General features: G+C 39.6%; 3 protein-coding genes across 4 annotated transcripts in view; 1 reads left to right on the top strand and 2 right to left on the bottom strand.

Annotated features, from left to right (window-relative positions):
• dnajc6 (DnaJ (Hsp40) homolog, subfamily C, member 6) overlaps positions 1-9997 on the bottom strand; it is a 43581-nt gene extending 33584 nt beyond the window's left edge. The window contains exons 1-2 of the mRNA XM_008296216.1: positions 9775-9997; positions 1-102 (exon numbers count right to left, since the gene is read on the bottom strand). The exon at positions 1-102 is cut by the window's left edge and continues 49 nt beyond it. Of these exons, the coding sequence (XP_008294438.1) occupies positions 1-102; positions 9775-9997 (325 nt within the window). The remainder of the gene's footprint in view (positions 103-9774) is intronic.
• Positions 9998-17966: 7969 nt separating this feature from the next.
• ak4 (adenylate kinase 4) lies at positions 17967-28473 on the bottom strand. Its single transcript, XM_008296215.1, has 5 exons — positions 27914-28473; positions 26881-27000; positions 22425-22597; positions 21414-21532; positions 17967-20131 (listed from the first exon to the last, which is right to left on the bottom strand). Exons 1-5 carry the CDS (start codon positions 28053-28055, stop codon positions 20005-20007), a joined length of 681 nt encoding a protein of 226 aa, XP_008294437.1. The 5' UTR covers positions 28056-28473; the 3' UTR covers positions 17967-20004.
• A 9200-nt stretch (positions 28474-37673) lies between these two features.
• On the top strand, positions 37674-69418 carry jak1 (Janus kinase 1). Of its 2 annotated transcripts, XM_008296213.1 has the most exons (26): positions 37674-37921; positions 42866-42920; positions 46027-46235; positions 47259-47382; positions 49131-49284; positions 49850-50013; positions 50283-50551; positions 51321-51436; positions 51810-51992; positions 52612-52769; positions 53336-53450; positions 54635-54833; positions 57064-57173; positions 57788-57940; positions 58123-58210; positions 58296-58423; positions 58618-58756; positions 60694-60845; positions 61070-61220; positions 62088-62176; positions 62616-62808; positions 63631-63755; positions 63842-64014; positions 65136-65253; positions 65873-65983; positions 67445-69418. In XM_008296213.1, the coding sequence occupies exons 3-26, from the start codon at positions 46034-46036 to the stop codon at positions 67562-67564; spliced, it is 3534 nt and encodes a 1177-aa protein (XP_008294435.1). In that variant the 5' UTR covers positions 37674-37921; positions 42866-42920; positions 46027-46033; the 3' UTR covers positions 67565-69418. The 2 variants fall into 2 exon arrangements, with proteins under 2 accessions (XP_008294435.1, XP_008294434.1); XM_008296212.1 differs by lacking the exon at positions 42866-42920.
• The last annotated feature ends 2671 nt before the right edge of the window (positions 69419-72089 follow it).

The following is a 72089-nucleotide window of genomic DNA, read 5'->3' as shown; positions in this document are numbered from 1 at the left end:
TCAGGTTGTCCTTAAAGTTGCTGAAGAACTTCCCGGCTCCTCCTTTCACCATATCCAACAGTCCCCCGCCATAGTTGGCATCCATATCTGTAGACAAAGGAGCTTCAGCCAATCAGAATCCAAAGAGAAACAAGGTACACACACATAAACTGCAGATGCGGACAGCCATTGAAACAGTGCTGGGTTAAAACCTTCCACCTTTTCTACGCTGATGATGTTCTTTAGTATGTTAGACAATGCTCACTGAAAATTAATGTGATCCTTCAATTCTGAGCTGGAATTTTTCAAGATTTTCATCTGACCGTTTGAACGTTTGAGTCACTGCAAAACACAGCAAGTAAACACGTGTGTAGGTGTAAAGCAATGATGGACAAGGACACAAGAGAAAAGGCAGTAAAATGCACACCATCTGGAGCCTCGCATCGCTGTGTGCGCGCACATTCTAAAGCGTAAGCAAATGCTGGAAGAGACCCAAGTGTTATATCTGAGTCAGCACCCCTCTGGTGATCTGAGAATTTCTCTCCCTCCTCTCTCCCCCTCTGTCTCTTTCTTCATCTCTTCCCCTTTATATCCTGTATCTGTACATAGCAACCACAGTGGCATCGCTTGATATCTAGCTTGGCAGTGCTGACAAATCTACTGACATTAAACATGATGCAGCAGAAAATCACCCACAGCCGGATTGTCAGCGAGCGTCTCTTCTGAGCACCGAGGTTCATCGAAAACTTCTAGTCCACAGGAAACCACCCACAGACGGGCCAACAGTCTGTCAGTCTGTGATCCATCTTATCATCTTATAAGAAACTACTGGCTCATAGGGAGACCTTGGCGATAGAGTCCTACAACTCAACCAGGACGTGCTGATAAACTATTAAGTGTTGGGTTGGGTTCGGATCATATTATTGGTGGGGTTTAGAGTTAGTTATTATCAGCAATAATTCAATGCAAGAGGACTACTGTGGTGTCTGTGTGCATATGCAAGTAGGTTATGCCAAATGGGAAAATAGAAAGAAAAATGCACTGGCCTGGAAAAAGTTGTTAAAGACACCCTCCAGTAATATCCAGTTTTTTACCTTGTTCACATGTCAATGTGGCGTTTTTTTTATGCTAGAGGCCACATCATGAGTGAACAAAGCAGTTTTAATGCCAAAGCTGAGCATTCACACCTTAAAACTGCTTTGTACTGATGACAGTCTCAAATAAAACAAATTCAGACATCTGAGTTCCCAGACGTAATAAACCCAAGGAACCAATCCGGTCGAATTGCAGGGTGGGACTTTCTGTATCTTTATTTGTCTTTAGAATTGGTTTCTGGTTCAAACATGCATGGCTGAGTGCCTCCAATATTACAACGTGCCAGTGTATAATGTGTGGAGTAGTTTTAAGTCTTGATTATGCTCCAGTGCAGATGTGCACACAGACAGGTTGTTGTAATTATACTACTTGTGAGTCAGTGGCAGTAGGCGCAGTTATATATTCTTAGCATACATACAACTGCTCAGCATGCGCCCATGTCGTTGTTGTAGCGTAGTCATTGTGTGGACACGAATTTTGGGCTGTACGTGGACATAGGGGGATGATGAAATTTGCGTCACGCAGATACTCGCAGCATTGTGGACAGTGTAACATTGGCCTTACAGTGAGTTGTGGGTGAGCTGGTGTGCTCAAGCTGCAGCGTTTGGGGAGGAGTGAGTGGAGAGAGAGGTGACTGCAACAGTGCAGAGTTCCATCTAAGACATTTTTTAAAACATGAAGGGATCATTTTTTCACAGAAAAACACTTGAAATATGTGACTTTGATACAGAGAGATTAATTTTTAGAAGTTTAATCAATCACTGGTAGGGGACTTTAAAATGAAACCTTGTAAAATATTCCCAGTGATCCAGGGGACCTTTGGTCTGGTTTTACGTCGGCTTCAGCTGTTAAAGTCGTCCTGAGTTTCTCAGATCAGTATCGGTGAAACTGAGCAGTTTGTTGAGGTGAGGCAGATGGTTCCTTATGATGTGTATAACTGTGTGATGAGCTGCTAGCTGGCTGCAATTTGTGTGATGTTCCTGCCACAAAAACCATAACCTAAGACGAACAGCTAATTAGCTATTGCCGGCCATTTTTTATCCTGGAGGGCTGCTGGGCCTCATACTGTGTGTGTTACGGCCACTTCCAGATCAGTTGCTCCTCAAGTGTGACAAAGCATTTCTGTATGTGGAAACCAAAGATATTTAATAATCAAATTATAATGTCGAGTCGAGGTTTAACAATCAGATTCCATATCATACTTACAACAATAGCTTTTACTCTCACCTTCAGTATCTCCTCACATACTTCCGTACATGCCAACTTATATGGGATGTCTGGGGATTATATGAAATTTTCCCAATTTAAATTGCTTACAGAAAAAAAACTAAAATCATTACAATTATCTATATTTAAAAAACTGTACAGGTGTAGCAAAAGTCAGGTTTATTCACTACAGCAATAGGTTTGCAACTTCTTAGTTGTGCAATGAAGTTGCAAAGCACAACGTTCACCCCCTGATGTATATTCCTCTAGTGCACTTTCAATTTAAAGTGTTCCTTTGCATCATACTCACTGTACGCTGCTACCTTGATCTCTCTCACACAGACTGTGCAGTGTGCATATTCTTTACTTGTTGCTGGAAACATGATGTAGTCAAACATTTTGCTGTCTGTTGATTTTTTAAAGTTAATATCTAAGATGTTCTGCTGCCATTTATGGATCCTCTGATTTTTCCATGGAGTTTGTTTCCATTGGATGATACGGGTTGGCATGTACACACTTATGTAACCTGAGCCTTTATGTTCCTATAAAAAATTTGCGTTGAAGGGAACACTCTAGAATTTAGGAGCAGACGTTCACACCGAGACATAAAGACGCTACAAATATCTGCCATTAGAGAAATGCTGGCTGCTGAGACGAGGTTTGATGGATAATCACAGAGAGTAACTGCTTTAAAGTCCTTCAAGGAGAACTCCTTCACCACATGTGTTATGTTTGAGGTGATTCTTCAATCCCGCGAATTCCAAAATTAGACTTTTCATCTCTGACTGCAGGAATGTGTGATGGAGATTTATTTTTTCCCGGGAAATAAAACTTCTGCTTGTTGAACTCAGACATTTCCAAAAACTCAAACTTGGCCTCGTGTAGCTGCTTGAACATGTTTAAAACCTCCAAACAAACCCTAATAGATTCTTGACACGGCTCATTAAAAGCATAATAAAATGACTTTTGCCTGAAAACACAAGCACGGAAACAGAATATAAAGGGATTAAAGAAGACTAAAGGAACAGCACGGCACCGCTGACTTTTTTTTATATCTGTCCCTTCAAACCTTGCAACCTTTAGCTGACAGCAGGTCCCATTTTTTACATCCTTGTACTGCACAGACGTACTGTCCTCAGCTTTCTGAGGTGATTCTTTTTTTTTTTTTGGCGTGTGCTTCAGGCATTTCATCTCTATTTATCTGTGCAGCAGACAGGGTCCACACTTTGTAAGAGGCAGCAAAGGCTAAAACCCCCTAAAGACATGATTTTAACAGCTAATATATGAAGTAACACTATTATTGGCTTCTTTTATTTGCAGTCTCATCGAAGAAAATGCACAGGGTAAACTAATGTAAAGACACCCCTCTTAAAAACAATGTTTATTTTTGTTTTACAATATAATACACATGAAGGAGGCTTTGTTAAACACATTTAGACGGTAGTTCAATCAGAACAGACTTTGTTGCTCTGACCTCACAAGTCATTCTGATTCATTTTCAAATTTTGATGTGGCTCTTACTTTGCTATAGAACAGAATATCCTTTATTAGTCCCACAAGGGGAAATTTGGAACAACACAGCAGCAACGTGACAGTAAGAAAAGCAAGAAAACACAACTATAAATTAAAGAGGCAAGGTATATACACAATATAAATAAGAAAAACAGAAGAACACAAGGACACTAAGAACACAAAATTAAGAATATTTGCATGAATGAATTGCACTTGGGAATGTTGTAAGAAATTACTTTCGTTTGATTGTTTCCAATTAATTTAGAACTAATAGGTCCAGGACAAATCACAATCAAAGGGAGAATAACTTCACTATAACTTTGTTCATTGATATTAAAATTACTGGCATAAAAATCAGAATATGGTATATTTTTACAGAAGCTTGGCTGTTATGTTATTTCATTAGATGATGATGATGTGCATACTTTCTCAGAAACCTGATATTAGCAAAAAATAAAAAATAAATAAAATCATTCGTGTCCATAGGGGTCCCGTTCTAACATTTTCACATATTGCAAAAAAGTCATTTTTTCATCAAACTAAGTGACAACGCTCCGCTGAACTCTCACGTTAAGAGTGAAAACGTTTGTATATGTATATCCGTGTAAGATATAAGATATATTTTCCAAATATGATGCCAACATTCCATAAGATGAACGAGTGCGACCAGCACTGAGACTGTATCCGGTGGTCGGTGGGTGGCAGCTCTTCCCTCTTTTCACCTCCGTTTCCAGTCTGCATGCTAAGCTAAGCTAACTGTCTGTAGAGTAACTTTAACTACACAGACAAGAGAGCAGTACCAATCTTTTCATGTGTCTCTCAGCAAGAAAGCAACTCTCAAAATATTTGACTGTTCCTTTAATCTACCCCACAACAGGCATGTCTCGGCGATGGAACACAAAGTGAAAGGCTCTCCCTGCCTTCTTCAGGAGAGGCTGTAGCATCACCAGCAGGTTTTGGTCTATTTTTAAGCTTTTTCCCTTTGCACGTCTGCTAACCAGTGAGCATGACAGGATTTATTAGGAAAACCAGGATCCTGCTCTACCTTGAAATCAAGAGCTGAGCGACTTCAGCACCGGATGTTTGATACCTGCACAGGTGGAGAGGCAGCGACGATGCTGCTGCAGGAACAAACGCGCTTCAAAGGAACCTCTCAACAGAGACAGAGAGTTGCCGTTCCACGAAAACAAGACCAGGCCAACATCCCTCCTCCTCCCCCCCTCTCCTCCCCCTATCGCTTTCACCAAGTCGACCAATAGAAACGGAGAGGGGAAGAGAGGGATGGCTGAGGGGAGAGGGAAAAAGAAAAGAGAAAGGCAGTTCTAGTTATGTCCAGAGAGATCAGTGGGCTGTCTGAATATGTCTCCCTCCTCCTGCAGCCTCAAACCTTTCTCCCTCAATATCCGGCCTGGTGTGAATGACACAGATAGACGCATATGCACAACAATGAAGGCCGACAGGCAAACACACTGCGCTGCACTCGATCTCGGTGCCACTACCCTGCTGGGCCTTGCTTTGTCCAGGACTTCAATGACTGCGGCGTCAACCCAACTCTAATCTGCTTAATTATAGATGCTGCTGATGAGACAAGGAGTTTATGATTAATCATCTACTATAGAGCTTAACCAGAGGTGCATTCCGCTCCTCTGAATGACAAGTAAGCTACTATAGGCTGCTAAAAGCTGGCTGTTAAATAGGCAAACAGGTTTATAAAACTTGTGAAAATCCTTTTGTACACAAGTGTCACCACCCCTGCACCTTCAAATGTTTTATCCAAGTCCTAGTTTTAAAATATGAAAAGCGAATGTGCCTGGATCATTTTTGCAAATAGATCGTGCGATTTAAACATTATAATTTGCACAAAACAGCAGTCAAACCTATTCGATCTGCTGTATAGGTGCCGTTCTAAACCTGGAGCGTCCAAGCAAAATCTGACATTTACCATCAAAGTTATTGAAACAAATCCACCGCTGCAGTCAGGTTATGTCATCCAGTCACAGTGAACTGACGTGCACGGCGTTAGGACTAGACATCGCTGACTTTAAAATGTAAGCTTGTGTTGTTCCTGCTGTGATACGTCAAAATGTTAAAAATAAATAAATAAAAAAGGCCTTTTGACAGGTTTTATTTTAATCAATCAAAATCAAAACAAAGGAACTGACAGGTCTTAGAAAAGGAGAATAACATTTCTTTGGGAGAACTGAGCAATATTAAGATCAGGCTGAAGTTGGAAGATAAACCAGGACTGATAAGCTGTGATTGGTTACCCTATTTTTTTTGTTTTATTAGGCCTGTTGATATACTCTAATAATCCCATGAGGTGATTTTTTAAGACAGTTTGATTGCAGATTCATTCATTTAAATAGCTGTTCCAGGACCAAAGAGGTACAATTTCACAATAGAGGCGTTGTGATGAACCAGCATAAACATGATGAAAAATCTGATGTTACGTTAATGATACGAACATGATTACATTGTAAATAATCCAGTGACTGGAACTCCAACATCATAGCTGGTTTCAGCTGACATCATATTGATGGCAGATGTTTGGCCTTGTGGATCTTTTGTTTATCAGTTCATCTGCTTGTCTTTTCACTGTCCATCAAATGCAGTTATTCTTTTTGTATGCTTTTGTACAACTATGATTACAGACTCTTCATCTCCCTACACGTGTATTTTAAGTGTAGCTGCTAACAAAGGAACAACACACACAATAAACAAAGATGAATTTAACCAAAAGGATTATTTTTTCTGCAAGAAGGTTCGCATCCCGGTGAAGACACCCGGGATCTTTCTAAGTGGAGTTTGCATGTTCTTCTCGTGCAGCGTGGGTTCTCTCCGGGTTCTCCGGCTTCCTCCCACAAGTCCAAAAACATGTTGAGGTTAATTGGTGATTCTAAATTGTCCATAGGTGTGAATGTGAGTGTGCTTGGTTGTCTGTCTCTAAGTGTAGCCCTGTGATAGACTGGTGACCTGTCCAGGGTGTCCCCTGCCTTCACCCTAAGTCAGCTGGGATAGACTCCAGCCCCCCCGCGACCCTGGTGAGGATTAAGCAGCGTATAGATAATGGATGGATTGATGAATTCTTTTGGCCACGATCACTGAGTAGTGACCCGTCACCACCGCCCTGCTCATAGCACTGTCTGATTGGTTACAAGTCATCAGTAACAGCTAATCAACACTTAGAGATACACTTTTAAAAAGCTGAATAAACATCATTAAAAAAAAGTCATGTCAGTGAAATTTTCAGTTGCAGTTTTTGTTAAAATCTTAATACGTAGATTTTCATTATTCTTGCAGATGTACATATCTGTTCTCCTGAAATACTAATATCATCAGCCCAGGTGACTCCCGAGTAGTGAAAATCTAATATCATGACAGCTTTACTTCACAATATGTTATATGAAATCCTTATTAGAACATTATTATTTGTGTTGAGAAAAATATGACCTTAGAAATCTAAACCAGCTACTGATAACTTGCTTGCATTAGGCTCACTGCATCATTATATATTCAGTATAATCAATGTTTTCTTTTAGTCATTTTAGCATCCCAAAAGAGCCACTTTTAAATCTGAATTTGAGTTCTTTTTTTCTTTATATTAAATGGACGGCTTGTGTGAGGTTAGTGTGCTTTCTTTCTTTCAGTTGGCTCAGAAACATCGCTTAAGAATTATCAGACAAGAGCAACATCTGTAATAACACTTCTGCTATACATAAACGTACATAGTCCTAAAAAACATGAATAAAAGTAATTACACCATAAATGACAGCACTACTTTACAGTATGTTAAAAGAAATCCTTATTAGAATATTATTAGTGTGTTGAGAAAAACATGACCTTAGAAATCTAAACCAGCTACTGAAAACTTGTTTGTATTAGGCTCACTGCATCATTATATATTCAGTATAATCGATGTTTTCTTTATCTTGTTGATCCTCTCTAAACAATATCAAAGATTAAATAAACCTCTCCATTTATTCTTTACATCTTCTATTGTCTACACCAGCTGGGTCTGCTCTGTTACATCCATCTTCTTTCCTGTCCTCCCTGTGTTGCTTCAGTACAATACAAATCAATGATGTCCACAGTGTGAATGAACCGTGCCTTTGCTCCTGCATAGTTTGTCTGCTTCTTTTTTTTTTTTTTTTTAAAGTCGTCCATGTTCCCCTGCATGTCTGCCTGAACTGCCTGCTTGTTTCCCTGTCAGTCTGTTAGCTGCTCCATGTGCCTCTGTGTGAGTCCAGATGGATGTGGGAGTGTGCAGACTAGTGAGCCAGCTACAGTGACAAACGCTGCTAATGCAGACACCAGAGGAGGCTCTGATACAATCTCGACCAGGTACTACAGCAGCCCAAAGCACAGCCACTCTGAGCGAGAGAGAGAGAGACAGAGTGGGCCGTCAACATCACAGGGGGCTCCATGGCTTTGCCAAAAAGATCAATGGCTTGTTTGAATGTGTCTCCCTCCTTCTAGAGTGCCAACCTTTACCCCTCAATATCCGGCTTTGTGGAAGTGGGACAGATGGTTACGCACACACAGAACGGTGCACACGCACATCAAAAAGATACCGTCGGTAAGGCCTGGCAGCCCAGACAGACATCTGACACGGGAGTCCACCCCACCACCACCACCACCCCTCCGCTTCTTCCTCTTCCCCACCCACAATCCCCTTTCCTCATTGACCCTCCCAACCCTCCTCATCCAGCTCCTTTTGTTTCACACAAATGTTCGTCCCTGGAGGCTGGCTGACTCCACAGAGCACTGCAGTGAGGTGAACACAGGGCAGAACCAGGCTGCACACAGACACACACCTCGCTTCACAGACTTCCCTTTATTAGGCCCTAATTCACTGCATATTTTATAATTACTGCTATTACGTCGTAATACGAGCATTCATAGTTGGAGTAGTAGTTTCCTGTAGTGGAAACTCGTGGAGATTTAAGATAAACACAGGGGATGATTTTGTAAGTTTGAGTTGAGAAAAACAAGCTGTTCGTTAAGATCAACATTAGAGAAAACACTTTGTTCTTCTTCTATTCTGTGGATCTGAGGGAAAAATAAGTCACAGAATATACATATGATGGTATAACCGACCTATCTTGTTTAGATTTTGCATCTATGTCACCAGAACATGCATGTTAAAGACCACTGCTCAGTAATCTCTTACTGATTGAGCCAAACATGTGCAATAAAAGCAGCGACAGAAGCTACAGCGGTTAGTCAAGACATCAACAATGGTTGCAGCAGCTCTAGTAATATCATCAGCACGGAACTTTGTACAAAGTTATGCAGGGCCCTTTTTTTATTTTTTTTAAACCAAGATCAGAATTGAAGTGTCACAACAAAGGATCTAATATGATTAAATCCAGTAACAAGTGTGGGGGCTTTTGCTTCTCATTAGATGAACAGATGGATTATTGCATTTCCATCACTAACGATCATGTCGTTTTGTTTTCCTGGAATACGCTGGGCTAATGGGAATGACTTAGAACCGCTTGATTAAACTTCTAAACAGAGAATATTTGGTGTTTCTTAAACTTCAGGTCTCTGTGATTATTTCTCACACATTAACATCAACATTTAAAGTCTATTAATGGATGTATGCATAATCTTACCTGTTTTGTATATTTTTAATGTACCATGCACCTGATAGTAAAACACTATAGATGTGTTCAATAAATGTCTGCATGTCATGGGACACTTCTAAGTATAAGTCAGAGTTCCCTAATGGCACATGCAGGAGCACACACAACACATGCAGCCTGCACAAAACAACCCAGTGTAACCATTGAGGTTGGGTGTGGGAGCCACTGGGAGCTCTGGTGGGGGACACCCTTGCATACTTTGACTATTGTTAGCCCTCCTGTTGTCCACCGCTGTCAGGCGCAGGCCGCTGCGTAAAAAGTCGCCAACATCTCCCTCTCCACACAACCACACAATCGCCACGCGAGCGTATCCGGGGGCGGCGAGGATTCTTACCTGAGCTGTCCATGGTGCTGCAGTCCTCCTCTCTCAGCGGGCCTGCCTTCGGTCCAAGGGTGGCCGCTATGGAGCCTCCGAGTGCGCCGCTGCCGCCGCCGCCGCCGCCGCCGCCGCTGCTCCCTCTGCCGATGCTGAAGCTATCTCCGCCGCTATCGACCAACTGCAAAGATTCATAGCCATCGTAACTGGTCTTTTTCTTGTAGGCCCCCAGCAGGCTCATTACCGAAGGACGCACACACCAAAAAAATACAAAAAATATTTTTAAAAAAACGGGAGGAAAATTAAAGACAAAAGAAGTGGGCTAGCCGCCGCCGCCGCTCCGCCGCTCCGCCGCTCCTCCACCGCCCGCCTGAGCCGCTACTAGACCCGCCGCTGCTGGGTGCACCACATGTCCGAGCAGGAGGAGAGGACGACCGCTCTCCTCTGTTTTTCTGAGGTATGAACAATTGTGCCGGGTGGTCTGCTCTCTCTCTCTATCTCTCTCCTTCTATCTCCCTCCCTCGCTTCTCTGTTTCTGCCTCCTCTTTTTTCTCAGCACCGCATTTTACTACGACGCTGCTGCTGTAGCTGCTGCTGCTGTAGCTGCTCAGTCCCCTACAGAGTAAAAGGGAAATCCACCCAACTCACGCTCCTCCAATGTTACTGCTGCATCCATTATTCACATGCTCCAATCAGGAGTTGTGCCCAGCCTGTATGTCCCCCCCTCCAAGGTCCTCCAATGAGGATTTTATTTTGAAAAGATGCAACAAAAAAAATAAATAAAAATAAACTCAAATTATACATATCAGTGTTGAGCACCACACTCCCCTATGTGAATAATCCCAAAGCATGAATAGATATGTTGAAGTCAGTTTAATAGTAGTGCAGGCCCTAAAATATTATAGTTAAGTCTCTAACCTTTACTGTAATTACTTTTTCTTATATACCCCTTTAGGAAATTAGTGAAAAAGATCTTTTTTAGTAGAATTATCCTACGGAATGAAATGTTCTCCTGTGCATCTTATTATACATAATATTGCTGAATATTACCTGCATTAATTGCAATTTTGTAAATTTGTCAATTTCCAAAATCGACATTTGGAAGCAATCAAAATTATTTCCAATATCTAATAATCTGCTGATTTTATTTTATTTTTAAAAAATTAATATCTATAATATGTCCGAAAATTGTGAGAAAAAAAAATTGGCCCATTACAATGTGTGAGCGTAAGTTGTTCCTTTGGACCAACCACGACTAAAAAATATTCCAAATATATCAACCTTGCAATACAATAAGATGTTCAAAGTAGAAAACATGTGATGTCTGGAATCATAATGGCTGTATGAGGATTTTATTTTGAAAGTATGCACAAAAACCAAAAAACCCTCACATTATGCATATCAGTGTTGGATACTGATTCCAAAGCATGAATGCTTTAATAATGGTGCTGCAGATATATTAAACTCAGTTTATTAGTAGTGTAGCCATTAAAATATTATAGTTAAAGTCTGTAACCTTTAATGCAATTACACTTTCTGATATGCCCATTTAGGAAATGAGTGAAAAAGATCTTCTTCTTTTTATTTATACACGTCCAGTTAGAATTATGCATGTGTTAGTAATATTTCTGAATATTATCTGCATCAATTGCAATTTTGTAAAATTGTAAATTTCCAAAATCAGCATTCGGAAGCGATCGAAATTATTTGCATAATCTAAGAATCTGCTGATTTTATTTATTTGTTTTTAATTCATATCTATAAAATGTCTGAAAATTGTGAGGAAAAAAAATTGCCCATCACAATGTGTGAGCATTCATGTCTTTAAGTTGTTGATTCGAACCAAATATGACAAAAAAAAAAATCCCAGAGATATCAGACTTGCAATAAGATGTTAAAAGTAGAAAACACTCTGTTTTATGGAAACTTTACTTTAAAGGTGACTCAAATGATTAAACTTCTGATTATGAATAATATCATTTTCAGTTACCGTTGAACATTTTTGCAAGTCAGATACACATTATTCATGTGATGTCTGAAATCACCATGACTGTTTGTATTTAAAAAGGCTTAAAGTGTGTTTTTAAGTTTTAAGTGTCATTCGCTTAAATCATTAAAATCCCCAGAGTTGCAAGAAACTGCTGAGTTAATTTACAAAGCCTCCCTGCTACGACCTGCTTTCTTTTGTATAAATAAGATCCAAATAATGAGTCTGGGACCATAATAGAGCAAATTTCTCATTTGAGTCCAGCACTAAAAATGAACAAAGACCCCTGGCCTTGTGACAATATCAGATTAAAATAAGAGGGAGCCTTGCCATCAGCACTGTAAGACAACAGCACCATGCTTTGTCAGAACAAGGAAACTCACTCTGAATTTTCTCAGTCTCTTCTCGACTTAACAGCAACCTTGGATGTCAATAGCCTCCTTGTGATGTCAATAACATCCAGCAGATTTGCAATTTTAGCTCCAAATTTGCCACTTTAAGTCTGATTTTTGTGTTATGACCCCGAGTGCATGCAGGACAAAACACTGACCAGCGATGGCATGCTTCCTTCCTGGGCCTTGTCCCCTGGCAACAGAAACCCTGCATGGTTCTGAAAAGAGGACATGAGCCTGGGAAACTCTTTTAGGAGAGCAGACGGGAGCTCAAAGCACAGCGGGAACGGAATGTCCAAAAGAGAGGAACGATACCCCCGCCATAACCGGACGCAACGTGCTGCCGCTGCATTGTCGCAAAAAGGAGCTTCCTGTCTCGTTCCTAACCGTGCCTACCAATGCTCAGCGCTCGATGCCCTGCATGCTGAGGACACAGCGAGCAGGTGCAGCACAAACTTCATGCTCTCTGCCAGGTCAGTGCAAGATCAAAGGTTTGCACATGAGGATAAAACACGCTCTCTGTATGTTCTGTGCTTTTGTTCGTCTGATGTTGTTGCTTTCTTTCTCTCTACTGTTTTTAGCTCTCTCTCTCTTGCAAAGGAAGTCTGGATCTCAGTGAGGTGAGCAAACAACTGTTCATAACATACATCAAATAAGCCATTGCAAAGTCAATTCCAATGTGGTTATATTATGTTAATCGATCTTTGAGTATTGATTGGGGCTGTTGGTTAGCACCGTTGCCTCGCAGCAAGAAGGTCGCTGGTTCACGTCCTGGTGGGGGCACCAGGATCTTTCTGCATGTTCTCCCCATGCAGCGTTGGTTCTCTCTGGGTTCTCCGGCTTCCTCCCACACAGTCCAAAAACATGTTGAGGTTAATTGGTGATTCTAAATTGTCTGTAGGTGTGAATGTGAGTGTGCTTGGTTGTCTGTCTCTAAGTGTAGCCCTGTGATAGACTGGTGACCTGTCCAGGGTGTCCCCTGCCTTCACCCTGAGTCAGCTGGGATAGACTCCAGCCTCCCGCGACCCTAGTGAGGATTAAGCAGCGTATAGATAATGGATGGATGGATGGAGTATTGATTGTATTGATCCCATAAGGGGAAATTGCAGTGTTGCAGCAGCGGTTTAGATATCACAAAAAACACTATTTTAAGTGTATATACTCAATAAAAAGTGAGATTAAAAAAACGAATAATTCCTAAAAAATGATTTAGAGAAAGGTAATTTTTAAAAAAACTCTCACAGTGCATAAATGTTTAACATGTACTTGTTCAAGGTTCTCAGAATGAAACAGTTGGCTTTTGGCTTTTCTTAGTTTGATAGTGAATTCATCTTAAGTGTTTTTTTGGTCAAATCAAGTAAGAAAATGGGTCTCGGGTAAGATGTAATGGGCATTTTTAACACATTTTAATTGAATATTTGGAAAAAATAATCATCTGATTGACTGATACTGAAATAATTGAGAGTGTCAGTGCCAAAGTGGGCCAAACCACATTTACTAGGTTTATAGAAAAATAGGGGCCAAATTTTGTATTGCTTTAAAAAAATAAAAAATAAAATAAAATCACGGTTGTTGGAGGAGTCATTATGTGCATCCAAATATGTTTCAATGCTGTCCAGAAATAGAAACAGCTACTTTGTGATGACTTATTTAAGTTTAAATTTTGCGTTTTGCCGAGTACCAAAGTGGACTATACCACATTTTCTACTTTCTGAGAAAAAAAAAAATGATTCAAGGTTTGTCTTGCTAAACAACATTGAAGAGTTTACATGAAACTACAGATACCTTTGAGGACCATGGGGTAGAAATAGATGCTTGAAGTTTTTACTTTACCTTACCTACGAGGCTTAAGGTCACACTGTCCGCCATCTTGAATCGTGCGACTACCTGCGACTACGATATGATGGTTACCAGTTCCTGTGGCTTGGCCCAGTTTGCCACGAAATTTTCATGCCAAAACCATTATGAGCCAAACTTCAAAGTCGTATTGTGACATTACTAGTGGGCTGTTGGTTGGACCACTTCACCAAGAACTAGTAGACCATAAACATCCATCCATCATCTATACACCACTTAATCCTCACTAGGGTCGCGGGGAGGTTGGAGTCTATCCCAGCTGACTCAGGGTGAAGGCAGGGGACACCCTGGACAGGTCACCAGTCTATCACAGGGCTACACTTAGAGACAGACAACCAAGCACACTCACATTCACACCTACGGACAATTTAGAATCACCAATTAACCTCAACATGTTTCTGGACCTTGTGGGAGGAAGTAGGAGAACCCGTAGAGAACCCACACTGCACGGGGAGAACATGCAAACTCCACACAGAAAGATCCCAGATGCCCCCACCAGGACATGAACTGGCGACCTTCTAGCTGCGAGGCAACAGTGCTAACCACCGATCCACCTTGCAGCCCAGACCATAAACACTTATCAAAAAAACATGAAACTCAACTTTAGAGTTTTTATGGTTTGGCTCGTTTTGGCACTGAACCCCTCGATTGTTGGGTGCAGCATTATAAGCAAGAGCTTTGAAAAACACAACGGTTGTATTCATAGTATAGCATTATTTGCATGAACCCTATTAAGGACTTTCATGTTGCCATACGTAGAAGGTCTTTCAGGGTCCATTGGACCCCAAGAAAGAATATGTGCAAAATATTTATTGGTTTTCATTATAGACTTTTATACTATGTTGAATAAATGTTCTGATAAGTTGACATATTTTTGGTTCCAAATGCATGACAAATGTCCCTCTTTTTACATTTAAAACAAATCTTCAAAAATAAAAAAAAACAATACCTGTCACCTAAACCAAATGGCCTGGGGTCCAAAAGACCCCCAAAGTCCTGAATAGGGTTAAAACTCCTCTGTCTGTTATTCCAAAAACATTTTTAGATACTGTATTATGGATCTCAGTTTAACCTTCATGGACGTGGGGCAGCTGTTGTATAAATATGGGTGACTGACTCACAACAATAAGTAAATGCCAGAAATAATGCTAACGAAGCACTTGGCTCAGCGACCTGTAGTGATATTGAGGGCAGGTTTTTTCTAAGACACCTTTATGTACAAAACAAACCGAGCACCTGTTCAAACCTGCCTCTCATGCTCTTATATTGACTTTGGCATCGATGATGAATATTAAATGACATTGGAGGAGTCCTCATTGTGACTTTCCAGGATCTTGTTTACATTACTCTTTTTTTTAAGAATTCATTTAAAGCTTTTATATCTACTCCGGAGTGCCATTTTAACTGTTTGATGGCATCGTTGTGACATAATACTGACTTCTTGTCCTGAAAGAAGCTGCTTTGCTATTTTTACGGGGGTTTTTTTTACCATCTTCCTCAGCATAGATTGAGGATTAATGATTATCCTCGTAACAGTTAAAGCAGAATCCAGGAATCTGCTGCATCAGCCGCTGGATTTGCTTGACAGCAGACTTGTTGGTGGCCGAGTCCTTGAGACTTCTGTAAGAAATCCTGTAATCCAGGGTTTTTTTTGTCCTATGTAGTGACTTCATGAAGCCACCCATGCTGCATAGAAAATATCTATCTTGTTGAAACACTGCTGAACAAGAAACACATTCCCTACCTGTTTAGTTACAGATCTCTGGCATTAAAGGCTTAAACCCTGCGCATTTGCAGTTTTTAGAGATTACAAATGCTTTCTTCCATATGGTGTGCATAAAATTGCTTGTGCATGTGTTGTTGATGCACTAAACTCTGCCACCAAACCATCCTGCTGCAAAAGGTGAGTCAGTGGCTCATGATCAGAACATGAAGCCACACCAAGCCGTGTTAAGCTGCTCACGTGATGTGCGTGACGCTTGGTGATGTGACGCTGCGTTATTGGACAGGAAAAGAGGAGCTGTCCTCTTAACATAGAGCCAGCTCCAGGTGATTCTGGTAATACTGTCGATGGAAATAGAAGAAGCATATCATTCACATAATAATAATAATAATAAAATCAGGGCTGTGTCTTTGCTTTATTATGTAAAAATACTTGAGAAATTTGGCTTTTAAACGTGATTGCGCGTAAAAGTGCCATGCGCCTTTAACTGGTATCCTGACATGCGATTCCCGACATCATCAGCTGACAGAAAAATCCATCTGAAATCACAGTGGCAGCTCTCACACTGTGCATTTAATCAAGTAGATGCCATTAATCATGCAGACACAGCGATGGCAGAATAAATCACATCATGACACATGTACAAAAAAAAAAAAATCGACACCACTGACAAAAATAACCCAAATGATGTCATTCATGATGCTCCTGTGCGCATCCAGACAAACATAGGCCCACAGCACAGAGACAAGTTTGGCATTTTAGCTCCATTTGTCTCATAATTGAGAGAGGAAGAGAGAGAAAAAACAACAGATTTCTCCCTGGAACAAGTGCATGTTGATGGAACCCTTCCGTCCACCGAGCGGAGACGCACCGTGAGGGGGGAAGTGGTCACAACAATTTCCAGAGGTAGCTTCATATTATGTAACATCCACACACGGATCATGATGCTCTCCCTCTCTCTCTCTCCATCCTCGCACGGGGAGGCTGAGCCAGTCAAAAACACGAATCACATCAAAATGACAAAACCCAGGAGATGACTTTTACCTTTCAGAGCGCTTTCGAGCATTCTCCCGGGAGCGCCGCGTTGTGCCGTGCTGGAGATGCGCTTTGAACCCCGACTCCGCGCACACACACCGACCTTTGATTTGTCATTCGCTGCCAGTCAAAGGTCAAAAGCGTTAAACGTCCTAACGAGACGCGCCGTCCCTGTCAGGGGGTTTCCTTACGTGGCTCGGAGTTCACCTGTCGGGGGAAAAAAAATAAAAAATCACAGATGGCTGCACCGGGCAACAGCATCATCGTATAATCACATTTTGGCGTATGATCAACAAACACGGTCCTGCGATGGCGATTGGTAGATCTGTAGAAGGTGTGGATGTGCGTAAACGAGGAGAGCGCAGCGGCGAGGATGTGTACGGATCTGCTCAGTGGAAACTGCGTCTGTCGGCGCGTCCTGGAACACGAAAACCAGGAGTGGAGTTCAGAAACGGGAATGTGCTGAAGAAAACCTCTTTGGAGAACTGCAGTAATTTAGAAAAAAAAATCCACCCTAGTGGTTGCTCCAGTATTAAATGTATTCATTTTTTAAAACTGTGGACTCTAAACAACTAGATGGGGTCCCCAAAAAAAAACATTTGCCAGTCACCCCTTGTGCTGCATTTCAGGTTTTGGACACACTGTCATTGATAATATTGCCTTTTTGTGATGGTTCTCGCATGCAAAAGCTGCCCTGCACCTCCTGTCAAAGGTAAACACAGAAGATGAGATTGTAATGCGTGAAAGTGGAGCAGGAGTTTCACCCAAGCTCTAACGCACATGGGCTTTATTTACTGATCCGACAGGATTAGACAAGAAGGGAGGAGATGCAGATCCACGCCTGCCTGCCTGTGTGTGTCTGTTTTCCACTGCATGTTTTAAATATCCACCACTGCTTTTGTGCATAAGTTTGCACACCCTCCTGCTGCTTCCTGTTTTTCTCACATGATTTGAAAGATCAAGGAGCAACGAAAGGGAGGGGCAAAGCATTTCCATTATTTTGTCTGTTTGCAAGACAGAAAGGCAACTTTGGTGTTTGCTGGTTTCTTGGAAAGAAATATTGAAGCTTCCTACGTGCAGAGATCATGTCTATAACCACCTTAGTGTGAATTAGTGAAATGCTGTCTGGCCCTAAACTAATAAACTGTCTGAGAAGTAGGTGCAAAATGTTGCAAAACAAGTATTAGATGAAAAACACAGACAATGGAAGCAGGCATGGGAAAATATTTGTTTTTATTGTTCTTGGAATGTAATATGTGTAGCCAGCATGGTATGAACAGGGCAGGGGAGAAAAAAAAATCACTGGTGTTACATAACAGCAGTGTATTGTGGTTATGTACAGTTTAACGCTTTCGCATCGCACCCATTCACCCGACGACAACAACACACCGAGCATCCAGCGATAGAGTCGACGCAGCAGAAACCACAGAGTAAATCAGCTGCTCTCCACAGACTCTCCAGACGTGTTTATCAAATCAACATCAATAGACGTCACACTTCTGCTGCTGAGATTCGGTTTCTTCTTCCTCGGTCTCCCATCTTGGTTGAGTCAACTCAAAATACCTCACAATCTAATGTACAGCATGCAACACACGATAACCTTTGACCCCCAGATAAGGAAAATACACAAAATCACTGAAAACCTAATGGAAAATGTTTTCCATATGTGTTGCCCATGGCCAATCCCTGAATTCACACTATTTTATAATCAATTAAGGTGATACAAAACTGACGAGAAAGTTGTAAATCTGGAATGTCAGTGTTGCCAGAACTAAAAAAAACATCCTGTTTGGTCTTGGTTGTTCTATTGCACATGTTGGTCGCTAGTGTGCTTGAGGCAATGACAAGCTTTATCACTTCTCAGAATAAAAAATAAAAAGCTGCAAAGCAAAGGTGGACATTTTACAAGTAGTTCATCCGATAACTGATTTCTATATTCAAACAATCTGGAAGGAAAAAACAAAAAACACCTTTACATCCTGGTCAGAGTCATAAACGTGACCTCTTATTTGCTAAAGTTATCATACAACAGTATTCTATAGCTGAACAAACGCTGCACACAAAATGACAATTTAACGAAAATATAATGTTTTGATGACATAAATCTCAAGGCAGTCTTATATTTAAAGGAATCTAACAACATCGAAGGCGTCGGTCTTCATCCCAGCCCCGGTGTGACGCGGAGCGACGGCGAGGCCTGCTTGTACCGCGCCCAAAAACTCTTACAAAACTCGGCAGCATTCCAGCATTAAAGTAAAGAATAGCAGTTTATACAGTGCAAATGGTCTGTCTGTGTATGTGATGGATATATTGTAGAAACGCTGCGCTGATAAAGTTGAAGAGCTGAAAACCACTTTATGAAATCGTGACTTGCAGGTGACCCAGCAAGCAAGTGGTTTCAGGTTTCTAGTTTGAGGAGGAAAAAAAAAAAAAAGTACCCAAAGGATGATCTGTCGAAGCTCGTTTAAGATGTGATACCATGCTGAACGGGTTGGGTTATGGTTGTGGCGAGACTGAAATTTGTGCGTTTTCAAAACAGTGAAAGCTACAGTTGTGAAGTTATGGCAAAAATGGCAAAAACCCACACAGTATATTTATAGAGGCAGTAAAATGTGATAGTGTTTGTTATTGTTAGAAGAAAAAAAACTATATATATCAGATTTTTTAAGAAGCGTTACCCATGTTTGCTCTGACTAGCATGTTACTTTCTTTACAGTAAACATGTATTCAATGCTCTGAGTGACCAAACCTCGCAATGTCTGGCTTCCATTGATCCATCAGCTCTGTAGTTTTGTTACTATAAAGAGAATCCCTGATTCATTATTCAATCTACACAATGAACAGGTCGAAAACAGAAAAAATAAACTGAAAATCAAAAAGTCAAATGTGAAAATAAGTGCTTCTGATTTACAAAAAAAAAAAAATGATGCGTGTTGATATTGCCTTGCAGGATGTGAGCATTTTTTTTGCGATCATGTTGAATTCGTCACAATCTTCAGTATAAAGCTCCTGAAATATTTGCATGCAACCATTCATTTGGAAAACCAACTAGTGATTGGATCACACACGTGCTGAACAGTGTCCTAGTCCATTTTTCGAAACCTCGCCGTTAACGAGGAAGCTCCAAGCTGACATGAGGCCAGCATGAAAAGATGTCATCCTGCCTCCTCCTTCCTCCCTCCTCCTTCCTCTTCCTCCTCCTTCCTCCTCCTGTCTCCGTGGCTGCCTCTCTCTCTCTCTCTCTCAGAGCAGTGTCAGGGTGTCTGGCTTTGGCAAGCATCTGATGGCTGTGTGTGCATCTTGGTGTTGAGGAGAGAGTTGATGTAAGGCCAAATCCGGTCCGTCTCTGTACCAGAGAATGAGTGCAGGATTCCTTGAGACCTGAGTGAGAAGGAAACAAGAAGGGTGAACAAATAAGAATTAAAACAGGCTTTGGATGCAGTTTTTATAGTCTCTAGATGTTAAAAAGAGTCCAACAAGTTAGCATTCCTCCTCTAGAGCATTGTTGATCTCACAAAAGAGAGTTTAAAATTTAAATAAATGATGGATGGATGGAGTAGAATCGACTTTTCTAGTCTGTGCACAAAGCCCCACAAAGCTCCTGACATGTCCACAGTATAACTCAGGTGTGTCACGTAGGCAGGAGCTAATGCAACCTCAAAGCTGAAGCAGAGGTCAGGAGCAGGCGACTAAAATGAGGTGACCCTTGCATTTTTCTAACATTTTTCTACAGATTCTTTTAATTTTCAGGCTTGCGGACTTTGGACTCTCATGCCACTACTTAATATTTGAGAAAATCACACTTGACCCACATTCTTCTGGGGCTACAAAAGCAGTTGCCCTTTAAATAGGTTAGTTATAAATAGGTATGTTAAATCATTTGCAACCAATGTAATTATCTCAGAGAACCATACGTGACATCTAAGAAAAGCTTCAAAATTTCTAGAAGTGAAAAAACTGAAGCAATCTCTTTTGACATCTGTTTTCTTGTTTGACACTGGACTTTGATTGTCTGTGTGCAACACTGAACAAGAATGCACTGCTTTTCAGTGTCAACATCTCATTTACCTGTAATAATAACATTACAACAATACTTCAAAGTTATATTAAAACCAGTTGATTTTTATTCTGGTAGATTATCTTTCAGGGCTGCAAGGTGGCTCGGTGGTTAGCACTGTTGCCTCGCAGCAAGAAGGTCGCCGGTTCATGTCCCGGTGAGGCCACCGGGATCTTTCTGTGTGGAGTTTGCATGTTCTCCCCGTGCAGCGTGGGTTCTCTCCGGGTTCTCCGGCTTCCTCCCACACAGTCCAAAAACATGTTGAGGTTAATTGATGATTCTAAATTGCCCGTAGGTGTGAATGTGAGTGTGCTTGGTTGTCTGTCTCTAAGTGTAGCCCTGTGATAGACTGGTGACCTGTCCAGGGTGTCCTCTGCCTTCACCCTGAGTCAGCTGGGATAGACTCCAGCCCCCCGCGACCCGAGTGAGTATTAAGCGGTGTATAGATAATGGATGGATGAATTGTCTTTCCCAATTCAGCTTGATTCTGATTTTTATATGTTGCTGCTTGCAGAAAATGCACCAAAGCATTTGTGGTTCTTTAGAGAACATGGTTGTTGTCATGTAAAAACCAGTGTGCATCATAAAAGTGAAGCATTTACTGACTTGTACAAGTCTATGACCGGCTTCGCCACGTCTTTGTAGTGTCTCAGTCTGGCCATCAGAGCTTCGGGCTTGTCGTCGTCGTGCTGAATCAGCGGCTCACCGGTGACATCGTCTTTGCCCTGAGGGGGGGGCAAGGCAAGGTCACAACAATGCAACAAAAAGGTAAACTCAAGACACTGGTAACTTACAGCTAAAGGATTACGTCACAGCTCAGTAAAATAAATAATAAAACAACTAAATTGCCTGCACACTGCATTTAGAGGATCAACATTAATATCCATGCATTGATCTTAAGGCGCTCGCATATTAATTATATATGAAGTGCAACCAGCTTGAATGTTATAGTCAACATAATGCACCGTTATCACCATATCCTCTTTTCTAGTGCTACCAAACTTATTTTCACAATATGACTTTTAGTGCAATAATTTATGCTTGAAATAATTTGTATTGTTTAAATGTGCTTTCCACATGAGTTTTAGACATTATTAACATCTATCCTATGAATAATCATTTGCGTTTCATGTTTTTTTTTTCCATAATCAAAGTTAAATTAAATAGTTGAAACATGCTACAAGTTCTTTTTCTCCCTTGTTGAAAAACTCAAAATTAATTCTGTGCATTTATTTTTCACTTTAAACTGAAACTATCTGGAACACTGTGCACTGGTAGCTTCATGTTTCCACCTAACACTACTGTAAGTTGCATATTGGACATGTTTTCTTTTGTAAATGTCAGAGTTTATCATGTTTATCTTATATGTTCGGCATTTGTGGTGTAATCTGTTTTAACATCTGTGAATCTGGTAACTAGGAGTTTAGAAAAGTGAACCAACGGGCAGCAAGAGTGTTGCTGTCCCGCACAAGGGCGGAGTAGTGAGTAAACACACAATCCCTCATCTGCTTTCACTCTTTCATTTCGACAACCCCGCTGAAGCAACACATTCATTTTCCTCTTTGCTGCATATAGTGTCGTAATCTAACTATACTGTCACGTCCAGATTTCTGACACCTTCACTCGGGGCGGGTTGAAGCCCATGTTGTAGACTCTACCGCTGGCTGGGTGGATCCAGCGGTCGCTCAGTCTCTCCCTCAGGGTCTCGTAGGGGATGTTGAGGCTGATGACCAAGTCGAGCTGACACAAATTGTTGAGGGCCCGAGCCTGCGACAGTGTGCGAGGAAAACCTGGGAGGGAAGAGAGGGAGGGACGTGTGAGGCATCGGCAACCAGGAAAAGACAGACAGTCATATACACTGGTATGTTACTTTAACTCTCAGCTACAGTCGTCCTCAAATGTTTTCATACCCTTCCATTAAAGAAAAGGCAAAATCCACAATAGTCACTCAAATAACTAGAAAATGAAAAAAAGTAATAATAAATAAGTGGGCCAAAATTGATTTGAGAGTTACAGAAAACACTTGATTGCAGTGATTGGCTCAAAGGGTTGTTCAATAAAATATTAGTTTACGGGTCCCATCATCAGTTTATATTTCTGTTGAACCACAATTCAAAAGCAATGTCATGATTTTCATAAAATTTTTATTTATTATTACTTTTGTCATTTTCAGCGTATTTCAGTGACAGCTGTATTTTTCCTTCTTTAATGGGAGGGTATGAATACGTTTGAGGACGACTGTACGTTTAAAACTGAATTCATACGTGCCAAGATTATGTATAAATCAGCACCATGAGGAAGACTTACAAAGCAGGAATAATCCACCGTTTCACACTCTTACACTCTGAAATTTCCTGTTTAAAAGTTTGCCAATATCAGTGGCTGACAGAGGGTGAACTTGGACTGACACCGTTTCCAGTTTTCCAGTGAAATGATTTATGACATAATAACTGGATTATGCACTTGTGAATGAACTTACTGTGAAAACAAAGCTGTCAGTTACACAGCCTGAATAAACCACCAGTAGCAACAAGAAGACAGGCCCTTACAGTCACACTAGCAGCTCTGTGAAGCTACACTTATGGTTGAGGCAGAGACTTCTCCCTGTTAAAAAGGTCCTGAGTGGTGAGAATCCATTTTTATTGTGTTTTGTGGCTGGTATAAACTTGGAGGTGTAAAATAAAAGCTGTTAAGATATGAAGACATTTACTTCTGCCAGTCCTCGCCCCTAGTTTTACAAGCGAGTAAGCAGGTACTAGGAAACTCACCAATCCAGCTACGACACAGACAGTGTTCTTCCTAACGGGGGGCAGGAACAGAAGCAGCTCATTGGTTTTCAGAGCAAAACAACCCCATTTAGAAACACCACGAGTTATACAGTCATGGTGAAATGAAGCATCTTTGCAGTATTTGGAGCTGAGAAAAAACTGTGCGGCACACTGTGGGGACATGTGAGGCCCACTATGGTACCTTTAGAGTGGAGTTTTCTTCCCCACTGTCACTAAGTGTAGCTCAGCTTGTGTTTCTCCAGGTCTCTGGGTTAATATCTTACCTTGTAAAGTGGCCTGAGATGACTTGTACAGTGATTGGACACTTTATAAATTACTTATGTGAATAATGGAAACACAAACATACCGATGTTTGACAGGTTTACCGTAGTCGCCTTTTTTAGTTGAATTACTTTGCATGCCAACATGTTTTCATACAGCTGAGAAAATTTGTTTTAAAGCTAAAAAACTAAATAGAATAGAACTTTATTGATCAGTTTGGTAGAAACCTCAGGGAAATTGTTGCTTTTTTAAAAAATATATATAATATAATAATATGGGACAGATAGAAAATTTGACCTGAAGATGGCGCTAGATGTTAGGCTCAGTAACGTTATTTCAGTTTGTTTTGAGGAGTTGTATGAATATTTTATGTCTGAAGATTCTCAGTCATCCAGATCAAGGTTAGGAGGACTTAGGACTCTTTCAGTCCTAAGATCTCTCCCCCGTAGGAAGAGGAAACCAAATTCAGCCACAAAAGACCTTAAGGAACCCCACTGTGGCAGGGGGGAGCACGAACAACTCGCACAACGAGGGGGAGGAGCCACAAACCCCCAATTGAAACTGAAACTCAAGTGTTAATGGGTCCATAAGGATATAAGTATCTGGAACTCCCAACTAGTCAGTCAGAACTGATGAAGCGTCTTGAATAAGAAGTGAAACGTCTTTAAGAAACTCAAGCAAGTCCAGTTGCTACGATTAACCTATGAGAATATGAATATTTTACCATATTTCAAGGCTTGAAAAGTGAACACTTTGACCTGCTGATGATCACCAAGGTATGTGCAATCCGTTGCATACACATGGCAATCCATCTATGACTATTAGTTGAAGTATTTCAATATTTAAAAAAACCAAAACATCTCAACTTCTTGGTGCAGGAAGAGGGACAGGTCGGGAGACCAGTCTGGACCAACAGAGAAACCGACTGACCGACTTAGTTGCTGTAGTATTTCGTCTAAGCTTCTATTCCAGACTTGTACAGTAAATTTATGGTTTTCATTGCAGGGACACATTAGGTGTTTTAGAGTGGCCTGAACCTTTAAATGTGTTCAGATCACAAGACCATCCTGTGCAGAACTTCTTTCAGGTTCACATTCAGTGGAGAACTGCCTGGCCCTACAACATAAAATACTGTGCAGGTCTCAGTGGTGATTGGTTTAAATCGTACAGGATGACAAATGCCATTTTTCTGCCTTCTTGATGTCCTCATAGAGCAGCAGTGTTCACCTCTTGAACACCACCATATCCAACATAAGAGCCACCATACAGGCTTCTATTTTCTACATGCTCATAGAACCGGACTAACCGCTATTTGTTGTTGTTTTGACACGCTCCAAGTAAACGTCACAGTCTAGGCTGATGGCTCCTAGACCGCAATGGAAACAGAATGGCTGACAGGGCCGACCATAGTCCTCCACCTCTCTCCACTTGGAGGTCAGAGGTCAAGGTGACCGACAGGATACTGCCACTGGAGTCAGTGAGTGTTCAGTGTCTTTCTCAAGTACACATGGGATGCGTTAGCTCACATAGCGAGCTCACTCTTCATGTAGGTTCCTTATATTTCTCAAAAACACTTTTTTTTTTTAAACTTTCATTTCGACATGCGTGCATTTGGGCTCGTCTTCAGTTCATTGGTTCCTTTTGCGTTAGAGTGGAAACTGGCTTGTTCCTTTGTCTGGTCGATAAAGCATTGTGAAATTTCTCTAACCAACAAAGTATCATGCTGCCCACAAATGAGTGACAGGATGCCACCAATCAAAGGTTGCGCCAGAAAGAGAGAGAGACTTCTGGAGGAGATATCTTCTTATCATGTGGGAAGGTGAAAGAAACAAGTATAGCATGTACATTTGAAAACTCTAAATTGTGAATTCTACCAACCTCCTGCCGTCGCTAATAACTCTGCCTATCGGAGTCATGAGATAAACATGATTGAGAGGATTCAGGGAGGCACGTGTGTGTGTGTGTGTGTGTGTGTGCAGAACCTCTGTTTGCCTTCCCTCTTCTCTTGCTCAATTATTTGTTTACTGGTCGTGTTTCAAGGTTTAAATGTGTTTAATGCTCACTCGCTGGTCTCATCAATGTTTGGCATCTCTCTGGACGATGGTAGCTAATTTTTAACCTCAAAAAAAAAACAAAAACGATCTGCCGATTGATCACTCGGAAACAGTGAAACTCCTGCTTCTGCTACTTGAGGTATTTGAATTTCAGATCAGAGCATAGCAACAAGAGAGAATGGTTTTGGCTTTAGTTTCATGCCAGTGTTACATTAATATGTACATTGTTAATTTTTGTGAATGGATTACATAAGAATTCCATGAATATGCAAATCATTATGTAATCCATTCACAAAAAATATCAACATGCTGACATGTAGTATGTGATAGAACTGCTGGTAGTGTTACACCACAGTGATCTGATCCATCATAAGACAAACATTTTAACATTTCCTTGCTTAAGTCTGGCATAAAGACTGATGTTTGGCACTGAGTATGATGAAATCATAAACTGCAAAAGAGATCAAATGAGTACAGGGAACTTGCTTGACCCTGCTGACGCAAAAATCTAAACTTGCTTTTGTGGGACTCTTTCCTTTGAATCTGAAGCGAACCACCTGTGACTACTGTAAGTTGAGTAACAGTCAGGAGCTGCTGGCAGTGGGCTCAACGCCTCAGAGCACTAATTACTCACAGATGTAGGATAACGGAGAGTTCACTTTACCACGGCCTCACACTGAAGTAAAGGGGGCATATGGTACTTTATGGTCATGTTTCTCAAAACGCAGAGAAAAAAAAGAAAACAAGCTTGCCTGATGGCCCGGCCTTTGGGGGTGGCACCTGTGGCGGCCAATCAGATATAAGGGATGGCTGGCAGCTCCTACCACTGCCATGACACTGCATTATTAAGAACACATTCCCTCACTAGACATGATCAAGACAGATGCAAAGCTGTTTTATTTTTCCAAATGCATTAGTAGAATTAAGTTTTAAAGCGTAGACACTGTAACGGAAACACTGTTGTCTTACCGTCCAGCAGCCAGCTGTGGCCGCTCAGCTGCTCCAGTCTGGGCAGCATCAGCCTGGTCATCACATGGTCAGGCACCAGCATGCCTCTTTCGACGTAGCTCTTCACCAGCAGCCCTGCCTCTGATACACAAAACACAGGTGAAGATAGACTATGCTTGCCTGCTGTTGCTCCCGGATTTCAAGTTCAAAGCAGAAAAACAAAGGCAAGGCATGTACTGTTGGATCCAAAGTATTTGACCTAAATTGCCATCCCTGCAAACATAAGTAGCTGTTCCCATCTTACTCTTTTTAAATTACACTGGAAACGCTGGGGCCGACTGTGGATAATTACAGAAATGCTGGTGCCAGGGCACAGTTCCTCACACAAACAGGCCTCTTGAATTCACTGATTTTATAAAGTACAGAAAACCTTGGAAAATGGTTTAGTCTATCCAGCAAGTCATAACCTTATTCAAACATTTCAGTTGGCCAAGCACTCAGGCTTCTTCACTCCAGCTCTCTGCACTGAACTCAACTTTATTGTCAGTATACATGGGCTTGGCACATGCTGGGATTTAAATTGATTCCAGTTGCTTTGCTATAATGAGGAAGTTAAGAGAGAAGCAACCAGCGGTTTAAGAGATTTGAGGAAATGATAATGGTGAAAACTTAAACGTGGAATAAAACCTTATTCGACAGTTGTGGAAGTAAACTCCACCAGACACAAATCTAATAAAAACTGCAGTCTTTGGAATTCTTGGCATTGTGGAGTTTTGGGGGCTGAAGGGGTTTTTTTTTTATCAAATGAGCTTAAAGGAAGCACAAACATGTTCACACGCTTCATCCTGAAACTTCCCTCCGTTATATTTACATTTTGTTGACAATCAGAGAGCTCTTAAGAGTGGGGAAACATGAGGACCGTGAAACATAAAAACACGCAGCGCAGAAAATGACGCGCTTCACCAACTTTTTTTTTTTTTCTGCAGGCATGTTCTTCCTGTTGACACCACAATATTGACGTTTGGGCTTCAGCACATGTACACATGTATCCTACCTGTGTTTGCCGCTATGCTCTCTCGCAGATAGTGGCCACTGGACAGATATTGCAGGCCAAAGCTTTGCGCAATCCTCTTGGATATCGTGCCTTTCCCTGATCCTGGTGGACCCATGATAGCAGCTCGGAAGAACTTTGCCATCTCTTCCTCAAAAACAGGCTGCTGCTGTTAAGGGGAGAAAAAAAATAAAAATAAAAAAAATAAAACAACTCTGGGAAATGTCACTTTCTCCTGATTGTGCGCAAGAGATCGATTTAGCTCTTAATCAAACTCCTAATGAGCTGCACGCGTGTGCGATCTAAGAGGTCTGAAGACTGGGCGGCTTTAAAAGTAGTCACTGTCAAATTTGAGCGTATCACTGGAGTCTGCGGGTCTTTACGCAGAGCCTACTCTCTGCGCACATTGGGGCTAACCTAACCTGCTCTTTGACTCGGATTAAGTCAAAACGCTTTTTTCCCCCCCACTCTCTCTCTCTCTCTCTCTCTCCCTCCCAGCTCTCTTACGGATACATTGCGTCTTTAAGAACAAGAGTTTTCTCTGCGAATGAATGAGGGAGTCTCCACAACGCCCTATTTTTCTGCGCACATCATCCAGAAAAAATGCGGATGACTGAACTTCGCGGGGTAAACTGGTTACTGTAGTTTTTTATGCACGCACGACGGCGCTACAACTGTAGTCTGTCAGTGCAGACTACACCCGAGAGAGGAAACTGTAATAATCCTGATTATATATATATATTTGCAAGGGCGTGGATGCCACAGGAAAACGCCCTTGTTCCATCTATTTATCCATCTGTCTGGGATTGTTTTCATGTACTAGCAACCTCCAGTAAAATACAAATCATCCAATGCACTGCAGAAGATTAAAGTATTTTATAGTAAGGAACAGGACAGCATTTGTCTTCTTGCACCCTTTTGGAGAAGCTTTATTCTAAGGTGCATCCATTGCAATGGGATAGATTGCTGTGGAAAATCTTTCCCCTTTAATACATGTTGAGGCTTGTCACAAGGTTTTTTCTAAAAACCAAAAAAAGTGTCATGACACTAATTTAAAAGATGCCATACAAATAGAGGATCTGCAATCCATTAGAGTTATTATCTTTTTTATATAATTCATTTTATAATAAATTGATCCCTACTGGGCTCTTTTTTTTAATCACAAAAGTTGAAACTGAGGAACTCAGCTCTGCAATAAAATAAGGAGTGTCATCGGGCTATTCTTGGATTCTACCACTTGTTGACAGCATTTCCAACCGATCGGAGCTCTCATTATTGCTCATGCTTGGTGGCGGGTTATTATCTCCTCTGTTTTTTTTTCCTGAGCTGCTTGACAGGAGGTGCAAAAAAAAAAAAGGAGGAAAAAAAAAAGAGCACATGAGTCGCTGTCATTCCACGCAACATTTGCGGACGGTGAGGAATCCAGTGAGTAGCCTACTTGTTGCGAGCCATACGGCGGCGGGCAGGCAGCGTCCCGGAGCTGTCAAATATTGCGCACAGGCTTCAGTGTTGAGTCAGTGGAGTAACCAGACTAATCCATCAAGACAAACAACTCGGAAGATTAACCTTTTTTTTTTTTTTTTAGCCTCGCGAAACTAGTTGTTGTCCGCGCACCCGGAAGCCTGTTTTTAAAATCACGATCATTTTTTTTTTTTTTTTTTTTTCTGTCACATGGTTTTTGGAGAATTCAATAACAACAAAAAATGGCGACAATCACGTTGCTCTGTGTGGTCTTGCTGCGTCATTAAAAATATTCATGTAAACACGGGGGATTAAACGGGGGAATCGCAGGTAAGTGAGCTCAATATTTCTTCGGCGTTGAATGCGGACTGAATGCAATTAGGAATAAATGATTATATTCGGATCCCGCAGCGTGCTGTTTTGTTTTTGCCCAGGAAAAAGGGGTGTGTGTGCACTGCTGGGCGTTAACGTTTGGCTGCACAATATTCATTGCGAACGTTGTATTTATTTATTTTTTTGTTGTTGCTGCGCTTTTTATTTTTTATTTTTAATTTCCCCTGAAAAGGAGCAGGTTAACGAAGGCGTGCATGTTGTTGTGAAGCGTTAATATCTGGCCCAACTTTTATTTATTTCTGTGGGTGGTGAAGAGCAACAAGCGACGCTTTATTTGTATTTTTTTTTTGCTCTCTTTGTTGTTCATTGAGATAAGTGACGCTGGCTTCACCTTTACGAGCCAGTCTCCTGTTATTTACATTGAAGCTTTACGCAATATGGACGCGCTTTCATCACAGAGGCGCGTTTTTTTCTTTTTTTTTTTTTCTTTCTTTTTTTTTTGACAACAAACGAAGCTCCCAGCTCTGACTGTTTGCTCTCTAACCCGCCCCTGTTTTTTTTATTTTTTTTTATTTTTTTATTTTTTGGTACTTCTTGCACATGTTGCCGTCCACGTCTTCCACGGACAGCTCTTGGCCAGTGCGCCCTGTGCAGCGGGGCTAATGGAGTTGTTTACATGAAGCGCGGAGGGGCGGACTCGGGCTGGCTGAGAGGGGGGAGGAGGAGCCGCTACGTCGTTCCGAGCGACGCGACCGGACTGCTCGAGAGGCTTCTCCCGCCGAGGAGGGGAAGGGAGGGGAGAGAGAGGAGGAGGAGGAGGAGGAGGAGGAGAGAGGAGGGGGAGGAGCCGGCGACCAGAATCATAACAAGTCTGACATCACTCGGCCTTGTGGTTGGTATGAATAATATACTGTCTCGTCCAGCAGCAGCAGCAGCAGCAGCAGCAGGAAAGAAGGTGAGGGAGGAGGAAAGCAAAAAAAAAAAAATCTTTGTACCCGTTATTGTTTTATGAGATGAAACATTAACCAGGATTCTGCAGCAGCGACAAACTGGAGACTTAAAAACAAAACTACAAGCTCAGAGATTCACATCTAATAGGTCACTGAGTTCATGTTGCATGTGCTGCCTTGTGCATTATTAACTGGACTTCCTTTAGACACCCTTAAAGCCCTCATGGAAGTGATTTTTTTTGACAAATAATTTCACTCACTGTTGTTTTTGTTGCAACTCCCATCCATTAACATGTAATGGACAGCTGAGTGTGTGTTTCTGAAGGACAGGATCAGTGTTTGTACCACTTTGTCTGTGCAAATAGAAGACCCTGCTAAACCTCATACCACAGTGATAATGAGTGTACTGACTGTGCAACTTCTGCATGTTTATTTCTGGTATAATCAGCTTGAATGTGCTTTTTTTTTTTTTAAACTGACTTTGCAAGTTTAATTAAGAGGGGATCATTTCTTCCCTGAAAGTTTGTTGTCTTTGTAAAAATGTTAAATCCCGTCTTCATCGGATCATTGGTGGATATTTCAGTCGCTAATGTATTGTTACATTGCATGACTACATCAGTTTGTAAATGAATCTGTTTATGGTGCGGTACAATTTATATGAAAAGCTGGAGATGCTACTCGTCTTGCATGAGATACCGCCAGAGGAGCTGCAGGAATGCGAAAGGAAAACGTTATCTTTGCGCCCGCTCAGCACGGATATTGTAGGTGGATGACAAATGGAGTGAAGCGGCGGACTGCTAGATTTGACAGGCTGCCCTGGTTCAGTTATCACAGTGCTGATGCTGTCCCCATCGAAGGTACAGTACTGTGATAACTGAAGGATGGCTGCCAACTTGACACTAGTGCAGTGTTCAGCTAACGCAGCAGAGGACCAGAGAGCAGGGGGACAAGTGTGAGTATGTAAATGAAAAGTTGTTGTGGTGTGAAGATTAATAAAATGTTGAACAGGATATTGGAAAGTCTATGTTTGTTGTTTTTCTTTACACAAATGATTTTCCCTAAGCTGAATCCAACATCAGGGCATCGTGGTGTACTGAAGTGCAACAACCACAGAAGGAAAAAGTTCAGAATCAGAAATAGTTTACTGGACCTGAGGGGAAATTGCATGAATTATCTTCACTACTTAAAGAAATGAAGTGATGTTTATTTTGAATGTGTACATTTATAATGATATTAATAATTTGTTAGTTATTTTCTTTTAATTCAGTGGATCCTAAATACAGACATTTGCAGTCACAGAGCAGTCAGCTATGGAATGACTGAAACAAAACAATAGCTGCAGAGTTACAATGGTGCCATCTGATGCCAGTTCTAAGATTACATTATTTTAAAAGGCTGGGTCAGTGTCAAATAATTCAAAAGCACCATATCCTCTTAAGACCTGGCGTCCACATGCATGGACATCACATTTTGAGTTATATTACCACACCAGTTTTATTTTATTTTATTATTGTTTTTTTATTTATTTATATACATATATTTTATTTAAATATTTTATTAGATGTATGTTATTTATATTGTTTTATTCTCTTTGCTGTTTGATCTGATCAAAGTCGCAAAAAGGAATAAAAAATGCATATCAAACAAGAGCTTGGGTCTTAAGAGGTTAAAAAGGAACACGCATGCACAGCCTACAGTTAGTGCAATTACACAATATAGCTATATCTATATATATATTTAAATTGAGTTCATTTTTTTTTCAATCCTGTTATCAATAACTGACATGCTCTTTCCTGTTTGTCACGGCTGACATGAGCAGCTGTGTGCTCGTATGGTACCTTTGGGGACAACAAAGGTTATCTTTTATTGAGGCAGGACATATACAATTTAGTAAATATGTTTGTTTTTTTTTTACACCCAATTTTCTAAATTTACACAATTCAGGAAATACCTCACGTGTAAAAAGACACCTCTTATTTATGCATGCATATGAACAGACAGCGGGTCAATCCTGCAGTTATCTTGCTTGTGAATCGATTTTGGCAATAAATTTAACTGATAGGGAGATTTATGTTTATAACGACACTGATGCTTAGATAAAGGCGCAACGTACTTCCTTCCAGAATTTATTAACACATAGTCAGACTTTACAGATCTTTCCCTACAAAACTTGTTCAGGTCTAAGGTGTTTAACCCTATCCAGGACTTTCATGTTGCCATACGTAGAAGGTCCACTGGACCCCAAGAAAGAATATGTGCAAAATATTTGTTGGTCTTCATTATAGTCTTTTATACCATGTTGAATAAATTCTCTGGTAAGTTGACGTATTTTTGGTTCCAAATACATGACAAATGTCCCTCTCTTTATTTTAAAGTAAATAAATAAATCTTCAAAAATAAAACCCAATACCTGTCACCTAAACCAAGTGGCCTGGGGTCCAGAAGACCCCAAAGTCCTGAATAAGGTTAAACAAACGTGCATCACGTCAGTAAACCTTACAAAGAAAAACTGCCCCTATTCACCATCTGCTTTGTGTTTCTTCATCAGAGTCAAAACGGATGATTTTGACCTACATATACTTTGCAGTGCTGGCTGCCTCCTGACTGCTTAAATAAAGCAAATAAAGCAAAGCTGAGTTTGACTCCTTTCTGGGAGCACAGGTCTGAACAACTCCCCAACTGTCAGTCTACATTGTTGTCAACAGGGGGAGCTACAGATCTATTATTGGTGTGCTTTGTGGTTTAGATAGCAAAGTCTTCAACTTCTGTCTATTGTGTAATCTGCCCCTGAAACCTTAATAACAAAATGTTGACGCTGAAGTTGTTAGAAGAAAAGATCAGATTCATATTGAATACAGCCTAAAGATGTGGTCGAATTTTCCAATTTAATAACAAAATGAAGACTTACAGTATTTCTTCTATTGCTATGTGTATAAAATCCAGACTGGTTCAACAAGATCCAAGATACTTTGCTGTTGTTCACACAGCTACAGTCTCCATCTTAGCATGGATTGCTCAGCCGGTGTTGTTTTGGTAACCGTCTGGTAATTTTCCTGATGTATCAAAATACAATATTACAGTTTAAGACGTACGTATTGTGTGATGTCGACACGCTGAAGTGAGTCATACTTTTCAGAACACTGTTTTGAATAATACAAGCACTGTTTGAGTCATCTGGATAAACCACAGGTCACTCCGCACCTGTCCTTAGTATGTTTCCCTCAAAGGGCACATGCTGCTGCTGCTGTGGAAATCCCCTCACAAGTCATCATACATATTTTGTTTTTGTCTCACTCTAACCTCAATCTACTAATCTTGCCTTGATTCACATGTTTTCCTCACTCAGCCATGTGTGATGTGGTAAGGTAAGGTATATTTTTAATAAAATAAAATATGGACAGTCACGTGTGGTTTACATGTCTGATTTTTTATTTTTTATTTTTTTTAAATGTAAACATGCATACAAGCCCGGGCTAATTTTCATGACTTTCTGCAAACATCTAAAACTCTACTTGCCGCTGATGGCCGTGATCATGGGGGATTTTCTTCACACTTCCCTTTATAAAAGACAGAAAGAGACTACTGGGATGGGAAGTCCCTTCCTCAAAATAAAGCACGCACTTTTTTTTTGTTTTGTTTTTTTGGTCTTTGCAGGATCCCTCACATCCTCATTCTTTGATTACAGGAAGAAAGCTTATTTTTTTCTAATCAACACAGGTCCCTGTCTATTCCCTATGTGCTGCTGGAACAATACAGCTGCAGTGATGTCATCCGGTGCACAGTTCCCACCTGATGTGAAAGAGAAGGAAGACAAAAAAATGTGAACCCAGTTTGGCAGCTGTTCATGTCAGGTTCTCTATTTGGAATTCACTGCAACCCAGTTGTGTGTAGATAATGTGTTTAGTAATGCATTTGTCAACTTCTGTAACTCCTCAGGTGGACATGCATACAGTACAAACTCTCTACATTAATACCTGTTCAAAATACCTATAGCTGCTATAAACCATTATAAATGCTAAACTCAATTTTATTTATATATATTTATATAAATGGGGTGACTTAAAATATAATGCTGCTATGAGCATCTGTTGCAGAATTAAATGTACCTTTGCTCATGCCATGTTTGATATTCGATACACAGATTGCTTTATTACAGCCGTTTAGACTTCATATGTCAATATCTTCTCACAGTCACTGGGTCTCTTTGTTTGACCTTTTGTTCGCAGGGAAACTCCATTCACTGTTCTGTAACAGCAACACTCAGAGTGTTGGACTTGCTGATTTCTAGCTTTAAGAAAACAATTACTCACATATTTTATTGACTTTCCTGAGTCACTCGTCCAAAATTCCCAATTTGTCACAAAGTATGAACAGCTGTGAATCTATTCAATGGTATGAATCCAAACTCTTTGTGTAAACATGATATATATATATATATCAATAAAGAGTTTGATGCTGTCAGTCAGTATGTCTACGATTATTTTAACAACCTTAAAGATACTTGAGAGACAATATGAAGGGAAAACAGCCACTGGAAAGCACTCACAAAAGTTTCCAGAAAAGCAAATACATGCAAAATAGTTGGGGACCTTGCAATGGTAAGAATATCATTTTTTCCCTCCCATCTACAGAATGGCAAAGATGACTGATAACCCGCTTTGATAAGGTGTTATATCTATAACTGCCAGTATTCTCACTGGTGCCACTTGTGTCTTTGTTTTATCACTTAGAAGGACTTTACATTTACACTAGAGACCTTTCTTTAAATGAGACCCCCCCTTTACCTAAAAATGTGTTGTTTTTTTATTCATCACTTCATTTAAAGTTTCTCTTCACATTACAGAACGAGACACAATATATGCAAAGTTTGGCACTAAAATACTGTTTGCGCATTAATCTGCAGACGTCCCCACGTGTCCCTGTGCTCACAGGGACTGGATGCCAAACTGGGTCCAATATGCAAAACACATGGGTCGATATGCAAACTGAAAGCCGCTGACAGGTGTTCACTGACGGTGAGCTTTACAGTTAAAAGCAGAAGCAGTTAAGCTTTCAAAACGAGAATGTTTGCACCTTTATAGACTTAGTTGTTCGATAAAGGAGAAGAAATAGTAATCTGGAAAACATCCAACAGACAAACCTTTTGCAAGAAAATTACAACCTGGTGTTAAGTTTTTGATCTTCTTTCTTTTTTTTTCTCTTTTTTTTATGCACGTTGAGGATTTCCTAACCATGTTGGATCAAAACTTTTAAACTTAACGGCCATTACAGACCCTGAAAACAAAAAATAAAAAAAGCATTTTCATGCACCTTTTGGATCACTGAAGATGTGTCTGAGAGTTTCATGTGAAGTGTATGTTAAGAACAGGAGAGGTGACTCTCCTCTTAATAACATATTAAGATATTTTTGTCCATCCTATCTTCAGTTAAAGTGTCATCTGTGGTGTTCCAGTTCAATAGTTAGAAAGCTGAGTGTGAATCCAGAACATTTAGATTTGAAGATGTGATACTTACAAAGACTCTCCTTAGTACAAAGAATCAGCAAACGAATGATAACATATTTATTTTGCACTTTACTGACCACTTAATCTCACATGGAACACACCAATTTGGATATTAATAATTCTTTAATAATCCTGCAGATTAGGTCTATAGTATTACAATTTACTTGTGATCATTTAAGTAAATGTAGCAGATAAAACTTCATTTACTTTTCTGGAATTTTAAATGCAGGACTTTTGCTTGTAATGAAGTGTTTTTACATTGTGATACTGGTACTTTTAAAGATGCAACGAGTGTGAATGCGTCATCCACTGCTAATACATCAACAAAGAAATACAAGAGAAAACTTGCGAAAGAAAACCGGGACAGGAAGATAAATTCTCGTCAGACAATGCTCAGTAAGAACTACAACACCATAAGATTTAAAGCAGCGCCTACTAGAATAGTAATAAGATAAAAGTGCAATACATTAGTAAAATGTGAAAATAGTTTTTAACTGGAACAGAAAAAATAAGAATCAATACTATGAATAATGCTGAAATAATAAAGTGATATTGCACATTATAATGGAAGTATTGCACTTGAAATTAAAATATTGCACATGAAATCGAGATATTGTACATGGTCCTAAAACTAATTATTCACATAATATTGAAGAAGGAGTAAAGCTGCTGACTGTTCAGTGTAATCTAATTTAATGTTTCAGTTGCCCTTCCCAAATTGCAGGTCATATTCATACATTCAGTTTTGGAATCTGTGTGGTATCTCTATGGAGTACTTTAAGTAGTACATGAAGACAGTAAAGTCCTGTGTCTTGTTTTATTTAGAATTTTGCATTTTCTTTCTTCTTTTTTTTTTTGACAGGCATTTATTCAGTTAAAAAACTATTAAAATAAATGTATTGAATTTGACTTTTAATTTTTAGGGCTTCACCAAAATACTTTTCTTCCTCTTCTTGTTGCCTAAAAAAAAGATGAATAACAGACAGGTGGTGACAACAATTAGAGCTTTTTTTTTTCTCCAATTTTTATTTCAGTTCAACAATGAATAGCGTATAATGGTCAGAACAAGATATGTACAAACATTCAGACACTCCAGAATGCAACTGAAAGACATAAATGCATAAAGTTATAAATAAAAAATAAAAAACTAAATAAATAAATGAGATAATAATACTAAAATAAACAAAAATTGATATGAAGTGGCAGACAATCTCAATCAAGGTATTCTGAATGAAATTGAAGGCCTGTTAAACATTTCTTGTTATTTGCTATTTATTTCAGAGACTCAAAATAAAGTTTCAATTCAATTAAAAATAAATTAAATGATGGGGTTGCTGTTGGAATTTACACAACAAGACAAAAAGGTTGATCATGTTCTACTTACTGACACCAGTTTGAGCTGTGCTGTGCTTTAAAGGGTTAATGACGTCATGTAGAGTGACCGGTCCAACAGCCAATCAGCTGCCGTGTTCTTCGGAGGCCCGCTGCGTTGTTTTCGGGAAAGGGGATGTCACTTGTCAGGAAGAGTGAGCACGAACACAGGACCGCTGTACGTCCGCTATAGCTGCCTAACGCCAACAAATTCCGCGGAATTTACCTCGTCTTTCTTTCCCTCTGGATACTGGATATTTTTATTGGGACGGTTTGAAATCAAATTAGGTCGACAAGAGTCACTTGAAGCCTTCCAGAGAGGAGCTCCAACTTGGGCGAAGCTTCAAATGTACTAAGCGAAACGGAAGTTGCCAGCTGTCTGGCGACGATTGGTGAGTAAATAACGGTTTATTAAATGTTTCCGTCGAAAACACCGACTTTCTTTTGGTCAGTTGAATACAACCACGAGTTTGTGGTGTTTCTGCGTTGCTGCCAAGTGAGGAGGTAGCGGAGGCCTCTGTTTACTTTGACCAGTTAAGTCCACGAACTGGCTAACAAGCTAATGTCAACCAACGTCAGTCCAGTTGATAGCAGCCAGACTCCGTCCGCTGTCAGTGGCACAGTTCAGGTAGATGGATGGGCTGATGTACAGTCAAAATACTTAATCTGAGGAATACAGAATTACAGGAAGCAAAGCGGAATTTCAGTGAGGCAATGAGATGGTTAAAATCATGCGGTCCAGTGTAGTGTACAGAACCCCACAATCATAAATCATAGCCTTAACATTACACTGAAAATAAGTGTAAAGACAAATTACAAGATTCACACTAATAGTTTGTGTTTTAGGGCGGTTGTAATGGATCGAATTATACTATTTTTTTTGCCATTGAAAATTGTCTTTACCGTCTGGAATAATAATGAAAGTGAAAACACTTCATAAAATAGCAAACCGGTTAGATCATGTCATTGTACTATTAAGATACGAAGGAAACCTAGTCTATTGTTAGGTTATTATCGGATCAGGAGAACCACACGGGCCAAGGGGATCCTATCCAACACGGAAAAGACAGAGTTATGTAAAATGGTCAGACTGATTGTGATATTGTTAGCTGGAATTTACTTCATCGTTACAAGAAGCAGAAAATGGCTCTCTTGCTCATATGGTGTTGGTGTTTGTGGTGGGTGTCACTTTCATGCCCCCTACCTGTACGCAGAAGACTGATTGGTTAGTTGGCTATGACTTTGATAATGAGATAATCACTTAAGTAATTTGTCAAGCAAAAAAAGAAAAAAGGATTGTTTCTCTATGTCTGTCTCCACTGTGATACGTAAGTGCTACTGCTGTTGTTTTTTTGGATTGTTGGTTTAGCAAAGCAAGACATTTAAATAAATCATCTTGGATTTTGGGTATTTGTGATGAGCCCTTCTCAGAAATTTAGACTTTTATAGAAGGGACAAACACTTGATTAATTAAGAAACCAGTCATAAATTCTTTGCTCATAGAAAATCATCAGCTTCAGACCTAACTGTAAATCAAATGTTATTGTAAATCATAAAAATGGTGTTAGCAAGTAGTAAGTAAGTAGTTTCACATGATTGACAGGAGCAGATACATCTTCCTACTGTAGCACATGCATGTACACACGTATGCAAACAGAGACAGAAAAAAAAAGTTTCTGGCCTTACCACTACTTGCTAATGGCTTTTTTGTTTTTGTTTAGAAATTTGGACCACCAGACTAAATAGCAGATTGAACAAGAGATGAGTTTGTTTTTATGTGCAGATCTACTTTTATTCTGTTTGTTCACCCATTGAACTTTGGTATCAAGTTTATGTACTTGCTTGAGTGCTAAATAGTGAAATGTGTTTCTTTCTAATGCAAATTATTCAGCAGAATTGTCATGTGAAATGTTCAATAAATTATTAAATACATTAGAATAATGCTGTAGAGTGCTACTATTAGAGTGCTTAGACATGAGATAGTGATCAAATAGGCTCACCTTTTGGCATTCACAGTGATATTTAACATCAAAGAACACTAACGATTACTTATTTGACCTTTTCTCATGACGTTTTTCTCTCTTGTGACGTTGCTCCTTTACCAGCATATGCCCTCCCCATGACATTTTAATTTGAGGGAAGGTGATTTTGTAGCTTTTAGCAAGGGAGTTTTTTTTGTTTTTTTTTGTACATATTCCTCCGTTCCCTTGTTCCCTTGTATTTAAACTTCTACAAACCTATATTTATATACTCAGTTAAACTTGTATTTACGCTTTTAAAATTCTGTGGCATTAAAAATTGAACTACCACTACTTACTCTGGATTAACATTACCTACTGTGAGAAGTTGAAGACTATATTATTGCTTTATAAAATGTCATTAAGATAACATTTCACTAGCTAATTTTACTGATTGCTGTCTATTTTTTTTAGTTTTAAATACTTATAGCCAGTAGTGTTAGTTGATTAACTTTTAATGAAGTATTAATACTGTACAGTGAAGTAAATTCAGCTATTGATACGGTGAAAGAGAATCACATATAGGTAAATGTTCCTACAATAAGGTGCTGAATTCGATGTTTTTTGTGATGGGAACTGCAGAAAAGCAGGGACTATTGATGAAGGGTCCATAAGGAAACTATAAAAAGCTGTTTCCCATCAGATCACCTATACATGCTTCTAATAATTACATAATAATACAATAAATACATAATTCTAATAATTCTGTTAATAACAAAATGGTACACTAAAGCCACTTATAGGATCTTTTGAGTGGCTGTGTACTGACAATAAAATGTTTATCAATTTAATGTTAACAAGAAACAGAAAAATCCTTGCTTTGGTAGCGCATGAGTTAAATAATTTAGTAACCACCAGACGGTACACACAATCAACACAATGACCTTGTTCGATACGTCCACGAGCATTAATGTTGCAACCAAGTGCTTATCTGTTTTATAACATTGAGCTATAGCTGAAATAACCCATCAGTTCATTGATCAACAGACAACTGGATAGATAATAAACTAATCCATTGAGTCATTCATAAAGAGGACATTTTTACAGAATAAATTGATTAGTCAATATTTTCATCTTCAGAGTAATGAAAATAACTGTTACTTGCAGCGCTAAATTACATTTTGCTTCTCCTGTTAGCTATAGTTAGCATTATAGCCAACAGGAGTGCCATGTTACAGAAACCAATCCTCAATTAACTGATCAGCTAAGTCTCACAAAATTTCTTATCAACTAATTTAATAATCGCTTCATTATTTAAGTTATTCTTAATGCAGAAATTCATTGAAGGTTGAGGGCTGCAACCAACAATAACTATCATTATCAAATCATCATTTCAGTATTACTTGATTAATGCCTTAGTCTGAAAAATGTAAAAATACTGAAAAAAAATCTCAATTTCTGATATTCACAGCTTCTTAGAAAAGAGAAGAAGTGGCTATCAAAATAGTTGATGTTTAATTTATCAAGCAATTAATGAAAGCAATCAAAAAAATACAGATTCTAGGCCCAAGCAAGATAGACCTTTTTGTTGGTGCCAAAATTTTCCAATTTGTCAAACAACAACAAGCTGGGCAAATACAAAGTCAGCAATCATTGATGTTAAAATGATTATATTGTTTTGAATCATATAGGGTTCAAATTGTATTGGAGTTCATCATTGAATCTTTGGGTGTCAGATTGCGTTCATCAGTGGGTGGATGTACTTCCCCTCATTCATGAAATAATATTTTCAGATCACACTTAGCATCAGTTATGGGTGTGGTCAGAAGTCAGAATTGTGGGTGATTAATGCTTGCAAGCAGCGTTCACTGCACCTGATTTCAACTCTGGGATTTTGATTAACCAATTAGAAGTGAAAGAAAGCTTAAATTACATTGTCTATCAGCCAATTGATCATTAACAAGATGTTAAATAGGACATACTTCAACAGTGACTAATGGAAGATGTTTATAATGCTGCAAATTTTGTGGGAGTGATGCAGCCCTAAAATATCCCTGTTAACTGGTTAAGTTGAACTGAAAGGTAAAGATAGTTTGGCCACATGAGGACAATGTTAAATGCAGCTTGTACAATCATCTCTGTTGAATTTAATATTTCCTCTGGTCAGCTTTGAGAAAGATTTATTTTTAGTTTGGTATCGGTTCCAAAATCTGCGATGTTACAGGGAACATAGTGCATTACTGAATCTCTGTGGTATCATTGTTTTGTCAGTGATCGTTTCTGCAGGGCAGACTTTGATAGCATGAAAAGCTGACTGCTGGCCATTAAGATGCATGTGTGATTGCCCTGACCCATCCCTCTTTTATTACCCTGGCAACTAGCAGGAGAGAACATTGCTCACCCTCTTTATTTGTCATGGAGGTTTGATGTATAACCAAATGACAACTGCCATAAAACCATTACAATTAATGCAACATTTCCAGTGGACAAACAATACAAGGCACAAACAGTGTCTTTGCTTGAGGTAGCCATAGGAAGTGTTTGCAACAGCAAGTTGTCATGGAAAAAAAGTCATGGGAAAAAAGAGGGCGCTGCAGGTTCCACTTTCTTTTTCTTCAGCCGAATTTAGTTCCCATGATGCTTGAGGTCAGTTTCTCACCTAAACTTCTCAGCTGGGCTGTCTTGCGTTATACGTCTAATTTTCTACATGTATAAAAGCAGAAGTACATCAGATGGTACAACATTTCAGTTTCATAGTTGTACAGGAAAAAGCTGAAACGATCACTTGATCAACTACATCACAAGAATCAACAGAGCCGTAATGAATTGTTAAAGTCATTTTAAAAAAAATATGACACATTCCGGTCTTATATTAAACATCCTTGATCAAAAACTTCATAACAGAAAGAGTAAAACCAGGCTTTGTTTCCAGTTGGAGGTGTCCTGTAAACAGCTTTACAGATACTTCTTTTATACTGGTGGGCTGTGATCACTTGGGAACACTCGCAGCAAGCTGAGTAGTGAGTGGAAAATGAAGGAGCAAGCAGAGGCAGCATCTGTTATGCCTTTTGTGTAGGCTTTTAATTTTACCCACACCTAAATCACCTACACAACTGTCAGTCAATAGCTGCACCACAAGCTCCTTCAAGGTCTTGTTTTTGTTTGGTGCAAGTAAAGGCTCCAGTCACTTCTTTTTTACAACAAAGCCATGCCGATCATGCAGGGCGACTTTGTTGAGGGGAACAGGGAACAACTGTAAACGTCTTTTCAGCTGAACAGGGTTTGTCTAGAGATTGCAAAAAGATAGCTCCCTAATGCCTGGTGTAAGATAATTGCTGCCTTTGACATTTGTTAAATGTGACTTTTTTTTTTCAATAGATCTACGAGAGACAGAAGCAGACAGTTGAGTTTACGTAGAAAGAGGAAGACTGAGGTAACTTAACGCACCGTTTGGGTCAGACAGATGACTCACTGAAAATCTCTTCTCAAGAAATTCAGCTGTAATGCTTGAGAAGAGGGAGACATGATGTCTGTTAGATTTCTGTTTACGTACACATAGACATGCTTGAGACTTGACATAAACCAGATCACATGATTTATAAGATAAATGTAAGAAAAGCCAATACAGGCTTTCTTAGCTTGGCAGATAATTTCAATTTGAAATTTAAGCTTAGTGTGAAACAGTATGAGTTAATCTGGAAAGTATAAACTCTGTCTTACTTCTTGTGGTTCAGTATTTTGATAGCATTTTTTTGAAGCTTAAAATAAGTTATGACAAGCAAAAAAAAAAAAGGATGGTGATGAAATGGACAAACAAAAACTAATCAGTCTGTCACTCAATGTGCTGTACTGTATATAGGTCATATTATACTAAATATCTCTGTCTGTTTGTGCTCCAGCATATTTGCTTGTGTGGTGTAACATCAAGTGCGGATATACACCAATTAGCCACAACATTAAAGTCATGTGCCTGATGTTGTACAAGTACCCCTCATGCCACTGAAACACCTTTAACCCATCAGTGCCTGGACTCCACAGACCTCTAAAGGTCTCAGGATATCAGGCACAAAGACTTTAGCATCAGTTCCTTTAAGTCTTGAAAGCTACAAGGTGCGGCCTCCATGGACCGGAATTGTTTGTCTAACACATGCCACCGATTTTGGATTGGACTGGGATCTATAGAATTTGGGAGCAAAGACAATACCTTGACCTCTTTGTCACGTTCCTCAAACTATTCTTCAACACTTTATTGCAGTGTGACAGGGCCTGTTATCCAGCTGAAAAAGACCACTGCCATCTGGGAATACCGTTTCCATTAAGTTGTGTACGTAGCCTGCAACAGTGTTTTGATAGGTGGTAGGCGTCAAAGTAACATGCACTTAATTACCAGGGCCAAAACTTTCCAAGAAGAACATGCGTTAGTGCATCACACTGTCTTCACCGCTTGGCCTTCTTTTAATATTCGCTCCTGCTGCCAGATGAATGATGTGCAGGCACCTGGCTGTCTAGTTCTGATGCTTGTGTGTCCCTTGTAAGTGCTTTCAGTGATAAACAGAGGTCAGCATGGACACTCTGACTGCTCTGTGCCTTCACAGCCCCATATGTTGCCAACTGTGATGAACTGTGTTATGACACCTTTCTGTCATAGCCAGCATTAAAAGGTTTTTAGCAATTTCTGCTGCAGTAACTTTTCTGTAGAATCAGACCACTCAAGACAGCTTTTGCTCCCTGCTCACCTTAGTGAGCTTTGGGTGCTAAAGACCCTGCCGCTGGTTTGCTGGTTGTCCTTCCTTGGTCTACTTTTTGTATGTAGTACTAACCACTGGGTACTGGGAACACCCAACAAGACCTGCTGTTTTGAAGATGCTCTGACTTCAGACATCTAGTCATCTAGAGTCATCTAGTCTTCCCAACTTGGCCTTTGTCAAATGTGCTCAGATCCTTACACTTACCCATTAGTCCTGCTTTCAACACATCAGCTTCAAGAATTGACTGTTCTTCTTTTACATACTATATGCCACACCTTTAACAGGTTCCAGTGTTTTTCAATTCACCTGTTAGTGAAGTGGTAGTGGCCGACGCAAGGTGATGAATGCCTATTTGAGTTTGTGTGATTAGTGATCCTTTATGATTCTTGATGTATTTTGCTTTTTATATTTTTTTTTCATGTGAATTTAGTCCTTTTCTAAGGTCTATCTAACCCACAAAAACAGTATGTGAAACCTTTGTTTGCTAAACACATTCCAAAAATGTCTAACTTCTGATTGCATGTAGTCTGTTCAATACACTGAGAAAGAAAAGTACTGTGTACTGGAAGATGGCAGTTCTATATAGGGCTCAGAGGAATTAAATTCACTCGAGTGATTTAGATTTTTTGTTTAGGCTTCATGTACAAAATGCTTAAACCAAAGCACTAGTGCGTGCTTTCTAAAACGACACTTGCGGCAGCAGTGGGAAATTATTGTGTTGTCATGACAGTAAAGTGAATTGTTGCAGTTTCCTTGGAAATGCCTGCGTGAGTGAGATTTACCAGTCAATCATACATGAATCACAATAGCCCCAGCTGATGACAAAGAAATGAAAATGAACAGAGGTACTCATACTTTAGACCTCAGTAGATTCAACGTAGATTCATCATGAATGGACTGAAAACACTTGCTAGCCTAACATTAAGGCTCAAAAGAAGCCATAATGCAACATTCTCAGCAGGAGACTTGTCAAATCCTTGAATGTAGACAACCCCTACCTTTTCAAACTAGATGTCCAGAAAAATAATGTCTGAATGCTGGCCAGGGTACTTAAATGTGTAATATGACATGATGCAGAATTTTGTTACTCAACAAAAAAGCAAAATACAATGTGTTCATTTGTTTTAATATTATTGTTATGAGTAGGAATTTAGCACCAGCTGTGCGTCATTTTAGTTTTGGTTTTAATTAAACAAGTAATGCATAGTGACAGCTTTGAAATAGTTCCTGTAGTGTTAGTGGAAATGAAAGTTTAATGTCAGCTTTCATCGGATGCGTCTTATCCGTGTTTTTGTAGCTGTTTATTGAACAGAACAGCATTTTAACAAAAGTAAGGATACGATAACTATCTTTACCTTCTTGTTTAATCAGTTCATTATTTGCCTGTCCACAGAAAGTTGAGGAAGTATTCCGCTAATGTAACTCCCAAAAGCCCAGAGTGAATTTGTCAGATGTCTACTTTTATCTGATCAGCAGGCTAAAACTCAAACATAGTCCTTGTTTGTGAATATTTTAGGTTACATGATAGTATAAATATCTTTTAAAGCTATCAGACATGAATCCAATGAAGTAGTTCACATTTTAATTGCAGTTTTGGTCCTTTGATCAAACATTTGCTTTCCAACTCTGGCCTGTTATGTATGTATTCATATGTCATATGTCCTGAATTTACTCCAGTTTTGTAGTAAACAATATTTAAAGCTCATACAGAATCAGTGATCTTAAGACAGAAGTTTCATATATTGTTCTCACTTGCCCCATTTCTCTGTTTCCCTTGTTTTTTTTTTCCAGCATCTGAATGCCAACTCTGTGGGTGATGGAGTTGAGCAGGCAACTCTGTTTGAAAATGAGGAGAAATAGGAGGGCCCAACTCTCCTCCCCTCCTGCTTCCACGTGGGGCCTGGAGATCCACTTTTACTTACCAGAGATGAACCAGCTGGAGTACTTTAAAGGCTGCTTCACTGCTGAGGACCTCTGTGTGGCTGCTGCCAAGAAATGCTGTGAGTGACTAACCTGTTGTCCAGTTGGCAAAATCATGACTTGCATGCTGTGCTTATTGATTAAATCCATGCCCGATGCAGAAATGAAGGGTCTGTTGTAGATTTTAACAGTGAATATTTTTAGGACACTGGAAATCCCTGGTGGACGAAATCATCATGCTTACGTCTTTCTCTAAAGTTAGGCTTAAAATTAATGATAACCAATAGTAAAGATTTGCTTTTATATCTGTTGTGCTCGAATATGAACACAGTGTTGTCTGCCAGCTCTCGGATTTGGTGAGGAAGTGATAGCTATGGAAAGTTTTTTCAAAAAAAAACAAGCACAGCAAAAAATAAAAATAAAAAAAATAAAAAAATCCCCAAAAAACAGGCAAGCACTGTACAAAATGGGTAATGTATTGATACAGTATACCTGATATTTCAGCTGTGAAGACTAGTGATGTTTTAAAGATTTTACTAGACTGCCACATGTTGGAGAAAATCAGATAAATTGCAGTACTAAAATAAGTAGTGTATTTAAATTAAATTTACATAAATAGAGTATTTAATTACTCTGATGTCAAATCCATGTATTCCTCCATTTATTCAATTTATTACTGTTTAATCTCTACATCCTGCCACTCAGCTGTCGACATATGAAATAACATGCAATAAATTTCAAACAAGGTGATTTCCCTGAGTGAATATTTATAGTAAATGATACTACAGTAAATCGTCTTTGTTTCAGGCTTTGGAACATTCAGCACAGAAATCTGCAATTGTTCTCTAAAACCAGGAGCAACACATTTCATCTTTTGCTGAGAGTAAAATATACAGTATAATCAAGTTAGTTATCCATTAATTTAGCAAAGTGTGTAGATATTTCTGTTGATTGTTCTGCTGATCATGCTTTATTAGCAGATTGTTTCCCCATTTCTTTTAAATGCTCTCTTTGGACAGGCTACAAATGGCCTCTGTTCTAATGTAATGATTCTAATGGTCTAAATATTGATCTTTTTTCCGCTTTTCTTTTCTGTTTCTCAGCAATCTCTCCCTTGTGCCATAACCTATTCGCCCTGTACAATGAGAAAACTGGCACCTGGTATCCCCCCAACTATGAGTTCAAGATCACAGAAAATACCAGTATCAAGCTGCACTATCGCATGAGGTAAGAATGATGTCCAGCTTTGGCTATCTACGCTGAAGTTAAATATTAGGATTTTCTAACTCCTACTAGTCTTCATAAAAGTGTTTCTTACATTGAAACACATTTTGTACAGAATGGTGATACTGGGAACCTCTCCTGAGTCTGCTCTCCTGAGCATTAGCCAGTATGATTGGTTATGGCTTGGCTGGGCATATACCCAGAAAGCCCAGTCGAGCCCCTACATCCAACCCACAGCATTAGGTGCTGGGATGTCTAAATTTCCAGTTGGACAGTAAGTGAAGTCGGAAATCCTGGCACATATACTCCTGGCTGTACAAACTGGCTGCTAGGATGTAGAGTCTCATAGTGGACGTCTCTCTGCCAGAGGACTTGAATGACAATGTGGATGATATGCCAAAAACTAGGATGAGAATGGTTGATGTTGAGTTTCTGGTTTGATGATTTCTGGATGGCAGTCCTGCTTTTGCAGAGACGATGTAGTATTGTGACCCCAGGTGCTGGAGTAATTTGAACCTAATACTGAGAGGAGAGTCTTGATATGTCAAGATCTGTGGCTTAGTATTTAAAAAAAAAAAACGGAGGGAAAGAAGCCGAACATATCTCAGCCGTTGGGATTCAGAAAAAGATCAAGGTTACCGGAGATGAAACTTTGTTCATGAACAAGCCTAATCTCAGAATAGGCATACAAGGCACTTAGAATAGGAACAGCAAGCAGTGTTGCTGATGTCTGTCAACCCTTTTATGTGTTTCCAAGAGTAGAGTCAAACTTCAGACCTGACTCAGTGGCAAGACTAAATTTCTCATTAAAAACATATTTTTGGGGAAAAATTATTTCAGAGAAAGTTTTCACATGACAGGCCAGCAATGTCATGTTTGTATTAAGTGGATAGTGTTGAAGAGAGTTCAGTCCCCTCTCAGAGAATCCATTGTACTTGTTAGGTAGCATTTCTGCAAAGAGGAAAACAACATTACTGTGGTATCTATTACACTTCCTCTTTCTCCGTGCTCTGTTTTGACAATAGCAGGTGGAGAGAGATTTGAGTGTGCATAGCGGCTAACTGTGGTGTGTGTGTTTGTGTGTCTGTGTGTGTGTGTGTGTGTGTGCGCCTGCTGCAGCCTGCTTTGCGTACTGAAGTGCAGACAGCTAAACAAGCGGGATATTGTGGTCGAGTCTTGATATACATGGTTTTTAGCGTTAACAAATTTTCAACCCAGCTGTGCAAACAGGGATTAAAACGCCACCTGGATGGATTTCCATCAGGTCAGGTAGCCACACTTGCTGATCTGTGAGGCTATACTTAGACACAACCTCTTTTAGCTGGCTGCTATTGTCAGCATGCTTACAGTAGCAATTGCCATGCTGATGTTGCGGGTAAATGCTTACCATGTTTAACATCTTATTTTAGTCTGCTAGCATGCCAACATTTGCAAAATTGGACAAAATAAAAATAAGAGCAGGAGGAAAAAAAACAAACCATACACTGTCTGGAGTCCATCACTATCAAAACTGTAATGGTAATCCATTTTATAGGAGTTTAAATTTCACCAGTTCTTTCACTACATGCATGCTCATTAGTTGAGCATTTTATTTAATCTGCCGGGATTTTCCTATTTTTTTCACTCAGGAATACAGCACTTTTCTGACATTCTTTCGACATAAAAATAACTGAATAATAAAAGGCAATCTTATTTGCATGCACACCCTCGTGCTTATCATGTTGACCTATCTTGTGTTTCTCTCCTGTCAGGTTTTATTTCAGGAACTGGCATGGCACCACTGAAGGAGAGTCACCAGTTTGGAGACACTGCATCAGTAAACTTAGAGGAGGACACAGCCCACAGAAAACACCAGAGGGAACACCCCTACTGGATGCTGCTTCACTGGACTACCTGTTTGCGCAGGTATGTGTTCGCAGTCAGTTACTAAGGATGTCATTTTCATATTCTGTTCATAGGCATTGCTCTCTCATTGTTACCTATGCCAAGACTGTATTTGTGCAGATCACCTAAAAAGCCTGACCTAACTGCAGTTCTCATTTTTATGCATTTGAAAGTATTGTGAGTAAGTGAATTTTATCCTTTAAAGCTCCTGCATCGTCAGAGGGTAACATGTAACAGTATCAGGAAGAGCACCTTTAAAGTCAGCGACAGATAGCAGTAACTTACATCTGTTCAATCAAATAGAATTCTTGTTGTTGATATCAAAAGGCTGACTCGATGGTTCCCAAACACAGACAATAACTTCACTGAATCGTTAGTTGTTCAAAATTTAAGAAACCGGAATCTCCTGTAAATGCCAAAAGAACAAAAGAAAGTCCCTCTGCTGCTTAATTTAATCAGTTTATCCTATATGTCATGTAAAGAATGCACTATGTACAAGGCCTATTTCAGTGGAGTCCTTTATAGATGTTTATGTTCGTATGTTTTTGGTGTGTTTGTGATTTGACTGATGTGACTTGTTGCACAGGGCCAGCATGACTTTCAGATAGGCATGGTTCCACTGAGGACGTCCCAGTCAGAGGCAGAGCAACACGAGATAGAAAATGAGTGTTTGGGCATGGCTGTGCTCGCCATCACTCACTATGCCATGATTCTGGAGATGCCACTCTCCACTGCTTCGCGTGAAGTCAGGTAACACGTGCACACGCATACAAAATGCAGCATGTGCTTGAGTTTATTTGAATAAGTTTTAGGATAGATTCTGTACACATTCATATACAGATGATGCTTCCAATAACACAGTTTTTAACTATGCCTCACACTCTTGTGCTTGTCCTTTACTTCATAACCATTTCCCACATTTGAAGTGTATGTATACCAAAGCCCATGAAGTATTGTATGGAAGAGTTCATATATTTAAAAATAAAAGTTTATTTGTATTTCTTTCTTAATCCCCTCAGCTACAAACGATTCATCCCAGAGTCGCTGAACCGCAACATTAAGCAACGGAACTTTTTGACTCGCATCCGCATCAACAATGTGTTCAAGAAATTCCTCAATGAATTCAACAATCGCACAGTCCAGGACAGCAACATTACACCGTACGACCTGAAGATCAAGTACCTGGCCACATTGGAGGGCTTGACCAACAGCCTGGGCAGCGAAATACTTGAGCCCATCTCACTCAGTGTAATGCAAGAGGGGGAGCTCTGCAATGGAGGTTACTTTGGTAAGAAATCCGGAAGTTCTCAGGCAATGTGCCAGGTTTGTGGCGTGCAACAGCTCAGTGTGGGTTGTGGTATGTGATGTAGTTTAATGAGAACTACAGAAGATTATATTGACTATAAAAAGAGAACTGCTGTTTACCAACAGAATCCCTGTGGGAATAGAGGAACGCAAAGACAGTGGGAAAGGTCAAAAATGGCTACACAAAAAGTACAACTGATACTCAAACACAAAAAATGAGATAACAGTTTGTGTTTTTGGTCCTGCTGCAGTATTTTAACTACACTGGATGTGTATTTGCGTATAAGGATTTTTTGATAGTGGTTGCTTTGGTATGTTTACATGCAGAGCATCTGTGGTGTCCCACCCACAGTTCCAAACAGAAAAAAGAAGGTTTGCACTCTGTTGACATCTAAATATACCTAACACACTGTGAGTTTGTTCACGTTGGTAAAAACCAAAAGTGAAAGGAAGAAGATGTTTACATGTCACATTAACCCACTCTTCACAGAGCAGACAAACATTGTATTTCTCGAATCATGAAGTTTTCAAGCACTGATACAGATCTAAATGGTTTCTCTAACCTGGTTAACGTCACAATAGCTATAGTTAATAACATTTTTTCCAGGCTTCCCTTCGTATTGCGCAGTCACTGCAAGATTTTTCAAAAACTATATCGAGAAGCCAAACAAATGTAATTTTTTTTTCAATACTGTGTGTAAAATTTCCCGTCTCTGTTGAACTACTGGAATATGTCTACTTTCTGTTTCCAGGGTACTACAACCAGAGCCAAGGGCAGAGCCAGACTCAGAACATGGAGACAAGCCATGACATGCAGGTCCTGGTTACTGGTACCACTGGTATTTCCTGGAGGAAGAAACCTGTTACGGTAAGTGAGACTGTGGGTGAACAAAACTTTAAAGGCCTCTAGTTTCGGGATGGTAAAGTGGTCGAAACAGAAATCTGGCAGGTAGATCTCTTACCTGTTAGGTTTTACATCGTTATCGGAATATTTTACAGGATTGGAAAGAAAAACTAAGTCAATTTGTTCTGGTTATTTTAAATATTGAATGCTAGTTGGAAACATTTCTCCAAAAAATATCATAGTATTCCATTTATTTTAAGACAAACCCCGTGAAGTTCACTGCAGTATTTTCCATTAGCCTATATTAGCTGACAGTGTTTGAAAATACAGATTTTTTTTTTCTTTCATGGCTTGTGTGTAAATATCTTCTATATTTCTGCTTTATCTCTTAAAACAGACATCTGGGATCTCCAAAGAAAAGGGAAGGTCAAAGAAGAACAAGCAGGATGGAAAACTGAAAAATGACAGAAATAAAGAGGCAAACGAAGGCTGGGTGCTGCTCTGTGACTTTCATGAGATCACTCACGTTGTCATCAGAGAGGCAACAGTCACCATCCTCACACAGGACAACAAGAAGATGGTGAGACAAACATACAAACAAAGCAAAGGGTACTGTGTTGTCTGTGGGACATATATATATTTTTATAGGACTTCAATCTGTTTTTAATTACCATAACTGTAACTTCATATATTTAGTTTGAACAGAAGCCATTTACAAAATAGCAAAGTAATGTCACATTAAGACAGAAGCTGTAAACAAACTATTTATGTTGAAAATTCTTAAACGTTCTCTGAATATCGAAAACATCTTTACATTTTTGTTCTGAAACCTGCTTAGGATTTTATTGATTCATTTATTATTACAACCTGAATTTGCAAACTTTATTCCACTAAAGGATTTTAAGTGTTTGAACAATTTAAAAATTATTTCTTGTGCAAAATTTGTGTGGCTCAGAAATCCATGTTAACCATAGTAATCATAGCGGCAACATTTGTTGATTTAAGACCTGGAGGAGTAAAGCTTCCCTTTTGCTGCATGATTCTGGTTATTACTATTGCTGAGTCATGCACCACTGTAAAAGTGCATTTTGAGGTTGCAGTACATCATAGTTGAGTGTTTGTAATAGTCACTGCTCCTGACTCCCTGCTCACTTTTTTACTCGTCTTTATCTCTCTTCTGTTATGTCGTCTCTTTTCAGGAGATGCAAATGGATTCTCGGGCTGAGGCCCTGTCCTTTGCAGCCCTTGTGGACGGGTACTTCAGGTTGACAGTGGATGCCCACCACTACCTGTGCAAGGAGGTAGCCCCAGCATCAGTGGTGCAGAACACCAACAACGGTTGCCACGGACCCATCTGGTTTGTACTGGCAGTTTTATTGGTGGAATGTGTGTGTGTCTAAGCATATTTTTATTTTCTCACAAAGCAATGTGTTACTGGACACATGCAGTTGTGTTAAACACATGCATGATAAGCCACCTGTTATCTGTATTTGAATACACCCTGACTGTCTCCTACCTCCCTCTGTTTAGATACGTACACTTTTTATAGTCATCCTCTGTATAATAAGTTGAGGTCTGTTCAAATGTTTTCGGTTTCTAGCATGTCAATGCAGTTGCCAAACAAACATCTGTTTGCCTCTGATGTTCTGTGTTTGCATCTTTTATATTGTTTGATTTTTTGATAGTTTCCATTTTTAAGAAGTTTTATCAACTCAAAATGAATCAATAATAGATTATTTTAATAACCCTTAAAACCTATTTTTGTCACCAATGTATAAAAAAATATTTTAAAAACCAGCAAGGACTACAAGTAAAAAAAAAGCATCCTCATAATATAGTACTGATACTAGCTGTGATAAAGTTGACATCTTCAGCCTAGTTTTAATAAGACTAACCTTATGTGTTATGTTTTTCCTTCTCCAGTACGGAGTATGCCATCCACAAGCTCCGTCAGGAAGGCAACGAGGAGGGCGCTTACATCCTGCGCTGGAGCTGTACTGATTACCAGTACATCATCATTACTGTGGTCTGCAATGAGGTAGTGTATACTTGTTAATTAAATGGTAGGAAGTTGCATTTCATGTGTCCCCAAAATCAAATTAGTTGAGAATATAATGATCAGCCCCGCAAATTGTTTTGTAATTACTGCTTATTTGTTGAACTCCAGAAAACTGTAAGGAAGTATATGTCACTGCTACAACATTGCCTAATAATTTGTAAAGTCTTGCTGTTACACCTGTTAGTAGAATAAATCTTGTCAGTGTTGTTAGAGCAGTCAGAAACCACTTGACAGGTGGAATGAATAACATTGGTTATCTGGTCATATTGGCACGTCATAAAGAATGGGATGCATTAGGAAATTAAGTGTTGGAAGCAGGACAAATGGGCAGAAATTAAGATTGGAGCTTCTCCAAAACAGCAGGTCTTGTGGGGTGTTCCTGGTGTGCAGTGGTTAGTACCTACCAAAATAGATCTAAGGAAGGATAGACAGTTACCTGGCGACAGGGGCATATATATCCATGGCTTATTGATGCAAGTGGATGCATTCTGTCCTCATAGTGTCACATCCGCAGATGGGTCTGTGAACGGTTCAGTGTTTTCTGGTTGTAGTGAATGTGATGTGAATAAACCCTGTATTATTAGGTCAAACGGTGGTAGTGGCATCTCAGGGATCAACTGGACAACCCTTGTTTAGGTTTTCACTAACAAGAGGACATGACAAACGGGCACAGAGATGCAGTGAACAGTATGCTATCAGTTCATTTTATAGCAGATCACAGGAAGCTGAGATCATGACAGGTCATGACAGCATTGTGAGTCAGCATGGGAGTAAACATCCACTCATTACAACCATGCTCACCCAGCTGACCTACCGGGTCTTGGATAAATAGCAACCATTTACAGTAAATGTTGTTCTAAATGTGAGTTCATAGCAATAGATTTTGGTGGTTTATGTGTGTCTACAGAGCTTTAACAGAAGTATGTAAAAGTTAAAAAAAAAGAAAAAAAAAGCATCATCATCATCTTCCTTATTTTTGTAATTTTTTTAAGGTAGTAGTTAATATAATATTTTACTTCTCCCTGCTTTAATCATAATATCTGTATGTGATGTTTATATATTGTAACGTATATCTTATGTGGAATTTTGTGTTTTAAGTGTACATGATGGAAAAAATGAAAGAATCTCGGCCAGTTACAAACTGTCCCTCTTGCTCCATCCAGATCGACTTGAGGGAGTCTCGTACTGTGCGCCAGTATAAGAACTTCCAGATTGAAGTTGCCGCCGATGGGTTCCGTCTGTACGGCACCGAGACGTTGCGTCCGACTCTCAAGGAGCTGCTGTGCCACCTGGAGGGCCAAAATCTCCGTACCGACAACCTCCAGTTCCAACTGCTCCGCTGCTGCCCCCCACAGCCAAGAGGTAAAGTTAAGGCAGCTACAGACTTGGAATAAATTAACAACTTATCAGAAACATTCACAGTCGTACCCCAACAAAAAGAAGCACACAGTTTTACTAACTTAGACAAGACTAGAAATAGACTAGAAAAAAATGTAGCAAAGGTAAAGCATATACTAATCCAGCAACATAAAAAAGTGTAGAAAGCTCAACTGTGTTCCAAATTAGACATATTTCACAATACTTCATAGCAACAATAGAGTTTATAGACATACATATTACGCATGCAAAGATCAATGTGTTGGTTACGGTGTTGCCAACTCAGATGGAAGGTGAGAGATCATTTTGACTCCAGGGAGAAAACCACTTTATGTTAGTCAGCTTCTGTTTTCTGGTGAAAAGACATTTAAAAGATGTGATTAAAAAATTTTACAAGAAGTGTGAAATAGAGATCAAACCAGTCTGACTGAGAATTTAGCAAATATGTACTTTGTAAGTTAACATCACTTATCTGTTGGGAGCTTTTGTGCTTTGTCATGTTATCTAGCTAGAGCAGATGGATTAACACTTGGCCTGCAGTAAAAAAAAAAGATTTGGAAAGCCTCACACAGATTCACTTTTACGTCATTTTACTGGTTCACAGCAAGTATTTTGATGAATAAATATTGAAAATGTACATAGGAAATATTTCATGACTGTCTGGCAACATGCACCCTTGATTACTTCAACACGAGGAGTCTATTATGATTATGAAAAAAACATATTCCTCAGAGCCAGTGTTATGTCTATTTTTAAAATGGATAGTTGCTACAGAAGGCTGAAAATTCTGCCTGCTTTGCCGTCTAGCAGTCGCTGCAGCTTGAATCCACACCCTATACAACACAACATTTGACTCTGCCCTACTTTGCACAAAGCTAGATCATGGCTGGGTGTGGTAACAAGTCCAACACACTGCACATTATATGGGGTCAGAAGTGCAACAGACTCGAATCTTTCAGCCTATAAAGCTCAGCGAAGAAATGCTTTCCCTGTATAAAAATTGCTCTTTAAGTTAATGTGTGTCACTGACTGAGGGGTAAGGGAAGAAGTGCTGGCACGAACAACGTGTGTGTCTGCGTTTCTGAAATGGTGTCAGGGAGGAAGAGAGTAGTAAATGTGGGTTTGCGGAGCCAAAGAAGCACTCTTCTGTTTACTTCACTTGGGGAAAGGTGGAGCTATGTTTGCATGTGTGCATGGATGTGTTGAGCTGCTTGTTTAGGGTTGTGTGGTGCTGATTATTATCATAATGCATAGGTGTTTTGGGTTAGATCTGCTCTAGAGGGAGATAAAAGACTGGAGTGCTGTGTTGTTATCCTTCTATGATATTTATGATGTATTATATAACATTCTTGCTACACCGAGAATATATTTGTATGCCCACTTCCTGACAATATGAAACTGTTTACTTTTACTCATTGTTGTTTTTGGGTCTATGTATTTATTTATTCTGAAAATAACATAATGTCAGGTTGAGGGAAAACCATGTTTATAAGTGACGAGGTATGTTTTTGCTACAGTGAGGCCTGGATTAGGCCAAAGGGTTAAAGAGTGAGTGCAGTGTAACATGCATTACATGTTACGGAGCAGAGCTCTTAACGCTCTTTGACGTGATGCTGATGGCGTGCAGAGACTTTTTTTCCTCCAAACCACAGCGCTGGTTTTGTCATAACCTTAGACATCCACAACACAGGCAAACGCTCACGCATAGTATGGTAACAGGCACAAAGACACATTTTCACTTGATCCTCCCACACACACGACTCTGCATATACAAAAAATAAACTGAATCAGTATGGTAACCGGACCTGAATATCTGTATATTGCCACATTGACGTAATTGTTGAGAGCTCGTTTTACCACATGTAAACACAGTTCTGCTTTCATGTAGCAAGCCAGTGCACATATGTGCATCTGAACATTTGTACTATTCTTGTATGCTGTGAAAGTTACTTCACCTTGCTGTGAGCATCATTTCAGCTTATTGTTGTTGTCTGAATGCAGCGCAGCCTTTTCAAATCAGTCTGCAATTTTGACAGTATTACAATAACGTCACCTTGGCAATAGTGCAGGCAGATGTGAGCTGTTTTGTGAGGAATTGTATAAGACAAACTTTTAGCGACTGATTATCTAAAACTCTAACCATTCTTGATTAATTTTAATTTCCTCGCTCAATTTCCATTCCAAAACAATAACTCCCTTTTTGTTTATGCTACAGAGATTTCTAACCTGCTGGTGGTCACTAAGGACAGAGCACCAGTCCCTCAGACACACATGCAGGACAGTCAACTTAGCTTCCACCGCATTCTCAAGGAGGAGATTGAACAGGTACGCTTTCTCTTGTCCATGTCTGTATCCTGTGGTACAGTTTAGTAATGTGGTTATACAAATGTAGCTAAAACAAATAATGACAATGTAGATCCACATGGCGTATTACAAAATTTTCAATAATTGTTCATGTATTTTGTACAATATAGTTTAAGCTTCCGGTGTTGTTATATATGTAAATGTACAAAGTATTAGAGACACTTTAATTACACTACAGTCTTGTGTATGATTACCACAAAGTACTGGCTCCAAACATAACAGAGCTTAGTCCACACACAAGCTAAAACATTTTTACATTTTATCACTTTGGATAAAAGCATCTGCTAAACGATATTGTAGAAATTGTAACCTATATCACAGTTATGAAGTTACTTCCTCCCCAGAAATCCCTGTGAGGAATTCACACAGATTACACCCTTAAGAAACGATTTAGTGTTGTTGTAATTTACATAGTGTGTAGGAGAAAATGAATTGCCTGAATATCAATATACTCCTAAGGCCTATGCAACTGGAATTTGTAAATAAGCCTCATTGTTGTGTCCAAAGTTTCAACACTGAATGTAACTACTTTCTGTATAGCTGTTTTTTTCATGGCTCTCTGCTGTGTTAACCAGGAAGAGCACCTCGGCCTGGGAACTAAAACCAACATCTACTCCGGCATACTGAAAGTGAAGAGTGAGGAGGAAGAAGATGTAGGTTACTCATCCTTCCAGGAAGTCAAAGTTGTCCTGAAGGTGCTGGGTTCTGGACACAGGGACATCTCCCTGGTAAGACCCAAACTTGTAACAGGAACATCCCTTGTACAATTCTTCTTATGAGGACATCCATTCTGTTATATCTAACCATATTCATACTCATTAGCTGCAAGCTTTTCAACATTAACTATTCTGAGAACATCTATGGAATCTGCTGTGTATGTGTTGGCTCATCTTTGTCTTTCTGTTGACAGGCCTTCTTTGAAACAGCCAGTATGATGCGGCAAGTGTCCCATAAACACATTGTGCTACTCCACGGAGTGTGTGTCCGCCACCTGGAAAGTGAGTGTATATAAAGAGCTGCGTGTTTGCAGGTGTGTATAGGGGTGTGGTGGTATGCCTCAACTTTGTCTCTTTGTATCATAAGATATCATGGTGGAGGAGTTTGTCCAACTAGGACCACTGGACTTGTTTATGAGGAGACAGCAGAGTCCACTCAGCACGCCATGGAAGTTCCAGGTGGCCAAGCAGCTGGCCTCAGCTCTCAGCTACTTGGTAAGAATGGAAAACACACACACACACACATGTACTACACACAAACTTGTATTCAGCCTCTGGACAGTCTAGACAATATTAGATTAGTTTCATCAACAAAATGTGAAAATGTACCTTCTTCATTGTGGGGATTTTTTTTTTCCTCTGTATTGTGTGTGTGTATGTGTGTGTGTGTATGTGTATGTGTGCTGTAGGAGGACAAAAAGCTGATCCATGGCTTTGTGTCCGCTAAGAACATCCTGCTGGCCCGGGACGGACTGGGTGCAGATGAAGGAGGGCCCTTCATCAAGCTCAGCGACCGAGGAATACCAATCACAGTACTCACCAGGGAGGGTGTGTACAGAGTACAGATGCCACTTGAGATGTGTAAAAACGCAACCTAAGTGGTTACAAAATAGCTAGCATGGAAAATTTCACAATACCTTCCGCTTTCTTTCCCAGTTATCTGCAATGGAAAGTAAAACCAAAATGAGAAAACAAGCAATCTTCCAACTTGATCTAGTAGTGAAGCTAAACCACAATTAAATACATTTTTAGGCAGAGCTCCACATATACATATACATACAGTGTTTTTAAAATGTATTTACAACTTAATTAAATGTGTAAAACAATTTACTTTTAACTGACTGGTAACACATGTTGATTGGTGGTGTGCCTGAGACATGAATAATTTTTAGAATATGCTTCCTGCTTCTTTTAACTGTAAAGTAGTAGCTACTTTCCCCCCCTTTTTGCTTAAAAGCTACCTTATATTCCTGCATTTTCTTCCCACACGATACAGAAAAAAACTAACAAAAATAACATTTCCGATCAAGCGGAGGTTGTCAGTAACAGGAATCATATTTGTCACATAATCGGTACACACTGCAGTGGGTACATTTCCGTCTCAGATGGATCGTCTCTGTGCAGATGGATCGACAAACCACAGGACAGACTGGAAATGTTTCTGTGCACATGTCCATCGCCACATGCCCCTGGGAATACTCCTCCCTCGCTTTTTGTTTTCAGAACTCTTCAACATTTCTTGTTCTGTCTCCATTACTTTGCTGATCAACCAGTCTTCCTGTTATATATTGATGTCCTTGTGCATAGATTTGATTGAACATAGTGCATAAAGTGCTCAAAACCCCACTGGGAAAACTCTTCCCTGCTTCCCAGCAATCTTAGAGCGCTTTACTCAAACCCTCAAATCTATTATTCTCTTTCACTAATTTTTTTTCCTCTCTTTTGTCCTTACACTCAATTATCTCCTCTCCTGCTCCCATTACTATCTCTATTTAACTCCCCCACAGTTTCTTGCCCTCTTTACTCCCTTGCTGCTTACTAACATGCATCCCTCATCTGATGTTATGGATTTGTAGCGAGACCATGAAGGTCAGCCCATCAGTTAGTCCGTCTTCCAGTCAGTGATTTATTTCTGTAAGCTGATGCCAGTCCTTTTAGAATTCGATGGAGGCAGTTAGTCAACATTTTAAGCCAGCTACCAGCCCAGCCAGCCTGTTGGAGCTGCTTTGTATTTTATTGTTGATTCTTAGTATTGGGAGTATGTTGGCACCAATCTATGAGGTCACGCCCTGAGATTTGTTTTTACAGTGTAGAACTCTTGTCAGCATCTGGTTTCTGACTATCATATTTCTGCTCTTACAAATATAAAGTTTTGTTTAGTAATTTATTTAACATACAGAATATATGCTGGTGATTGGTCTGTGATGTCCAGCGTGAAATATAAATATAAAATAGACATGTTGAGGTCAAGCCACTTATGTATAGATAGCCCAAAAGCTTTGCAGTCTGTTATGGTCAACACCTAGACGCAGGACATATCAGTGAGGAAAGAAAGGAAGAAAAACATTAAAAACCTACTAACAAAAACAGGAAACAGACATGAAATAGATGACAAATATAAAGAAAATAATGTATAACAAAAATGAAGATTATGGCTCAAAGAAGAAGTCGATCTACTTCCGGGGGCAAGCCCTGACATCAACCACAAACTTAGAAATATAAATGTTGACGAGGATACAGTTGATGTGGTTGTAATATATGTTTTCACTTGACATTTCAGGAAGACTGTCAGTGGATGCATGTTGCTAATGCTTGTTTAAAAGGTTTAGTCTGTATGACTCCCATTATCACAAGAGACAAGATTTGCCTTTGAAGCTATTGTTGAGAGTTAGGTTAGAGTATTCCAGGTACGTCACTTGTTTTCCAGGGCATCAGAACATTATTTTCTAAGTGGGCTGATCAGCATTTCATTTTTGTGTTTGCAGAGTGTGTGCATCGTATCCCGTGGATCGCTCCAGAGTGTGTGAAGAGTGTGTCCGCCCTGAGTGTCGCAGCCGACAAATGGGGATTTGGTACCACCCTGTGGGAGATCTGCTACGATGGAGAGACTCCCCTCAAGGACAAGAAACTCACTGAGGTAGAGGACGCACACAAGCGCTAACAACTGCATATAATCATACATACAACCAAACTAATGTCCTCCTTTGTTTCAAATCTGACAACTAATTCCTAGTTCATTTCCATACCTGTCAAACCTTTTTTTTTAACCACCTGTGTCTATCCATACCAACAGTCAGATTACCTCTGTTTTCATGCATCCTCTTATTCATATGTTTGTTTTCATGTCTCTCTTCTGAGCAGAAGGAGAGGTTTTATGAAACAGAGTGCCAACTGGCCACACCAGACTGCAAAGAGCTGGCTGAACTCATGACCCACTGCATGAACTACGACCCCAAGAAGAGACCTTTCTTCAGGGCTATCGTCAGAGACATAGACATGCTGGAAGAGAAAAGTATGTGTAAAGAGAATACCTGCAGTGCACATTTTATATACGGTATTTACGTAGAATTATAATGAAGAGGCTCCACATGTGAAGCAAAACCTCAGAAAGCGTTTGGTGTCAGCAGTTTTATTGCCATTGTGGCAAGCCTTTTTGCCTTTTGGCATCTTAGAATTGAAAAAATATAAAAAATTTAAGCCAGTAAAATAGAATTGCGCAACACTTTACAGCAATTTTAAAAATATACAGGTTTCTTGCTGTTTAAAGTTGCAATATGACCTGAATGTTATGCATGGTTTGTATCTCACCTGGCAGCAGCCTTGTAAAGAGAGAAAGTTGTTTACTCAACTCAGATGTTCATGAGGAAGTTCACTGGGTGCATTATCACTGATCTGCCCCTCAGCTGGGCCCCACTGCAACAGATTACACTCAGTTCTTCCACCTGCTGGCCAGATCTGGATACTGCAGCCAATCTTATTAAGCAAAGTTTAGTAAGAAGCTGGATCTTCTTCGATTAAAATACCAAAGAGGGCTACACAATCACCGTAGTACCAGTATCAATCTACCTCAAGTTCCACAAGCACCTGAAAGGCATAGAATCAGATTAAAAACAATGTTTATGTGCGGTCAGTATTTTATAATTGATATTGGTGATGCAGAATGAGTTTTTTGCTTGAATATCAAATTGTACGACTAAAAGTAGCCATTTGTGTGAAAACCACAGCAAGAAAACAGTTACATAACCATAGAACATTGTCGTAAACACTTTGACACTGTCAACCACAATAGACTTCCTATGACGCAAGTGTGTTTATTTTGAAGAAAAGCCATGTTTTACCCAGCATGCTTGATATGTTTATTTCTTCTTCTATCTTCCAGACCCATCTATCAAACCCCAGCCTACACCAGAGGTGGACCCAACCATGTTTGAAAAGAGATTCCTGAGAAAGATCAGAGAACTGGGAGAGGTAAACTGTTGCTGTTTTTGCTGTTTCATGATTTTGTGTTGATTTCAGTTTAACAGATCCTAATGTTAATACCAATTATCAAACAGATGCACAAAATGCCCTGGCATTACCAAGCATTTTTTGATTTTTCAAAAAAAAAAAAGAAAAAAAGAAAAAGAAATCTGCATTTTCCTTCAGTGTATTTGCCATTTTTCTGATGATTAGGAGTATTTATTGTGTAATTCACATAAGCTTACAATTATCAAAGAATATCACCTGTATGTATATTTATTCCCATGTTTCTGCCTTAGAAACAAGCTAGCCCTAACCCTAACCCTGACTCAGCTGATATTTTTGTTCACAAACCAAATATAGGGAGGATCAGAACTGAACTGAAACCATTGAACAGGAAGCAGTCAAAGTGCATTTCCAATAATTTAAATTTTTGTCTCTCATGAAGGGTCACTTTGGCAAGGTGGAGTTGTGTCGTTATGATCCACGGGGCGACAGAACAGGCGAGCTGGTGGCAGTGAAGTCGCTCAAGCCTGAGAACCAAGAAGAGCAGAGCAGTAACCTCTCCAGTGAGATTGAAATCCTGAAGGAACTCTACCATGAAAATATTGTGAAATACAAGGGTATCTGCCAAGAGGAAGGTAAGACGGAGGGAATACAGACACAGACATGCACACAAACACTACTATACACCTGTACAGATGAAGATGCATGAAAGTCTATTGTGTGTTGAAAAAAATACACATTTACATTTTAGACGAAGTTGCTTCTAATGAAACTACATGTAAGAGCAAAGTGTTACTTTATGTACTTCAGTATATTTAAGTTAAATGCTGAAAGTACAGACAGGCATTGGATTTCCCATGAATCCAGTGTTATACACTCAAACCCAAACAAGCACAGATTAACTGGACAGAAGACCACTTAGTGCCTCTCACGTACTGCCATTAAATCCGAGCCGCAGACTTGAACATCCAGTTTTCCTGAAGTAATTACCTGCTGATCTTTAAAAACTACAGCTTTTATAACACTTACTGCTGACTTAAAAGGTGCTTCCACATTCCTCAGAGACTCTTTCAGAACACTGGAAACATTTGAAAGTGTCTGATAATGCAAAGTGTAATTTTGGGCTACACTGTGCCCAATAAGCAAAGGCCATATGTCACTTCTGACTACCATGTTTGCATAACGTATAGGCGCAGCTTAAGGTAAACTTGAAGAATTGGCATAGTTTTGTTAAAGTGCTGTTGTAAGATTCTGAAGTTACCTTCAGACATGGCTTGAGTTTCAACTGTTTTTTTTTTTTTGGGGGGGGGTAATTGTTTTGCATAAAATCTGAGTTCTGTGAGTTAGCTATAATGGAAACAAATGAGTGGCACAAACCAGGATTCACATGTAAAGATGATCATTAATGATGACTTGGCTATCTGTCTCTGACTTCATTTGTTTGTATTTGTTTGTAGGTGGTCAGGCTATTAAGCTGATCATGGAGTATCTTCCAATGGGCAGTTTGAAGGAGTATCTACCCAGAAACAAATGCAAGACCAGCCTCAGCACCCTGCTCAGCTACTCTGTCCAGATATGCAGGGTAACACGTCTTCTTTGTACAGAACTGTCGTCTGAGATTTCAGTCACTCTGAACCTGCCAAAGATTTCACTGTTTATTTATTTCAGGGAATGGACTATTTGGGATCTCAGCATTACATCCACCGGGACCTGGCTGCCCGAAATGTGTTAGTGGAGAATGAGAGGACAGTGAAGATCGGAGACTTTGGTCTCACCAAGACCATCAAGGACAATGAGGGTTATTATACCGTCAAGGATGACCACGACAGCCCTGTTTTCTGGTGAGTCATAAGGCGAGAAAGCTGAAAGCTAAAAAAGCAATATAAATTATGTTCTCTTACAATTGACCTTATAGCTGAGATCTTATTGTTTAAAGAGGGAGACTTTAAACAGAATATGAGAATGGAAAGGGGATAGGATAATAAATATAATAGTAGGCACCAGAAGAGAATTAATTACAGACGGACAGCATATGAATTGAGTTGATGGGGGAAATATGGAAAAATGGTGATCCATTCAAGAAAGAAATTTCATTAAAAAGTCTTTTTCATCGTACAGACGATAAATTTAAATTCTTTTTAGCAATAAATTGGCTCTGGTGTCAGTTGTCAAGGAAATCAGCTTCAAGGACCAACCAGGTAAAACAGTGAATGACAGAGAATTAGACTATAAACAGAGAGGGAGTACGAGTCAAGGGTGGAGTAGTTTGAAGCAAATGATCCGAAAATGTGTCTGTATTAAGTGCTGGAGTACTTACCAGTGAGTACCAGTGATCCTAATTATATTACACAGTAGATATTTACATTTTAAACAATGTTTGCAGAGCCTTAGCTGGTTTCCTAAATTCATCTTGGTGTTTAGAGACACTTTGCATTCGGGAAGATTAAGACAAATGTGATCATTCAAATACTTGTACCCAGCAGATTTTTCATATTTTTTAGAAGATCTGTAATAAATCTATGAAAGAACCAAAATGACAGTTTTTTGTGACAAAGCCGTATATATTTCAGACTTATAGAAATCATTGGAACCTCAAGACTGCCATGATATATGCAGTCTTTAGAAGTGTAGACTTTTGTTCACAACTGTACAAATGTATAACATATTATATTATTATACATATTATGTATTTATTCATCTATATGTGTATGCTGTGTATATGTAGGTATATATTAAACGCACATGTATGTTGTGTTGTATGCATGTTGTGTGTAATTTTTGACCCAAGTTCAAATGTCTAAAGTAGCAAAAACACGACACTCTATGTTTGTCCATAACTGAAGAAGGAACTGTCGATCAAGTGAAATTCAAGTTTGCACAGTCGCATTAACACAATCATTAAAAATATAATAGCATGTAAAAATGAAAAGAAGTTCCACTGACATCTTGTTTTGTGTTTCAGGTATGCTCCAGAATGTCTGACTCAGTGTAAGTTTTACCTGGCTTCAGACGTTTGGTCCTTCGGGGTGACAATGTACGAACTCATCACCTACTGCGACTCGTCCAAGAGCCCGATGACGGTCAGTGTTCATTACTCTCCTTGTTGTAGTCGCTCTCACACAGGAAATCGGGGAATACGTCTCGTCCTTACTGTCTATTTTTGGAAGCTTGGTTGATGATTCTACATTAAATGTGTGTGTATATAACACATACTTGACCAGTTTTGCAGAAATAACTGAATTCATCACAGCATTACACATACAGTCATTTGTATGTGGCAGATGGTGTTGGTCTTCGGCCAGAGCAGCAGACGACAGACTCCACCAGGGGCTTTCCAAACTGCAGCATGTGCCAACACTAAGAGCGTAGTTTATCATGAAGATCTTTCATTTACATCAGGCTTTAATCTGCCACTGTTACTGAGACTTACCTGTCAGTCTTACTGGAGGGCGACTATTACTTCAGCCCACACAGGTTAAATGACCATTAAAGGGTATTTTATCAATTTTATCAGCCCTAGTGAGGATTAAGCGACGTATAGATAATGGATGGATGGATGATTACGTGTCATGAATTATACAAATCTGTGTTCAACACTGTCTTTGATTCATTTAATGTGTTTCTCATTTAAATGAAACAAAGCCAGTACAGAATAATGTATATTTCTTTTGTAACTCGTCCTTGTCTTCACCCACACAGCGTTTCCTGGATATGATTGGTCGAACTCACGGTCAGATGACTATCATCCGACTGGTGAAGGTGTTGCAAGAAGGAAGGAGGTTGCCGCGTCCAGAGGGATGTCCTGAGCCTGTAAGAATCTCATTAGCAGCATAACACATTACAAAACATTAATGTCATTTACTGAGGTTCTTTTAGATGTGTTCTGGAGAATTCTGTTTATTAAAAAAAACAAATGCACAAGGCAACACCAATGACACCTCAGGAGAAACGCTCAATGCTTTTTTTTCATGTGCGTTTGCTGATTAACGCAGCTCTTAAGTTCAATTTGCACATAAAAAGTATTTAAGTGTTTTAGCTTAACCAATGTGAGAAAATTAAACGCTACAATGTAACAAGGGAAACAGACTTATCCAATAAGTGATGTACAGCATCATGAGACACGTGTGACTTAGATGTTTTCATCTGTACAGACAAGTAACATTTCTTAAATAATTTCTCTAAATCAGGCTCTTTCTAACACAGTTTTGGGCAGTTATTTCATTGCACGCTTGTCTTCTGCATCAGTTTAATGGCACCTGTCTGGAGAATGAATGAAACTACCAGTATATGAACTTCTATGTTCATTTGTGGGATTTTTTTTGTTTGTGTTTTTTTTTTTGTTTGTTTTTAATTTGTATTTTTTTGCAGATTTCATGTAAACTCTGCACTACACTTGGATGGAAACTGGCTAATATTAAAAAACATATCTTGTTAGAGAGGAACCAGAGAAAAGCAAAATCACACACTGTCCTCATCAAAACATGGCTTTCATTTTAGACGGGGCAGTTTTGAAATCTGCCACCGATGTCACTGCCTTTTAAGGTGATCTTCGTTGCACCTCAAGTCCCAACTCAAACTCAAGCTTACCTTTGTAAATCTACCAAATTTGGCGCCGGGCAGAACCTGCTATTCTAATGCCACACTCATTGAGAAATTCAGCAGCAGGTGTCGCTGCTTCCCACTTATTGCAGGAGATTCCAGTGGTGCTTGGACAGTGGCCAGCATTTCATTTGGTGCCAAAAGAGATGAATTTTGTCACCACTTAGCACTTAACAAATCAGAATAACTGCTGTACATGAGTGTAGTTTGAACAGACTGTCATTAGGTTAAACTTTAACTACAGAGTTCTCTGAGTTATTTCAATCACTGCATTACTGCTGGATTCTTAAGGTCAGGTTTGTAATCTGAAAAGTCTTGCCCATGAAATGTTGCTAGTCGTACCGGTATCCCTACAGTGTTTGGGATGATAAAGTCTTTAGTTTTGTGTTATCTTACATCAAAATGATCCCAGAGAGTTTTAACATTAAAAAAAATCAATTTGCAAAATCCAGAATGTACATGAGCACATTTTTTGCTTTAAAGTTTGAGCATTAAGATGCAAAACACCTCTTTGAATGTGACCATGTGCAACCTGTTTGAAGAAACAGCAGATGAAGTCAAAGCTGCTGCGCTTTGAACACTTGTTGCGTCTCCAGGTCATTTGTTTTGCTGCTCAGCTTTATTCTTTGATATTTTTACCAGCTGCAGTCTAACAGAGCCCATGTTTGACAGGTGTACGAGCTGATGCGCAGGTGCTGGGAGCAGGCGCCTGACAGGAGGATCACCTTCAAGCGTCTGATCGAGGATCTGACCACCATGCAGCAACAGCTCCAATCCCCAAACAACGTCTAAACGTCCAACTGCGTGAGGTTTGGGGGAGTGAAGCTGACTCTGCCTGCAGACTTGGGACCAGACGGCAAAACTGGCCCCAGATCAGCATCTGCTTGTGCAGCTTCACTGTACTGAGAGACAAAAGCCATGCTTCCTCATAGTGGCATATAAACCTTCCATAACCATGGCACGGCAAGACTCAAAGTCTAACCATAATTGTAGTCTGCCATATTTTATAACTTTTTTTTTTTTATTATTCTGATATTTCATATTTTGAATTATAAGCATTTGGGATTAAACAAAGCTTGTAGCCTTAGCCCACGCTATATGTGACCTGATATATTACTTCCAATTGTATCAAAAACATGTAATTGTCTGCACTGTGTGAAACGTCAAACTCATGTGGACTTTATCAGGCTTATCTCTGAGGAGCTTATAGTAATGTGGATGATATTGCTTCTCATTGATGGACGCTGGAAAGATGGAAAATGAGCCAAGAAAGGACCTGTGTAGCGCTTACTTTCACACAGTTCAACGGTTGCACGGCCTCCTTTGCGACAGACGCAGAGTGGATCTTTGATAAATCATGATGAAAACTGCTGGAATGGATGGGATGAGGAAGATGGAACATAGATGTTAGCACAGATACCGAAGATGTGGTTTCCGTCTTTCATGCCGCTGCTGTTTGTTTCATGGACTCCGCTGTTTTGGGAAAATTGCCTGAAGAATTGTTTTTTTTTTTTTTTGTCTTCAGAGAGCCATGGAGTTAGCTGTGAAACGTCTGGATTTGCTGTTCATGATGTGCAAATGCAGTCACTGAGAAGTGGCATCGAGTCGGCGCCAGTAATCAGTCAGCAGTATTCCTCTCTTTGCATTGCTTTTACTTTGGAGTAACGGTTTTAAAGCTAAAATGTTAAACATTCAATGGTTCTAGTGTCTTAATTGCGAGTGTTTTTGGCTTTTCTTTGTTTGGACAGTTGGTTAGACAAAACAAGTAATTCAAAGACATTGTCTTTTAGGTTTTAGAAAACTGAGCCACTTTGTAGGATTTTTTTGGACCAATTATTTGAGAAATGATTGCAAAGAAGATTTTTTTTTTCTTCGTGAAGGAGCTGTCTAACTGCATTTGCACAGGAACAGTAAATTGATTTTTTTTTTTTTTCTTTGTTGAGTTAAGTCTCCCCAGTCGTATTGTATGAGAACTAATGTACTGGATGTTTTATTATGAATGTTAGTCGTGCCTAAATCATACAGCAGCACTTGTTAAACCTGTTAAACCAGTGAGTACCTGTGAAAGACACTTGGGGGCAGTATAACTTCACTTTTCCTCTCATTTTGCTGTTATGTAGCTTTACACACAAGTTGGGGTATGCCAGATCCACAAATACTCTATGAAATGTCTATGCTGTTATAGTTGCATAATATGGCAAGAAAAACAGCCAAGAGTGATTTTACCGGTTATCCGCAGGGCATTTTATGTTTTTTTTTTTTTTTTTTTTTTTTTTAATTTTCAAAAATTATATAAATCCTTCAAGAGACATGAAACAATTATAATGATGTAAACCGATCTGAGCAGAGGGTTTTGTTCTGGTATTGAAATCTTGCCCAGTCACATCACAGGACAACAGTCAGTTCTACTAAATGCACACGTGAATGTTGGCAAAAAGACGACAACACAGGGGCCGTCAAGAGGACAAAATGCGCTTCAGTCCACATTTTATTTAGGAATGTAAAAGACAGTTCCTTCTGCTCTAAATAAGAGAAAAGAAATATATATATATTTTTCAAAAAAAAAAAAATTAAGATGAACGTATGACTTATGGAAGGTAAAAGTATCCATAAATACACAATGAAAAAATAAATAAAATCAATGTTTGTTGTGTTCTTTGTCAGTCCAAATGCAATATCGTTAACTACTGAAAACAGGTTGTTCTATATATTACAGTTGTAAGTAGGCATGCTAAAATTGCTCTAGAAATACCTTATTCACAGTAAAACAATATCAATGTCAGTGTGATATAAAATTTTGCAAAATCTACAGTATATTTCAGGTCAGAAAAAAATCCACATACTCGAAAAGCAAAAGCTCTTTTACAAAGCAATAAGCACAGCAAATCTAGATTTATCTACAGCCATTAAAATGTGTCAGAAAATCAGAAATACTTCAGTATTGCAAAGCTTTGTGATCAACACACACGCACAGTCATTCACTATTGCAAAGTCCAGCCTCGTCACTGGCCTCGTGTAATATGCGGGATCGAAACTGGTACGACGGCAACGCACTGAAGCTGAGAGGACGCTCCGTTTACACAAGAACAGAAAAGTCTGGGTTTTAACCTGAACTGATTTGGGTTGTGTTTGTGTTAACTCGACAGCAAACAAACCACAACTAAACTACACAAGACTACAGATAGGATTTTTCTGTTCTCATACAAACGAGCGCTCTCCAAGAATAAAATTGGCTCTTTTTTTTTTTCTTTTTCTTTTTCTCCATGTCAGTATCATACTTCCATTAATAACTTAAAACCCAAAAAAAAAAAGAGCTGCATTTGCACCACGTTTATCCTAAACTCTCCCTCTGAGATGCAAACTGCAGCTGGCTCACTGACAGGTCAAGATATCAGCTCGGGTTGTGCTGTTATTTCTGGGGAACCAGGCCCCGTTTTGTGTACAATCATCATGAGGACGTCACGTCTAGTTGGAGGCACAGAAAAATAACAAAGATACTGCCCTTTATCCATCAACATACGACATTCCTCGGTATAAAAGGGCCTGACAATCTACAGGAATCACAGACATGAAAATATCGTAGAACTATCTATTTCATAATCTCATACTGAAACTGTGGAGGCAGTTTTTAAAGATAATATTGCAACATCAGTTCAAAATGCTATTTGAAAAGAGTGACGAGTGACACAAAACTGATTCTTCCAGGATTTACAGTTGAGGATGGAAGGACGCCTTGATGTGTTGAGACACGGTTTCAGACAGACCGGACACATAAAGATGCACTGAAAAACATGTACAGGTTTAGCACTTTCATGAAGAAAAGCAGTTAGATTGGTGCTGGCATAGCATGACCTACGAAATCAAACTTGCATTTCTACAAAATCTGACCGGATGGCACAATTAGCAACAAGAAAAGATATAAAGCTGTGTGGTGAAAGGACACACACAAAAAAAATGTCATGACTTTCCTCACAAAAAGTGTGAACTGTTCCAGCTAAGAGTCTGCCCTCCTCTGCAGCGCCACCTGGTGTACTGGTTTAAAATTGCAGAATTTTGCGACATATATGGAAAATTAGAGGTTAGAAATGTTGCTGTTAAAAGTATCAGATGAACCATCAACATCTCCCCTAACGCGTCTCTCTATCCTCACACGGACCTAGTGGAGCGTTCAGGTGGCTCGTGTCAGTATAAAGGTTTTTAAAAGCCAGCTAACTAGTCCCTGTGTTAAACCCAGACTCCAGCCTCGCTTTGATGCAACACCAGCCATTTGCCAGATTCATGGACTACAGCCACATTTAGATCTTTGATATTTACATGAATCAAGTGACATCTCTTTGAAGCTTTGAAATGGAACACCCTGACATCGAGTAAAACTGCAGCGGTGTGTGACATCGAATGCGACAACTGGTGAAGCAGTGAGGACCCCGAGCTGTGCAGGGTAAAGGGTTCAAGGGTTCACTGGGGTCAACGTAGGTGCGTTGCTAATAATGTCAAAATATATGAAAGTAACGTGAAGAAGCCCCTCTGCCTGAGAACCTTTGCTTTTTATACTTCATTACTTCTTTCACTTAAGACTACTTTAAGACACATTTTGGATGCAAGACTTGTTTTTATACTCTTGTCCTGCTATTTTTACTCAAGAGCTCATTACTTATTTCCAACATCGATGTACGTCAAAGGCAGATACATACTGGAGAGGCCACCAGTCCTTCACAGTTTTTTTTTTTTTTTGGTTACATTTTTCTGAGTCACTGATTTCAAGCTCCATTAACATAAAAAAGATTTTCCTTGTAGAAAAGAAATCACAAATGTAGTGAAAAACTGGTGATATTCTTTACTTTTTCTTCTCAACAAATCCAATGAAAGGACCAAAACCAGTCATGTACCCCTCTTCCTAACAAGTGCCCAAAGCCTGATATCTTATTCCTTAATCTGCAGCTGAAAATAGTCCCCAATACTTTTTCCTAATGTTTGAGGAACAGTTACTCTTTAGTAGGAACAAACGGGAAAACAAACTGTTGCCATAGACTGTATATAAAAGATGGACTTAGTCTGGATCTGAAAAGTGAAGTAGTGTCACATAGTCAGACTATTCTCCAGCAGGTATCATTATTATGCATTGGGGGGGAAAACTCAGGTGTGTTTGGATTTCTTTAAACTAATCACAATCTTTTTGGGTGGGGCTAAGTATAGGATAGACTGACGATTTTCACTCAAAGAAGGTGGAAGTAGGGCTGGAGTCTATCCCAGCTGACTCAGGGTGAAGGCAGAGGACACCCTGGACAGACAATTTACAATCACCAATTAACCTCAACAT

Source organism: Stegastes partitus, unplaced genomic scaffold, assembly GCF_000690725.1.
Source record: "Stegastes partitus isolate 25-593 unplaced genomic scaffold, Stegastes_partitus-1.0.2 Scaffold1111, whole genome shotgun sequence".
Taxonomy (NCBI): domain Eukaryota; kingdom Metazoa; phylum Chordata; class Actinopteri; family Pomacentridae; genus Stegastes; species Stegastes partitus.
This window is presented reverse-complemented; position numbering and strand designations above follow the sequence as displayed.

What these genes read in the sequence shown, in the direction of transcription:
- jak1 (XM_008296212.1), top strand. Translation starts at nt 46,034, where the DNA reads ATGCCAACTCTGTGGGTGATGGAGTTGAGCAGGCAACTCTGTTTGAAA. An exon ending in GGGTATCTGCCAAGAGGAAG is followed by an intron (nt 62,809 to 63,630) that starts GTAAGACGGAGG and finishes ATTTGTTTGTAG; the next exon opens with GTGGTCAGGCTATTAAGCTG. An exon ending in CAGAGGGATGTCCTGAGCCT is followed by an intron (nt 65,984 to 67,444) that starts GTAAGAATCTCA and finishes CATGTTTGACAG; the next exon opens with GTGTACGAGCTGATGCGCAG.
- ak4 (XM_008296215.1), bottom strand. Translation starts at nt 28,055, where the DNA reads ATGGCAAAGTTCTTCCGAGCTGCTATCATGGGTCCACCAGGATCAGGG. An exon ending in GAGCATAGCGGCAAACACAG is followed by an intron (nt 27,001 to 27,913) that starts GTAGGATACATG and finishes TTTGTGTATCAG; the next exon opens with AGGCAGGGCTGCTGGTGAAG. An exon ending in CCGGTCATAGACTTGTACAA is followed by an intron (nt 20,132 to 21,413) that starts GTCAGTAAATGC and finishes CTTCTCACTCAG; the next exon opens with GTCTCAAGGAATCCTGCACT.